Genomic DNA, 62,500 nt, shown 5'->3' with positions numbered 1-62,500 from the left:
CTCAAAACAACATGTGTTCAAAAGAGTGACACATTTGCACCACAAAACCTCCGTCCTCTAAAAAGTCACACCTCATAATCACTTGGCACTATTTTCTCTCCGTACGTATCACTGCGCTGCCGCCAGGTGACAGCCGCACCTGTTTCACTTTGTTTACTGCTCGGGATGTTAACGACAACATGTTTAACTACGACACTGATGATGAAGAAACTGATTTTAGCACAGAGCCGATGGGAGATCTTTTTGAACCCGAATATACGTCCGTTACAGGAAAACTGTGAAATTTGTGCGGAGATTCAGACAGATTTTTGTTGTTACAGCTCGGAAAATCGGAAGTTCACACCATTTTTTAGATATATTCTTATGTATCTTATACCAGCTTATACACCTGTCACTCCAGCTCTGACATTAACCCTCTCGCGTCGCGGCGTCACCGGTCTGAACAAGTAAACACTGCAGAACAACTGAAGAAAAAGATGGATCCGTGCAGTGATACGTACGGAGAGAAAATAGTGCCAAGTGATTATGAGGTGTGACTTTTTAGCGGACGGAGGTTTTGTGGTGCAAATGTGTCACTCTTTTTAACACATGTTGTTTTGAGAAGAAAAACACTTTATTATTCTGTCCCCAGAACAACTTGCCGAACGACTTTCCTCAGCACCAAAACCGTCCAGGATCTGGACTCACCGGACGCTGTCGGAGGTGAAGTCAGTGTGGATGTGACGCTGCTGACGGGGACGACACACAGATTCACGTCAAAAAACCTGAACTGTCCCTTTAAGTGTTGAAAATGCAGGATATTGTCGACTTAAGTCTCCTCAAAGTCGTGTATAAAGCAAAGTGCAGAGTTTTACCTGTAAATATTCAGACTGTTTGAGATGAGAACAAAACACGACAATTTAAAAAGAACCGACATGTTTAAAAAACCCAGATTCAGAACCTAAACCAGTTTATGGAACTAAACCAGGTGTCAGGCTGTAAACCAGGCTAAACCAGGACTAAACCAGGACTAAACTTACTGGAAACCAGACTAAACCAGGACTAAACCAGGACTAAACCACTAAACCAGGACTAAACCAGGACTAAACCAGGACTAAACCAGGACTTCTACCAGGACTAAACCAGGACTAAACCAGGACTAAACCAGGACTAAACCAGGACTAAACCAGGACTAAACCAGGACTAAACCAGGACTAAACCAGGACTAAACCAGGACTAAACCAGGACTAAACCAGGACTAAACCAGGTCTAAACCAGGACTAACCAGGACTAAACCAGGTCTAAACCAGGTAACCAGGACTAAACCAGGACTAAACCAGGTCTAAACCAGGTCTAAACCAGGACTCAATGGACAGCAGTTACTTTGCTTATGACATCTGTGTGTTCTGACTGTGCCTTTCGTGTGTATTTGTGTGTTCTGACTGTGCGTTTGTGTGTATTTGTGTGTTCTGACTGTGCGTTCGTGTGTATTTGTGTGTTCTGACTGTGCGTTCGTGTGTATTTGTGTGTTCTGACTGTGCGTTTGTGTGTATTTGTGTGTTCTGACTGTGCGTTCGTGTGTATTTGCGTGTTCTGACTGTGCGTTCTGTGTGTTTGTGTGTTCTGACTGTGCGTTCGTGTGTATTTGTGTGTTCTGACTGTGCGTTTGTGTGTTTTTGTGTGTTCTGACTGTGCGTTCGTGTGTATTTGTGTGTTCTGACTGTGCGTTCGTGTGTATTTGTGTGTTCTGACTGTTCTGACTGTGTTTGTGTGTATTTGCGTGTTCTGACTGTGCGTTGTGTGTGTGTATTTGTGTGTTCTGACTGTGCGTTCGTGTGTATTTGCGTGTTCTGACTGTGCGTTTGTGTGTATTTGCGTGTTCTGACTGTGTGTTTGTGTGTATTTGTGTGTTCTGACTGTGCGTTTGTGTGTATTTGCGTGTTCTGACTGTGCGTTTGTGTGTTTTGTGTGTTCTGACTGTGCGTTTGTGTGTATTTGTGTGTTCTGACTGTGCGTTTGTGTGTATTTGTGTGTTCTGACTGTGCGTTTGTGTGTGTTCTGACTGTGCGGTGTGTGTTTGTGTGTATTTGTGTGTTCTGATGTGTGTGTGTTTGTGTGTTCTGACTGTGCGTTTGTGTGTATTTGCGTGTTCTGACTGTGCGTTTGTGTGTGTTTGTGTGTTTTGACTGTGCGTTTGTGTGCGTTTGTGTGTGTTTGTGTGTATTTGCGTGTTCTGACTGTGCGTTTGTGTGTGTTTGTGTGTTCTGACTGTGCGTTTGTGTGTATTTGTGTGTTCTGACTGTGCGTTTGTGTGTGTTTGTGTGTTTTGACTGTGCGTTTGTGTGCGTTTGTGTGTGTTTGTGTGTTCTGACTGTGCGTTCGTGTGTATTTGTGTGTTCTGACTGTGCGTTCGTGTGTATTTGTGTTCTGACTGTGCGTTCGTGTGTATTTGCGTGTTCTGACTGTGCGTTTGTGTGTACTTGTGTGTATTTGCTTGTTCTGACTGTGCGTTTCTTCCAGCTCACCTTCACTGAAGCCATGAGGAACAAAGCGCGTCTGTCCATCACCGGCAGCGTGGGCGAGAACGGGCGCGTGCTGACCCCCGACTGCCCCAAGGCGGTGCACGCCGGGCCCCCCCTGCGCCCGGGCCCCGGCCTCGCCCTCGTCTCCTCCGACCTGCCCTGAAAACCAAAACACAAACAAGTGCCTTACTCCAATTCACCTTATTCCGGAAGCTGCCGCGGCGTCGCCATCGTCACCGGGGAATCGGCCGCTTTCGTACGCCGCCGATCCTCGCGGCGGGACACGATAACGCCGCTTTAAAGACTCCACGGAACATTTCACACAAACCAACCCACTTCATGTCAGATTTTTTTATTTTATTTTGTGATATTAGAGACAAAACAACAACAGAAGACGTTAGAGATTTGGACTTGAGGGAAAAGGAGCGAACAGGAGAACATTTAAAGACGACGGGCCTCATTCACGAAACGTTTTCTTTTCTCGTAAGAACTAAAATTATACAGAAAGTTTTAGAATATTATTACTCTGACAATGCAACAAAAACATTCTAATTCCTCTGTGATTGTAAGTTATCGTCCTTCAGTAAAACACCAGATAATCTCCGGGGCGTTTATTTGTTTCAGTCACTTAACAGACCAGGCTTTTATTTGAGACCAGGCGGCGATTTAGGGCGGGAGTTTAATTCCTTCCTCAGCGAAACTGGGAAAATCTGGACCTCGAATTCTTTTAACCAGTCTGACGATAATTTACAGTTTTGGTGTGGGCGACACTTTGTCTTTTCCTTGTGGGCAGATTCCTTCCGTCTCGTCCTCTGGTCTTTCCTCTTTCCTCTCACGCCGCAGCAGCTACGATCACAAACTCAAGTCATTTTACCAAAACGCCTGAAAACTGCTTCCGTTTCCTGCCTGCTGTGTCACTCCATCTTTCTTTTTTACATCACGGCAGAGAATCGAGCCTATCCACTCCGAGTCACGCGACCAGACTGGTGTGGGCAGGACCGACCTGAAGTCAAACTGCTCCTGTCGCCGTAAACATCAGGCTCTCTGTGGTGTCGCTGCACGAATCATCACGTCTTGGTTAAATAAAGCACAAAAAAAAAAAAAAAAAACACCGCTGGACTAGACTCGCCTGATTCATGAGTCGGTTTCACTTGGTGTAAACATGTGATTAGGATTCGTTCGCTCGACAGGAGGCGGGGACTTTTTTATTGAACCAGTCGCTACTGTTTGATCGTGACGTTTGTAAAGCTCCAAATCCTGTAGGAAGAAGAACAATAACGTCTTTCCCCGAGATCAAATTCACCAAACATTCTCTTTGTTCCGACTTTAAATCCTCGATCTCGGGAATCGTCGCCAACACAGAACGTCTGTCTCTTCGTTGATTGGCTGGTGCCCGAACTCGCACTTACGGGGTTTTTGTGAATCGTCTAGAGCATTTTGATTTCTGATCTAGAGCTGGAGAGAAATTTAAATTGAGCGGAGGCACTAGGTGGCGCCAGACTGACTAGGACTAGACTGCGTTAGATTCTGTGTTTATTTATCAAAATCCTACACCTGCACTCTGCCTTTAATTCACTGAAACCCGGCGTTTATTTGGTATTTTACGGTATAAACATATTCTCTTGTTATTTAGTACTAGTAGTAGTTTTTATTTGTTCATTTTGCAGTGCAAAAAAAACCAAAACAAAACATAAACTACTACTGCATGGATCATGATCGAAAGGATTCAGGCTGAAGTCAAAAGTTCTTCTAACGCCAAAACTCTGATAAATAACGACAGAATTCCAAAAAAGAAAAGCAGCGTCTGAACACAAGTTTGAGTTTGAAATTTCACTCACGACTCACTGTAAATATAAGAGACAAAATATTAATTAAAACAAACAAAATGTAAAGCATAAATCATTCATTCCTGAGCTCTATATCGTTCAAAACATAATACTTTGTCTTTTTTAAGGCTTTTACAGTGTTAGATTTAAAAAAAAATCATCACTCAGATTGTTCCAAACACAAACCCCTCGAGCACAAATACAATCACTTTTTTTGTTTATGTTTATGGGTGTACATACCACGGGTCCAGGAGCGATATAAATACTTATTTCAAACAGTTTGTCTTAAATCTTCCTCCCTGAGTGTGTCCATAATCTTAAGAAAAATAATAATCATCACGTGTAATGGATGTAAACAAAAATGTAATTGTACCAGCGAAAAAATAAAACTAGTTCCAGTTCTGTTTTTTTAGTCGGCGACTGATTTAATAAGACAAGTTTCCAATCCACGATAATTCAGATAAATAGAGATGTGCATGTCTCAAGAAAAATGGGCAAAAACAGACAAAAAAAGACCAAAACAAAATGGTGCAATATAGTGAGGGCCCCCAAACTCTGCCACTGGCTGGAGCTAACGGTTATAAAGCTTTTTTTTTTTTTTTTTAAGATAACAGACAGATTTTAAGCTAAAAATAGGTAAAAATCACCACAAAATTCGACATTTTTGAATGTCGTAAATCCCTGTCAGCTGAAAAGGAGCAGTTTGCGATTAGATTGCGATAAATTCTTTCTCGTTCAGAGGGATTTTTCCGCTGTATCATCACTCTCTCCTCGCAAACCCATATTTACGTCCGTATTTGGAAGTTCAGATGGAGTTTTTAAGCAAATACAGATACATTTTCTATGTAAATTAAATGTAAAAGAGCGTGGACGTGTTGGTGAATTTGGCACAACTGTCACTTAAGAAGGAACTGCGATTTTAAGAACGTTTTGTGAATCTGCCTCTGCTTAAAGTGGAAATTACGAACATTTTTTAAGAAAAGATTCATGAATGAGGCCCAATGAGAGACGATCAAAATGTCTTCTGTTTATAAGCGTGCGAGTAGGAAAAAAGATAAAGCTGAAAGAAAATAATAATAAGAAGAAGATGAAGAAAAGGGAAAGGTAGAAAATTAAGAAGTGAGGTTCCAATTTTTCGTTTTTTTGTTTTGTTTTTCCCCCTTTTTGTCTTCTACTTTACGTCATATTTTAGCTGCAGAACTTTTTTCAATTCTCCGGAAGTGCCACCACCAGAGGGCGCCGTGCAGCAGCGTTTCGGGACAGAAGTGGGCGCGGCGGAATAAGGTGAATAACAGAACTCTAACAGTAATAAGAACCACACTTTGGACCACGAGGACTGACCGGTGCACGGGTCTCCGCGACAGGAGGCGGACAATCTTTTTTACAGAGTTTTTTTTTTGCTTTGTCGCCAAACGGACAGAATATCAAAGTGTACGATGATGACCAGAATACTGTTCATTTTCTCAGTTTTTTTTTCTTACTGTGAATCGCCGGCGCGCCCGAGGTGACGCCCCGGATATCGGCAGGGGGCGGGTCTCCTCGGCGCCGTCGGAACGAAACAAAGAGACGTGTGTTGGTGCTTTGCGGCGGCGGCGGCGGCGCGCTGGGGGTTTTCGACGTGTGTCTCGGTTACCGTGGAGACACGACGCAAACATTAGAAAACGCAGAGTGACCAGACGTCTCGCTTTACCCGGGACAGTCCCGGTCCTGAGCCTGTGTCCCCCTGTCCCAGCAGATTTATTAAAAAACAAAACAAAAAACACAGATTTGTCCAAAGAAATGTCCCAAGTGTCTCTATTTTTGACCAATCTGATCCTGCAACAGTAAAGACACAAAAAGTAAAATACAAAAAAATCTGCTTAAAAAACGATCAAAACACAAAGAAAATGTGACTGTACTGACTCATGTTCGTCATGAATGGGCCGAGTGCAGAACAGTTTTCCTTAATTACGCTCTCGTTTCACTATTTTATTAGTGTCCCAGTTTTTGATTTGGAAATTCTGGTCACCGTAAACAAACACAGACAAAAATGTGTTAAGATCGTCTGAAAATCCAAGTAAAAAGTACAAAAGTGATTTCAAGAGCACTGCCTGTGGAGTCTGTGAGCGTCCGTCCTCCTTTGGAGTTTGATTTTCAACAAAAAACGTGAGAGTGATGTTCCCTGTCTCAGCAGATTTATCCAAAACCACCGATTTGTCCCAGTTTTATACAAAAAAATGTCCCAGGTGTGAACTATGTTTGACCAATCTGATCCTGCAACAGTAAAGAGGCAAAAACTGACATTTGTTTTGGTAAAATACAAAAAAATGTGCTTAAAAACGACCAAAACACAAAGAAAATGTGATTTTACTGACTCATGTTCATCAGGAATGGGCCGAGTGCAGAACAATTTTTCTTAATTACGCACAATTTTATTTTTACCCACCACTAAAAAACGGGGAAGTCGCAGTTTTTGATTTTGAAATTCTGGTCACTCTAGTTTAGGAGTTTGATTTTCAACAAAAAAAACCTGAAAGTGACTCGGTGAAAAACTGTTGGTTAACGCTAACGTGCTAATGCTAACGAGCTAACGCTAATGCTAACGCTAGCCCGTGACTGTCATGTTTTGCGTTGGACTCGTTCAACAGCACAAATCAGCTCAAACTAAACAAACGTAGGTCAAACTAAAGCGTCTCCTTCGGGTCACGTCGTGTTTAAACTTGAGTAACAGCTCCAGACAGAGCAGTGCGTTCAGTTAGCGTCGCGCCCCCAGCGAACGCCGGCGGTTTGAGCTGCAAAGTACCAACAGGCGCTAACGAGAGGAGCGCCGTGTTGGAGAAAAGAGACAAACTGTGAACTTTACGTATAAATACTGTATATTGCGTCAGATCTAGAGCTGTACATAGGGACTACTGTGCTTGCTTTTTAAATACGTGTACAAAACAGTAGTGACAGAAGTTTTTTAATCATATTTCGAGATTTCATCGCAATAATAATAATAAAGAAAAGACGAGACGGAGGAGAAGAAGAAAACGTCGCGTTAAAATGTTGTTTTTAAATGTAACGAGTATCCACTGCCCTGATTCTACGAAACCCGACCACAGAAGAAGAAAAGCCCCGTCCAGAGGCGCCGTACGTGTACTCTGAGGTACTACGTGTACTCTGAGGTACTACGTGTACTCTGAGGTACTACGTGTACTCTGAGGTACTACGTGTACTCTGAGGTACTACGTGTACTCTGAAGTACTACGTGTACTCTGAGGTACTACGTGTACTCTGAGGTACTACGTGTACTCTGAGGTACTACGTGTACTCTGAGGTACTACGTATACTCTGAGGTAGTAGTCAGAGGTAGTACATGTACTCAGAGATAGTACTTAAGTAAAAGTACAGATACAGAGTCAAAAGTGAAAGTAAAAGTATCATAAAACTATTGAAGTATCTCTGTTAAAAATGTACTTTAAGAGAACCAGGTCTAAACCAGGTCTAAACCAGGACTAAACCAGGTCTAAACCAGGTCTAAACCAGGTCTATACCAGGTCTAAACCAGGACTAAACCAGGTCTAAACCAGGTCTAAACCAGGTCTAAAACCAGGTCTAAACCAGGTCTAAACCAGGTCTAAACCAGGACTAAACCAGGACTAAACCAGGTCTAAACCAGGTCTAAACCAGGACTAAACCAGGTCTAAACCAGGAACCAGGTCTAAACCAGGTCTAAACCAGGTCTAAACCAGGTCTAAACCAGGTCTAAACCAGGTCTAAACCAGGTCTAAACCAGGTCTAAACCAGGACTAAACCAGGTCTAAACCAGGACTAAACCAGGACTAAACCAGGACTAAACCAGGTCTAAACCAGGACTAAACCAGGACTAAACCAGGTCTAAACCAGGACTAAACCAGGTCTAAACCAGGACTAAACCAGGTCTAAACCAGGTCTAAACCAGGTCTAAACCAGGACTAAACCAGGACTAAACCAGGACTAAACCAGGACTAAACCAGGTCTAAACCAGGTCTAACCAGGTCTAAACCAGGACTAAACCAGGTCTAAACCAGGACAGAATCAGTTCTAAATAAGGACTAAACTAGGTCTAAACCAGGTCTAAACCAGGTCTAAACCAGGACTAAACCAGGTCTAAACCAGGTCTAAACCAGGTCTAAACCAGGTCTAAACCAGGACTAAACCAGGTCTAAACCAGGACAGAATCAGTTCTAAATAAGGACTAAACTAGGACTAAACAAGATCTAAACCAGGACTAAACCAGGTCTAAATATGTGATTTATAAAAGTAAAAAAGGAAAGAACTGTGACGTCTAGATGAAGAAAAACGGGCCATTTTCTCCTTTTTTTCCGTCATATTTCCGTTCGCCGACATCAAGAATTCAGCTGATTTGAAGTGATTCCGTTGATTTCTTCATTTTTCCCGTTGTTTTTGTCTTTTGTGTCGCTCGAAGTTTTGACGGAAACTCAAATGAAATGCGCTAAAAATAAGTCTCAGTCTTTTCAGCAGGTCTCAAACAAAAAAAGTACTTTTACTTTTCAATCCAGTCGAGTAGAATGTACAAATACTTGCTCTCAAATGTAGTGAAGTAAAAGTAAAAGTACCCTCTGTAAAATGTACTTAAGTAAAGTACAGATACTTAAAAATTGTCCTGAAGTGTTGTACTTTTACTTTTGTACTTCGTTACCTTCCACCGCTGTAATTACTCGAGTAACTTTTAAAGAAATTGTACTGTTCAGAGTATTTTTCTAACTGTGTACTTTTACTTGCTGTGTATTATTTATTGAAGTACTTCTTTCCTCTTTTCACTGTGAGCAAGCGACAAAAGCTTTAGTTACGTCCCGGCTGATTCTCTTTAAAGCTGCACTGTGTCACTTTTCTGCTGTGAACACCTGCTCGTCTCCATGGCGATGTCACTGCTCTGTCGGGAATGTCCCAGTGTGGCATTAAACGCGTCCGTCACACGAAACACCAAAACGTATTTGTGCTGTCACTGTGAGCGGGCTCGCCTCTCCGCGGACCTGACGTGGAACTTGGCCCCCCCCCCCCCGTGGCGTCTCCGTGGAGATGAGTGAGCGTAATGCCGTACTGTGGAACATTCCAGGCAACACCTCCATGGACACAAGCAGGGGACGGTTACTTTTACTTGAGTAGAACTTTTTTACTTGAACCACTGCTTTGTACTTCTACTGCAGTAATATTATTTTGAAGTAACGTTACTCTGTAGTACAGTTTTTGGATACTCCTAACGAAGTACAAAAGTAAAAGTACAAATTTTTGGTATCTGTACTGCAAAAACTGAAGAGTTAAAATTCAGAGTCAAATATTTCAGAGTTGTTTTTAACACAAAAAGTTTAATTTTAACTCTTTGAAAGTTAAATGTGGGTTTGAGTTGGGCTTATGTGCCATAGTTGATATGATTGAAGTGAATTCAACTTTCTCAAGTGTTAATTTAACTTCCTCTAGTGTTAATTCAACTTCCTCTAGTGTTAATTCAACTTCCTCTAGTGTAATTCAATAGTGTTAATTCAACTTCCTCTAGTGTTAATTCAACTTCCACTAATGTTAATTCAACTTCCACTAGTGTTAATTCAACTTCCTCTAGTGTTAATTCAACTTCCTCTAGTGTTAATTCAACTTCCTCTAGTGTTAATTCAACTCCCTAGTGTTAATTCAACTTCCTCTAGTGTTAATTCAACTTCCACTAGTGTTAATTCAACTTCCTCTAGTGTTAATTCAACTTCCTTTAGTGTTAATTCAACTTCCCTAGTGTTAATTCAACTTCCTTTAGTGTTAATTCAACTTCCTCTAGTGTTAATTCAACTTCTTTTAGTGTTAATTCAACTCTCTAACTAGTGTTAATTCAACTTCCTTAGTGTTCAACTTCTAGTGTTAATTCAACTTCCACTAGTGTTAATTCAACTTCCTCTAGTGTTAATTCAACTTCCACTAGTGTTAATTCAACTTCCTCTAGTGTTAATTCAACTTCCTCTAGTGTTAATTCAACTTCCTCTAGTGTTAATTCAACTTCCTCTAGTGTTAATTCAACTTCACTAGTGTTAATTCAAACTTCCTCTAGTGTTAATTCAACTTCCTTTAGTGTTAATTCAACTTCCTCTAGTGTTAATTCAACTTTCTCTAGTGTTAATTCAACTTCCTTTAGTGTTAATTCAACTTCCTCTAGTGTTAATTCAACTTCCTTCTAGTGTTAATTTAACTTCTTTTAGTGTTAATTTGTCTCCTCCCACCACTTCAAACTCCCACCTGAGTAGAACCAGTTTGAACCAGTTTTGTTCATAATTTCATTTTAAATTAACTCAAATAAAGTGTAAAACCTCTGTGTGTTGTTGAGTTAAATCAGAATAACTCTACAAAGTGTTATCTGTTTACTCTCTAAACGTGAATATAACTCTGGATTTGGGGTTAAACAGGAACTTTGGTCCAGTTTTACTTCATGAACATTTATATAAATGTTAAATCAACTCTAGAACAGAGTGACTCAGATAAACACTGAGAAAATGTTCAAATTGATTCTGTCAGAGTTAATTTTAACACTTCAGTTTTTGCTGTGCAATTTTTCCTTTTCCTTTTTACTCCACAACATTTTATATCTGGACTGAAAAGAAAAAGTTTGAGACCTGGTGAAAAGTTTGAGACGTATTTTTAACACATTTAATTTGAGTTTCTGTCCAAACTTTGACTAAATCAAATCCACAAATCCATAAAAACGGCGAGAAAAATGAAGAAATCAGTGGAATCATTTAAAATCAGCTGAATTCTGTTTCAAAATCACAACATTTCATCCTTTAAATGTTCTAAAACTCTCTGTAAAGTACAGGGCGTCACAAAAACATTTGACATCATTCGCAGGTCAATAATTTAATCAGTTCTTGTTGAAATCAGCTCAAATTTTCACAGAACATTTAGAAACAGATGAAGATGTTTTATTTTTGTTGTGTTTTCAGGTTGAATCGTTCAGAATCATTTTGCGTCTTGAATCTGCCGCTCGCACTCGCCCGAGACTGTGCGGCGAACGACGGTTTTGGCGAATCCCGAGGAAACGATCGTAAATGAAACCGTGCGCGGCTCCTTCGGGTTTTAAAATCAGACGACGAGACACGAAAACGTCAAGAATTCTGTGTCGACACGAGACAGAAACTCGAAGAAAAACGCCCAAAACCGTCACTGGAGGAATCTGGGTTTACAAACTTATTCTCCTTACAGAATCTTGGAGCTTCGCAAGAGTTTTTGCTTCTCTTCTGATGTTCGTGTCGGTCCAGATCCTTTAGTCCTGGATGTTTTTTTGTTTTCCAGTTGTTGAAGTTTTTCCAAATGTTGAGACGTTGAAGCTTCAGTCTTGGGCGAGTGCGAGCAGCAGATTCCAAGACTGAAACCGACTTCTCTTTGGGAGTGAACGGCTCAACCTGAAAACAGAACAAACAAACAAAAAAATCCTCATCTGTTTCTAAACATTCTGTGAAAATTTGAGCTTATTTCAAGTAGAATTCCCCAAATTATTGACCTGCGAAATGATGTAAACGTTTTTTGGGACACCCTGTATTTTTTACTTTAATACTTTGATGTAAGTTGAAGTTTTCATGTGATGCTTTTACTTTTACTTCTTCTGTATCTGTACTTTGGATGGAGTACTGTACTTCTTCCACCTCGGCGCCCCGACTGGAGACCCCCCGTAAAGACTCTTTTTTTTCCGTGATGGTGCGATGAGCCGTGTTTGTCCGGGGGAACGCCGCCGCCGCGCTCCGGGTGTGTGTTCAGGAGCTTGTCGTGCGTCCGTGTCGTGTCCATGTTTGTGTGTGACTGACCCGAAGCTGGACTCTGTAGCAGAATCCTCCCCCCTCCCCCCAAACGACGACCAACGAAAACGCAAAACGCCACAAGAGTCGGGACGGACCAAACCAGCCCAGATCTTCAGGTCCGCGTCATGAACCTTCAACCGCTGTAACTCCAGATCCACATCTTTATTTTGGTTTTATAAGTAAAGAGATTTTAAACTGCGTCGCCTCCTTTGTCTTTATTTCATTTGGGTTTTTGTGTTCAGAGGTTTTGGCCGAGTCTCGTCTGTGTCTCTTCGCTTCTTTCTCCTCGATTCTTAATTTTTCATTTGTCAATCAAACGAGAAAAGGAGAAAAGGAAAAGAAACCACAGAGGAAACCTGAGACACACATCACATAAAATAACTTACTAACCCCCAGTGTCGGGGAGTAACAGATTACATGTACCAGAGTAATCAGAGTACAAATGATGAGTAACTGTATTCAGTTACAGTTACTGTTTCAGTGAGTGGGAATTGGATTACAGTTACTTTGTTGAAGTAAATGGATTACACAGCGGGATTTTCCTGTTTTCACATTTCGGGGTATTTCATTTTATTTTATTTTATTTTTTTCCAGTAATTCCATTCATAGCCGGACACTAATCCAGGTCTAAACCAGGTCTAAACCAGGACTAAACTAGGTCTAAACCAGGACTAAACCAGGACTAAACTAGGTCTAAACCAGGACTAAACCAGGACTAAACCAGGACTAAACCAGATCTAAAACAGGACTAAAATAGGACTAAACTAGGTCTAAACCAGGACTAAACCAGGACTAAAATAGGACTAAACTAGGTCTAAACCAGGACTAAACCAGGACTAAACTAGGTCTAAACCAGGACTAAACCAGGACTAAACCAGAACTAAACCAGGTCTAAACCAGGACTGAACCAAGTTTAAAACAGGATTGAACAGGACTAAATCCTGCTGTGTGGACGTGTTTCTTCTTCTTCTATCAATAATATTTTTAATTTGGTTCAGTAAAATCTGGGATTTTTCATTTTTTTTTATCAGACAAAACTTCTTATGTGAAGATTTCCTCGTTTTTGTTTCTCTACAGCAAATCAAGTAATCCAAAGTAATCAGATTACATTACTCACTTTAAGTATCCATCCATCCATCCATTTTTCGTCCGCTTATCCGGGGTCGGGTCGCGGGGGCAGCAGCCCAAGCAGGGACTCCCAGACTTCCTTCACCCCAGACACGTCCTCCAGCTCCTCCGGGGGGACCCCGAGGTGTTCCCAGGCCAGCCCAGAGACATAGTCCCTCCAGTGTGTCCTGGGTCTTCCCCGGGGCCTCCTCCCGGTGGGACATGAACACCTCCCGAGGGACACGTCCAGGAGGCATCAGGAACAGATGCCCGAGCCTCAACTGGCTCCTCTCCACGTGGAGGAGCAGCGGCTCTACTCCGAGCTCCTCCCGTGTGACTGAGCTCCTCACTCTGTCTCTAAGGGAGACGCCCAGACGCCCTGCGGAGGAAACTCATTTCGAGCGCTTGTATCCGCGATCTCGTCCTTTCGGTCACTACCCAGAGCTCATGACCAGAGGTGAGAGGAGGAACGAAGACTGACCGGTAAATCGAGAGCTTCGCCTTTCGGCTCAGCTCCTCTTCACCACAACGACCGATACAGCGACCGCATCACTGCAGACGCTGCACCTGTCCACCTGTCAATCTGCCCACGCTCCTGTCCACCTGTCAATCTCACGCTCCGTCCTCCCCGACAAGACCCCGAGATACTTGAACTCCTCCACTTGAGGCAGAGACTCTCCACCCACCCGGAGAGGGACAAGACGCCTTTTTCCGGTCGAGAACCACGACCTCAGACTTAGAAGAGCTGATCTTCATCCCAGCCGCTTCACACTCGGGTCAAACTGCCCCAGTGCTGCAGGTCCTGGTTTGATGAAGCCAACAGAACAACATCATCTGCAAACAGCAGAGATGAAATCCTGTGGTCCCCAAACCGGACCCTCCAGCCCCTGACTGCGCCTAGAAACTCTGTCCATAAACACAATGAACAGAACCGGTGACAGGTGCAGCCCTGGCGGAGTCCAACAGGTCTGACTTACTGCCGCCAATGAACACAGCTCCTGCTCCGGTCATACAGGGACCGGACCCCAGACTCCCAGAGCCCCTCCCACAGGACACCACGAGGGACACGGTCGAACACCTCCTCCAGATCCACAACCTATTTATATAACCTATATATACATATATATATATATATATATATATATATATATATATATATATATATATATATATGTATATATATATATATATATATATATATATATATATATATATATATATATATATATATATATATAACCGCCTCTCCATAAACCTGACATGGCCTGGTTGTGCCACTGGCTTGTCTCCGTGGAGATAAACAAGTTTAATGCCATTTTCCCTCCCAGCTGAAAAGCATCTTTAATACAACTAACAAATTAATGCCCAAAAATCCCTCCCAACCCATCGCAGCATCATAATAACAATAATGACAAGAGCAGAGGAGGACGGCTCGTTCCAGACTGAAAACTCCTCTGAAACTGTGGAGATGCTGATTTGGGATTATGACCAAATTAAGACAAGATTTGACCCGGTTTTGTGACAAGTTTTGTCGTATTTTCATTGCGATCTCTCGATCTGGAATGAGCTGTAGATGTTCAGACTATAATCTCGTCTAAAGAGGCTCTGTTCACACCTGCGCCGCAGTGACATATGGACTGAAATAAAGATATAAACCAATTATTAAGATCACAAATTTACTATATTTTAGTGTCAAATGTTAAAAGTCTAATTACCCCCACAAGCAAATAATAGACCTGCTAAATGTAAGAATGTTTTAGGTATTTGAGCAATAAACACATTTTCAATCCTTAACTGAATAAACTCAAGACTGATATGTTTAATGCCGTACAGTGGAACATTCCAGCCAAAGCTGTAACATCATGAAAGAAGCAGGTTGTGGACCCCCAAACACAAAAGTTATGATGCACCATTAAGAATTTTATTATTTTAAGACACCACCCAGCCCTGCAGACTGGGGATGGAAGCGAGATGGCAGCCACTGGTTATCGAGGACCAAGCTCCTCCAGGCAAAGAACGAGCCTTGAACTTACCACGTGTGGCTGCAGAGTCGCCTGTGCTGGGGGATGCAAGTGTGCAAAGACACATTTGGCATGTACAAGGTCATGCCAATGTGGCAGCAGCTGCACTTAGAGCACTTTAAATAAGGATTTAAGGTAGATCTCTGTTAAGTGTTTGGGGTTCAGCCTCACATCCATGCAGCATTTCATGACCATTGTGAAACATGATGAGGCACTTCCAGGTCATTAGAGATGGTTAAATAGTTTTTTGTTATTAAAAAAACAATATGGCTTTGAAAGATAAAATATTGTATTCACTTTTTCAACCACAGGAAACCAACACAACCCTTACATTCTCGAGGGCAATGGTCACATGACCTCCTTAATGCTTTGGAGTTTATGAAAAAATAGTTGTTCAACATTTCAAAATGGATAACTAAGCAAATTAGACTGTAAAAAAGGGATTATGCAGTGTTTTTTATGCCAGCCTCATTTTCATACAGTCCATTTTGTGACACGTCCAGTTCTCGGCTCCAGGGTCGACTTAAGCTTTGTTCCATATCTAAAAATATTAGTAATGTGGCAAAATGTGGTGCTTGTACCATAAAAGTGAACTGTTTTGGTCCTTAACAGCTCCACTATTTTGGGATGATTCCACAGAACAGAAAATGAACACAAGAAAAGTAAGTAAGTTTTTATTTATAAAGCGCTTTTCACAGACATTTGTCACAAAGACGCTTCACACAGATTTACTCAGTCACTCCAGACCTGGTGGGACAAGCTTCTATTGTAGCCACAGCCGCCCTGGGGCAGACTGAAGAAAATACACTAATCATGCTAATGATGCTAATGATGCTAATGATGCTAATGAATGCTAATGAAGCTAAATGATGCTAATGATGCTAATGATGCTAATGATGCTAATGAAACTAATGATGTTAATGAAGTTTCTGAAACTGGACCAACTCAGATCTGAACCGGTCTCACTCTCAGCCGGGGCGTCTCTCTAGCGCCGCCTCTGGACCTAACCTGAAACAACAGGACAACAACAGGTCAGAAACCAGGTCTAAACCAGGTCTAAACCAGGTCTAAACCAGGACTAAACCAGGTCTAAACCAGGTCTAAACCAGGTCTAAACCAGGACTTATCCAGGTCTAAACCAGGTCTAAACCAGGTCTAAACCAGGACTTATCCAGGTCTAAACCAGGTCTAAACCAGATCTAAACCAGGACTAAACCAGGTCTAAAGGTCGTAGCAGTTGGACATTGAGCTTGAACAGAAGATTCACCTCGACTCTGATGATCTGGGGCCTCATTTATAAATCTCGTTTACGCACAAACCTTTGCGTATTCGCTCTTTACATCGACCGCGGGATTTATGAAACTCGTCCTAAGCGCCGCACTTTGCTTTTCTCTACGGCGGCTCGGATCTGCTGTAAACTCTACACAAAGTCTGGAGACACGGGGAAAAGCCACAGTCGTGGAGAGGAGCAGAAGTGAAGAGAGTTTGAGGAAGAGTTTGATCCAGAAATCATCAAAAAATCCACGAATATAAAAGAATGACCTTCAGATTTGTGCATTTAAGAGGTTTGAAAAAAACACGGAGAAGTGCTGTTTCTTCCACAAATGATTCTCTTCAATATGACACATTTGAAAGCGTGTGATTCCTGAGGCCTGTCGCACCAACGTCGATGGTTATGAAAAACATCTCATGACCACGAGGACGACGCACGAGCTCAGGTCCAACACAGACTTTATAAATGAAACCCCAGGTCTGAGTCTGACTCTGTAACACAAAAGAACCCAGACCAAGACCAGGACCAAGACCAGGACCAAGACCAGGACCAAGACCAGGACCAAGACCAGACCAAGACCAGGACCAGGACCAGGACCAGCTGTGTGCGTACCTCCCACAGAGAGCTGGAGTGTCTGTGTGTGTGTGTATAGTGTGTGTGTGTGTGTGTGTGTGTGTAGTGTGTGTGTTGTGTGTGTGTGTGTGTGTGTATAGTGTGTGTAGGTGTGTATTGTGTGTGTGTGTGTGTGTGTGTGTGTGTGTAGTGTGTGTAGGTGTGTATTGTGTGTGTGTGTAGGTGTGTATTGTGTGTGTGTGTGTAGGTGTGTATTGTGTGTGTGTGTGTGTGTGTAGTGTGTGTGTGTGTGTGTGTGTGTGTGTGTGTGTGTGTGTAGGTGTGTATTGTGTGTGTGTGTGTGTGTGTAGGTGTGTATTGTGTGTGTGTGTGTGTAGGTGTGTATTGTGTGTGTGTGTGTGTGTGTAGGTGTGTGTGTGTGTGTGTGTGTGTGTGTAGTGTGTGTATTGTGTGTAGGTGTGTATTGTGTGTGTGTGTAGGTGTGTATAGTGTGTGTGTGTGTGTGTGTGTAGGTGTGTATTGTGTGTGTGTGTGTGTCTGGAGCTACTAGAAAAAACCTCTGAGAAACATAAAAATGTAAGATCAAACTTTTACCTGAACACTTCACCCACAGACCCTCAGAGGAAGAGGAGGAGGAACCGTAGATACATCCTCTCAATGAAGACGTCTTCACACAGTTAGACAGGACGTTCCACACACGACTCTGTGGAAAACCATCTCTCACTTCTCCATAAACAGCAGAGCCACAGCCCAGGTCTCTGCACACACCAACTGTGCCCTGCTGCTGCCAGAATAATGACGGCTCCACTCGTCTCCACTCTCCTCTGTGTTTCACCTCCACAGTCCCAGAACAGCGACTGGCTCCTCCCACCAACCTGATTGGCTCTGAACAGACAAGAGACAGAGTGAAGCCCCGCCCCTTTACCTGAGCAGTGAAGCCCCGCCCCTTTACCTGAGCAGGTGAGGTTGACAGTGGCTCCAGAGGAGCAGGTGCTTGAGTTGGAGCGGGGACAGTCCATCAGAGCAGACTCATGTCCCTCACAGTGGAACGTCTGCCCCAGAGGAGAGAGCGCCCCCTGGAGGAGAGAAGGAGCCCCACAGTCCAGCTCCCTGCACAGCACCTCTGCCCCCCGCTGGTCCAAGTCCCCGTCACAGACCCCGGTCCAGGACCCGTCCCAGATCTGCACTGATCCTGAACACAGACCGGACCCCGAGACCAACCGCACCGAGTCTGTGGACACATGAACCACCTTTGGTCAGAATGTTTTATCTGTACAAGGAGGAAATCTGTGGAACAGTTTTCCACTGACTCTGAAAGAAAGCCCCACATCCACCTCTTTTAAAGCTCAAACGAAAACTTGGTTTTTTCCTTTGAGAACTGCACTGTGATTTTAATTGTTTTTCTATGGACTGGAATGGACTATGCAACTATGGGAACTGTGCAATGATGAAACTGTATAATGAGTGGAGTGTGACTGGCCCCTGTGGCCCTTGGGACAACGGATGGAAATGAGCCTTAGGCTACAATCCGGTGTGTTTACATTCATGTTGTCATGTTTGTTCATTAACGAGCTCTGTCCCAATCAAATCAATAAATACATAAATAAATAAATAAACATGTGTGACATCATCACTCTGAACCAATAGGACACACACATGTGTGACATCATCACTCTGAACCAATAGGACACACACATGTGTGACATCATCACTCTGAACCAATAGGACACACACATGTGTGACATCATCACTCTGAACCAATAGGACGCACACATGTGTGACATCATCACTGTAGTGCAGATTTATATCTGGGGTAAATATATAAATTATTGGTGTGTTTGTGTGTGTGTGTGTGTGTGTGTGTGTGTGTGTGTGTGTGTGTGTGTGTGTGTGTGTGTGTGTGTGTGTGTGTGTGTGTGTGTGTGTGTGTGTGTGTGTGTGTGTGTGTGTGTGTGTGTGTGTGTGTGTGTGTGTGTGTGTGTGTGTGTGTGTGTGTGTGTGTGTGTGTGTGTGTGTGTGTGTGTGTGTGTGTGTGTGTGTGTGTGTGTGTGTGTGTGTGTGTGTGTGTGTGTGTGTGTGTGTGTGTGTGTGTGTGTGTGTGTGTGTGTGTGTGTGTGTGTGTGTGTGTGTGTGTGTGTGTGTGTGTGTGTGTGTGTGTGTGTGTGTGTGTGTGTGTGTGTGTGTGTGTGTGTGTGTGTGTGTGTGTGTGTGTGTGTGTGTGTGTGTGTGTGTGTGTGTGTGTGTGTGTGTGTGTGTGTGTGTGTGTGTGTGTGTGTGTGTGTGTGTGTGTGTGTGTGTGTGTGTGTGTGTGTGTGTGTGTGTATGTGTGTGTGTGTGTGTGTGTGTGTGTGTGTGTGTGTGTGTGTGTGTGTGTGTGTGTGTGTGTGTGTGTGTGTGTGTGTGTGTGTGTGTGTGTGTGTGTGTGTGTGTGTGTGTGTGTGTGTGTGTGTGTGTGTGTGTGTGTGTGTGTGTGTGTGTGTGTGTGTGTGTGTGTGTGTGTGTGTGTGTGTGTGTGTGTGTGTGTGTGTGTGTGTGTGTGTGTGTGTGTGTGTGTGTGTGTGTGTGTGTGTGTGTGTGTGTGTGTGTGTGTGTGTGTGTGTGTGTGTGTGTGTGTGTGTGTGTGTGTGTGTGTGTGTGTGTGTGTGTGTGTGTGTGTGTGTGTGTGTGTGTGTGTGTGTGTGTGTGTGTGTGTGTGTGTGTGTGTGTGTGTGTGTGTGTGTGTGTGTGTGTGTGTGTGTGTGTGTGTGTGTGTGTGTGTGTGTGTGTGTGTGTGTGTGTGTGTGTGTGTGTGTGTGTGTGTGTGTGTGTGTGTGTGTGTGTGTGTGTGTGTGTGTGTGTGTGTGTGTGTGTGTGTGTGTGTGTGTGTTGTGTGTGTGTGTGTGTGTGTGTGTGTGTGTGTGTGTGTGTGTGTGTGTGTGTGTGTGTGTGTGTGTGTGTGTGTGTGTGTGTGTGTGTGTGTGTGTGTGTGTGTGTGTGTGTGTGTTGTGTGTGTGTGTGTGTGTGTGTGTGTGTGTGTGTGTGTGTGTGTGTGTGTGTGTGTGTGTGTGTGTGTGTGTGTGTGTGTGTGTGTGTGTGTGTGTGTGTGTGTGTGTGTGTGTGTGTGTGTGTGTGTGTGTGTGTGTGTGTGTGTGTGTGTGTGTGTGTGTGTGTGTGTGTGTGTGTGTGTGTGTGTGTGTGTGTTTGTGTGTGTGTGTTTTAGAGCCCGGCCGATATATCGGTTGGCCGATATTATCGGCTGATATGGGCACCTGGGAGGCATATCGGCTATCGGCCGATATACTTGCTGATATGGGCCGATATTTCACGTGGGTCATGTGATACGTCGTTATAAAACTTAGACTCTCTACATTCTGTTCATTTAATCCAATTTACAGACAGATAAATGTCCTAATATGTGACTCCACATCAGTATTTATCTACGGAGTCATTTGTGTGTGTGTGTCCGTACTGTCCCTGAACACACCACAGAGTCACGTCACTCACGTGTGTTTGTTTACACCCGCAGACGTGCGCAACACTGAGATTATTTTCTTTTTATGGACAATCGGTTTGAATCTGGATTTAAAGGACATTTATTAGTTCAGATTTGTGATGTGGGAGGAGCCTGTGTGAGCGGTGAGTGTTGGAAATATGTCGACTTTGAAGCTAGTTTTGGTCATTTGTTATGGGTTAGCTGCTGTAGCTCCGCACATAAACAGGCTGTTTTCTATCTAAAATCCACCAGAGCCAAACCTAAGTTTTTTTAAACAATTCAACATTTACAGTGAATTTTTACATCACTAAATATATCGGTGATTATATCGGCAGCTCCAACTCCCATTATATCGGTTTCATATCGGCCACAGCAAAATCCATATCGGTCGGGCTCTAGTGTGTTTGTGTGTGTGTTTGTGTGTGTGTGTTTGTGTTTCAGTGTCTACAGACGGAGCAGCGAGTGTGAGAGGGTCACAGAGGGTCACAGAGGATCAGAGGGTCACAGAGGGTCAGAGGGTCACAGAGGGTCAGAGGGTCACAGAGGATCAGAGGGTCACAGAGGGTCACAGAGGGTCACAGAGGGTCACAGAGGGTCAGAGGGTCAGAGGGTCACAGAGGGTCACAGAGGGTCAGAGGGTCACAGAGGGTCACAGAGGGTCACAGAGGGTCACAGAGGGTCAGAGGGTCACAGAGGGTCACAGGGTCAGAGGGTCACAGAGGGTCAGAGGGTCACAGAGGGTCAGAGGGTCGTCACAGAGGGTCAGAGGGTCACAGAGTGTCAGAGGGTCACAGAGAGGGTCACAGAGGGTCACAGAGGGTCACAGAGGGTCACAGAGGGTCACAGAGGGTCAGAGGGTCAGAGGGTCACAGAGGTCAGAGGGTCACAGAGGGTCACAGAGGGTCACAGAGGGTCAGAGGGTCACAGAGGGTCAGAGGGTCACAGAGGGTCACAGAGGGTCAGAGGGTCAGAGGGTCAGAGGGTCACAGAGGGTCAGAGGGTCACAGAGGGTCACAGAGGGTCACAGAGGGTCAGAGGGTCACAGAGGGTCAGAGGGTCACAGAGGGTCACAGAGGGTCACAGAGGGTCAGAGGGTCACAGAGGGTCACAGAGGGTCAGAGGGTCAGGTCAGAGGGTCACAGAGGGTCACAGAGGGTCAGAGGGTCAGAGGGTCAGAGGGTCAGAGGGTCAGAGGGTCACAGAGGTCAGAGGGTCACAGAGTCACAGAGGGTCACAGAGGGTCAGAGGGTCAGAGGGTCACAGAGTCAGGGTCACAGAGGGTCACAGGGTCAGAGGGTCACAGGTCAGAGGGTCACAGAGGGTCACAGAGGGTCAGAGGGTCAGAGGGTCAGAGGGTCAGGGTCACAGAGGGTCAGAGTGTCAGAGGGTCAGAGGGTCACAGAGAGGGTCAGAGGGTCACAGAGGGTCAGAGGGTCACAGAGGGTCAGGGTCAGAGGGTCACAGAGGGTCAGAGGGTCACAGAGGGTCAGAGGGTCAGGGTCAGAGGGTCACAGAGGGTCAGAGGGTCAGAGGGTCAGAGGGTCAGAGGGTCAGAGGTCACAGTCAGGGTCAGAGGGTCAGAGGTCACAGAGGTCACAGAGGGTCACAGGGTCAGAGGGTCAGAGGGTCAGAGGGTCAGAGGGTCACAGAGGGTCAGAGGGTCACAGAGGGTCAGAGGGTCACAGAGGGTCACAGAGGGTCAGAGGGTCAGAGGGTCAGGGTCAGAGGGTCAGAGGGTCAGAGGGTCAGAGGGTCAGAGGGTCAGAGGTCAGAGGGTCACAGAGGGTCAGAGGGTCACAGAGGGTCAGAGTCAGAGGTCACAGAGGGTCAGAGGGTCACAGAGGGTCACAGAGGGTCACAGAGGGTCAGAGGGTCAGAGGGTCACAGAGGGTCACAGAGGGTCAGAGGGTCAGAGGGTCACAGAGGGTCAGAGGGTCACAGAGGGTCAGAGGGTCACAGAGGGTCACAGAGGGTCAGAGGGTCAGAGGGTCACAGAGGGTCAGAGGGTCACAGAGGGTCACAGAGGGTCAGAGGGTCACAGAGGGTCAGAGGGTCACAGAGGGTCAGAGGGTCAGAGGGTCACAGAGGGTTTGTGTATCATGAAGGTTCATTTTGTATTTTTAGCCTCTTTAGTCATTTTAGTCGTGGGTTTATACAGTTCATGCACTGAGTCTGTGTTGTCTTCATATTACACTTTAATTTTGTGCGGCTCCAGGCAGGTCTGGTTTTTGGTTTTTTGGGCCAATATGGCTCTTTGAACATTGTGGGTTTCTGACCCCTGCTCCAAACAGCACAAGATGTTCTAAAACTTCTTCATTTACCTGATTCATTGGGAAGAGCTGTTTTAAGCAAATGAACAGCGTAATGTGGCGGCTCAGGTCAGGACAGAGCGATGAGGTCATATCTACATGTTTTCAAGTTCCAGTGTTTACAGACGTTCCACATTGTGAAAAATCTCAGAGGACCTGGTCGGAAGCCAAAAGTGACAACTGTGCTGGAGGAGAGTGACAGAGGTGAAAAAGAATCCACAGATCATCACCAAGGCCATTCAGGTGAATCTGGGCTCTGCTGGTGGAACATCTCAAGACAGACGATCCAACAGACACAACATACAGACGCAGACCGAGGAGGACAACACTTCTCCAGATTAGGCACACAAAAGCCCATTTAGCCTTTGCAAATGCTCAGCTGGACAATGGGGACTTTTGGTCTTCTGTTTTATGGTCAAATGAAACAAAAATGTAATTGTTTGGCCACAATGACGTATCCTTCATTTGGCATAAAAAAGGAGAAGCCTTCAACCCTAAGAACAACATCCCCACTGTCAAACATGATGGTGGGAACCTAATGCTTTGGAGATGTTTTACAGCCAATGGACCAGTGAGTCTAATCCCAGTAAACATCCCCATGAACAAAGAGCAACAGGTCAAGATTCTCAACAACAACATGAAGCAGCTGCAGAGGAACATGGACTTGGCACCAGTGAACATTTCAGCACAACAATGACCCAAAGCAAACTGCAAAAGTACTGAAGAAATGGATATTGAACAACAACATTACCATTTTGCAGTGGCTCAGCCAGAGTCGTGACTTGAATCCAACTGAGAATCTGTGCAGGAGCTAAAGATCAGGGTGATGGAGGAGACCCTCCAATCTGAAAACTCTGGAGCTCATCACTAAAGACGACTGAGCAAAACTACCAGTGGAGACGAGCAAAACACTGGTCAGCAATTAAAGGAAGCGTTTGATCGCTGTAACAGCCAATAAAGGCTTTTCTATTGATTATTGAGAAGGGTATGAATAATTCTGGACATGTCAAATTGATTTATTTTTTTTCACAATGATGTTTCTTGTACAACGTCTTATTATCTCCTGGGAGACGCCTGTGTCATTTCCAATCAAGAAAAAACTTGCCGGTTCAATAAACTTAACTTTAAGTCAAAATTTATCAGGGGAATAATTTTGGGCATGACTAATATATATATATATATATATATATATATATATATATATATATATATATATATATATATATATATATATATATAATATATATATATATATATATATATTATATTATACATATATATATATCTCCTGTGATAGCAAGACTGCAATGTCAAAAAACACGCAGGACACCCCTATTTGGACGATCCAAGAAGCCCACGGCTGGAGCTCGGAGCCTGTGGACCTTGGAGCCTGTGGACCTTGGAGCCTGTGGACCTTGGAGCCCGTCCGGCCGTGGATCTGTCCATCTTGTTGAACAGTAGCTAATGTTTATTAAACAAATATATGAAGTAAGTGCATGTGTGATTCGTCCAGGGTCCAGGTCCATCGTTCCACCAGTACAAAGGCGACTGCAGAACTGCACACCAGAAACTACAGATTTAAAGAAGTACCGACATGTGTGAGTGCAGCAGCCAGGGCCAGAGTGATGATGATTCCCAAGTCGTGTTGTTGCACAGACTGTGTAAAGAAGTGGACGAAGTGAGTTTGACCCACAGTTCAGCGTCGCTCAAATGAGGCTCGTGATGTTCACAGTGACAGGAGAGAATCTGGAGCCAGACTTGATGTTATAAACAGGATTTTTATAGAACAAAATAACTGTTTTGGCATGTGGTTCTACAGCATTAGCTCTGTCTACTCGTATATATGGTCTATGGTTGTATGAAAGTGATGATGATGATGATGATGAACAGAAAATGTCTAATTAAAACGTTTCATAATCATATTGTGTCTAAATGTGTTTGTGACATTCAACATACACATTTTATGTGAACTACTTTTAAACTCTTTGAGTTTTCTGACCAACTGTGTGTGATGTTTAGAGTTTGTTCTACCACATTGTTGAAGTTTAAACAGGAAAATAAAAAATAAATAAAAAAACATGTTTTTGGTGGAACATGGAGGATTAAATGTGAATATTATAATGAAATTGCAAGAAAACAACTAAACCGGGTCATTTTTTAACCTCTTATGATTCTAAAGGTTCATGTGTGTCTTACAGGTTTGTAACTCGCACCATTTGATTCTCTGACCCTGAAAATGTGGGTTTAACATTAAAATCAACATTTCAACTTATTCAGAAGCTGAAATATTTCAGAGAGATTTTTGGTGGCCATTTTTTAAAATTCCATGTGGCCACCATAAAAACATCTAATCTAAGCAAATGGATTGATTTTCTGACTCCACACACAATAACCTTTCCAAAAATATATAGTTTAGCAAATCCCCCAAAATTCCCACAAAAGTAAATAAGGACCTGGACTATAAGATCAGACTTTTACCTGAACACTTGACCTGCAGACCCGAGGGAGAAGGAGACGGGAACGTCTCAGAGATACATTCACTCACTGCAGACTTTTTCACACAGTTCGATTTCACCCTCCACACACGAGCCTGTGGAAAACCAGCTGTATATTCTCCATAAACAACAGAGCCACAGTCCACGTCTCTGCACACAGCAGCTGTGTCGTCCTGGTCCCAGTGTTTAAAAGGCTCATCCACTCGTCTCCACTCTCCTCTGCGTCTCAGCTCCACAGTCCCAGCACAGCGGCTGGCTCCTCCCACCAACCGGAGACTGGCTCCTCCCACCAGCTCTGAACAGAGAGACAGAGTGAAGCCCCGCCCCTTTACCTGAGCAGCGAAGCCCCGCCCCTTTACCTGAGCAGCGAAGCCCGCCCCTTTACCTGAGCAGCGAAGCCCCGCCCCTTTACCTGAGCAGCGAAGCCCCGCCCCTTTACCTGAGCAGCGAAGCCCCGCCCCTTTACCTGAGCAAACCCTCTCCTCTCAGTGAGCAGGTTGTGGGTTTGACTCCTGGTCTGTGTGAGTGTGTTGCTTCTTACCTGCTGAGCTGTTGTTTTCTGCCTGGACCCCTGCACACAGGACCCCTGCACACAGGACCCCTGCACACAGAGTTCATGTTACAAAATGGCGTCTGTTGGTCACATGACTCAGAGCTGTGCACAAACAACAAGATAAACCCAATATCATCAAAAATATCACCAATCTAATATTGTTTATTATTTGACTTTTGGTCATAAAACCTGAGTTTCCTCCATAATTAAGTTCAAAACCATTTTCATCCTTTTAGCAAAAACTGTAGCAAATATGTTGTAGTCATTATTTCATAAAGATATTGGAGGTTAATTATGGATGAGTCGACTCTACCAACACTATATATATATATATATATATATATATATATATATATATATATATATATATATATGGACTGGACGTTTTTCTGGACGTTTCTGGACGTTTCTGGACAGTTCAGGACGTCTGGTCACTCGATCTTTGACACATTTAACTTCTTTTCTATATTTATAAACCTCCTGAAAAATTTCAAAACCAGGACTAAACCAGGACTAAAACCAGGACTAAACCAGGACTAAAACTAAACCAGGACTAAACCAGGACTAAATCAGGTCTAAACCAGGACTAAACCAGGTCTAAACCAGGACTAAATCAGGTCTAAACCAGGACTAAACCAGGACTAAACCAGGACTAAACCAGGACTAAAACCAGGACTAAACCAGGACTAAACCAGGTCTAAACCAGGACTAAACCAGGACTAAACCAGGACTAAAGGTCTAAACAGGACTAAACCAGGTCTAAACCAGGACTAAATCAGGTCTAAACCAGGACTAAACCAGGACTAAACCAGGACTAAACCAGGTCTAAAACAGGTCTAAACCAGGACTAAACCAGGTCTAAACCAGGACTAAACCAGGACTAAACCAGGACTAAACCAGGACTAAACCAGGACTAAACCAGGACTAAACCAGGTCTAAACCAGGTCTAAACCTCCTGAAAAATTTCCCTCACTCAAAGTTTCTCAGTTGGTAAAGAAATAATTTATATTTGTGTGTTTTATTTTACATCAAATAAAGTCTGTGAAGAAGAAGAACCAAAACTCACCCCAACACCAGAGGGACCGGAGCAGCACCCTGAGGAACATGTCCGAGAACCAGGACTGAACCAGGACTGAACCAGACTGAACCAGGACTGAACCAGACTGAACCAGGACTGAACCAGACTGAACCAGGACTGAAAGCAGGACTGAACAGGACTGAAGCAGACTGAACCAGGACTGAAGCAGGACTGAAGCAGGACTGAACCAGGACTGAAGCAGGACTGAACCAGGACTGAACCAGGACTGAACCAGGACTGAAGCAGGACTGAACCAGGACTGAAGCAGGACTGAACCAGGACTGAAGCAGGACTGAACCAGGACTGAAGCAGGACTGAAGCAGGACTGAACCAGGACTGAACCAGGACTGAACCAGGACTGAACCAGGACTGAAGCAGTTCACTTTAAAGTGAAAACAGTGGTGTAGAGCGACGGTGTTTAACTGGACACGACTGGACTGAATGAAGCAGATAAAAGTTGTGGTTTGTGGCTCTGATCCTGATTGTGAATAAAACAGGACTAAATAAAGTGTTGTGGTGTTGGCGGTGCAGGAGTGAGCTGCTCACCTTTGCTCAGGATTTCCACATCTCGCACAAAAAGCAAATAATCCAGTGTGTTTACGGCAAATAAAGTGTCACAATCAAATAAGGTCAAAGGCAGAGAACAGGAACGGACAAATAAGGTCAAAGGCAGAGAACAGGAACGGACAAATAAGGTCAAAGGGACATTTTGAGCTCAATATTTTTCACATATTTATTCTGGTGATAAAGAAGATCTCAAACACAAACAAAATGACATGAACTCATTTTGGACCAAACGTGATGTTGCGTCGTTCTGCCTTTGGAGGCAGTGAACTTGAAAAGCGCCACTTCATGACATCACAAGGTGGAGCAGAGCGTTCGGAGCTCAGACAGAAGAATAATAAAGAACAACAGCAACGAAAACAAGAAATGAACCTGATGAAGTTTCTGAAACTGGACCAACTCAGATCTGAACCAGTTTCTGTAGCGACGCCTCTGGACCTAACCTGAAACAACAGAACTAAACCAGGTCTAAACCAGGTCTAAACCAGGTCTAAACCAGGTCTAAACCAGGTCTAAACCAGGACTAAACCAGGACTAAACCAGGTCTCTAAACCAGGTCTAAACCAGGACTAAACCAGGTCTAAACCAGGACTCTAAACCAGGCCAGGTCTAAACCAGGTCTAAACCAGGTAAACCAGGACTAAACCAGGTCTAAACCAGGACTAAACCAGGTCTAAACCAGGTCTAAACCAGGAAGGTCTAAACCAGGACTAAACCAGGTCTAAACCAGGACTAAACCAAAACCAGGTCTAAACCAGGTCTAAACCAGGACTAAACCAGGTCTAAACCAGGACTAAACCAGGACTAAACCAGGAACTAAACCAGGTCTAAACCAGGTCTACTAAACCAGGTCTAAACCAGGACTAAACCAGGTCTAAACCAGGACTAAACCAGGACTAAACCAGGTCTAAACCAGGACTAAACCAGGTCTAAACCAGGACTAAACCAGGACTAAACCAGGTCTAAACCAGGACTAAACCAGGACTAAACCAGGACTAAACCAGGACTAAACCAGGTCTAAACCAGGTCTAAACCAGGACTAAACCAGGTCTAAACCAGGTCTAAACCAGGACTAAACCAGGTCTAAACCAGGTCTAAACCAGGACTAAAACCAGGACTAAACCAGGTCTAAACCAGGACTAAACCAGGACTAAACCAGGTCTAAACCAGGTCTAAACCAGGACTAAACCAGGTCTAAACCAGGACTAAACCAGGACTAAACCAGGACTCTAAACCAGGACTAAACCAGGACTAAACCAGGTCTAAACCAGGACTAAACCAGGTCTAAACCAGGTACTAAACCAGGTCTAAACCAGGTCCAGGACTAAACCAGGACTAAACCAGGACTAAACCAGGACTAAACCAGGACTAAACCAGGTCTAAACCAGGTCTAAACCAGGACTAAACCTCTAAACCAGGTCTAAACCAGGTCTAAACCAGGTCTAAACCAGGACTAAACCAGGTCTAAACCAGGACTAAACCAGGGTCTAAACCAAAAACTAAATCAGGTCTAATCCAGGTCTAAACCAGGTCTAAACCAGGACTAAACCAGGACTAAACCAGGACTAAACCAGGTCTAAACCAGGTCTAAACCAGGTCTAAACCAGGACTAAACCAGGTCTAAAACCAGGTCTAAACCAGGTCTAAACCACTAAACCAGGACTAAACCAGGACTAAACCAGGTCTAAACCAGGTCTAAACCAGGTCTAAACCAGGTCTAAACCAGGAACTAAACCAGGACTAAACCAGGACTAAACCAGGTCTAAACCAGGACAAAACCAGAACTAAACCAGGACTAAACCAGGTCTAAACTAAACCAGAAACTAACCAGGACTAAACCAAGGTCTAAACCAGGACTAAACCAGGACTAAACTAAACCACTAAAAACTAAACCAGGACTAAACCAGAACCTCTAAACCAGAACTAAACCAGGATCTAAACCAGGGACTAAACCAGGACTAAACCAGGAACTAAACCAGGACTAAACCAGGACTAAAACCAGGAACTAAAACCAGGACTAAACCAGGGACTAAACCAGGACTAAACCAGGACTAAACCAGGAAAAACCAGGACTAAACCAAAAAGGTCTAACTAAACCAGGACTAAACCAGGACTAAACCAGGACTAAACCACTAAACCAGGAACTAAACCAGGTCTAAACCAGGACTAAACCAGGTCTAAACCAGGACTAAACCAGGTCTAAACCAGGTCTAAAACTAAACCAGGTCTACTAAACCAGGGACTAAACCAGGAGGTCTCTAAACCAGGACTAAACCAGGTCTAAACCAGGACTAAACCAGGTCTAAACCAGGTCTAAACCAGGACTAAACCAGGTCTAAACCAGGTCTCTCTAAACCAGGACTAAACCAGGACTAAACCAGGACTAAACCAGGACTAGGTCTAAACCAGGTCTAACTAAACCAGGTCTAAACCAGGTCTAAACCAGGTCTAAACCAGGACTAAACCAGGTCTAAACCAGAACTAAACCAGTCTAAACCCTAAACCAGGACTAAACTAAACCAGGACTAAACCAGGTCTAAACCAGGTCTAAACCAGAGGACTAAACCAGGACTAAACCAGGTCTAAACCAGGACTAAACCAGGTCTAAACCTAAAAACTAAACCAGGTCTAAACCAGGACTAAACCAGGTCTAAACCAGGTCTAAACCAGGACTAAACTAGGACTAAAACAGGTCTAAACCAGGACTAAACTAGGACTAAAACAGGTCTAAACCAGAACTAAACCAGGACTAAACCACTAAACCAGGTCTAAACCAGGACTAAACTAGGACTAAACCAGGTCTAAAACCAGGTCTAAACCAGGACTAAACTAGGACTAAACCAGGACTAAACCAGGTCTAAACCAGGTGTAAACGAGTAAATAAAAGGAGGATGTAGTTTTGTTTTCTCAGTTTCATCTTTAATGTTGATTCATGCTGTCAGTAAGAATAACATATGGGACTGTGGCTCTGTGGCGTTTTCCAGTAGTACAAATCCGATGGACGTCACCGTGGCGACGCTTCTTTAACGCTCCCGACGCCAACAACACCGCCATCGCCATCGCCGCCGCCATTTTACAATCACCGAGCGTTTTCCCACACGCGCGCGCCGCTCGTCTGCTAAAAAAAAACACAAAAAAAAAAAAAAAAAAAAAAAAAGCGAACTACCTGCCGTTAGCGAAAAGCAGCGGCTACGGCCCCGCGCCTCGACGACGGGGCCGAGGACACGAGCGGGAGAGACATTCGGACAATCGGCGCTTATATATATTATAAAAAAAACAAAAAAAAAAAAAAAAAAAAAAACTGAAAAACTACCATCCGTGTGGTCAAAGTAAACAGGGCACTTGGTTCGTCCTAAAAGATCTCGACGGCGATCTCCAAAAACAGAAGTGAGTAGTGTGGGCGGGGACGCGGGCGGAGGAACACGGAGGGGGAGGAGTCTTTAAATTAAGTCGGGCGAAGCTTGGCAACGGGCGAAACGAACGAAAAAGAAAAAGAGAGAAAGGAAGGAAAGGAGACGTCTTAAAAAAAAAAAAAAAAACACGGAGGAAGAGAGTCTGGCAAAAAATGTAAGATCCATCCCGAGAAAAAAAAAAAAAAAAAAAAAAAAAAAAAGGAGCTGGACGTGGGGGTTTGGAGAATGGGACGTGCATGTGGGGACGCAGAGGAGCCCCGCGAGAACGACAGGAGAGAAGAAAGAGAGAAGAAGAAGAAGAGGAAGAGGAGGAGGAGGAAGAGGAGGAGGAGGAGGAGGAGCAGGTCCGTCTCACTGAGCCTCGTCCTCCGCGTCCTGAAGCGACTCCTTATTCTGTTCATCTGAAAAACACAACAAAAAAACAATAAATGAATCACAAATCAGACACGAAAGAAAAATAATAGTTTTTTTTTTATTATTATTGATGTTGGTGTAAATATTCCTCTGGAGTTTGACGCTAACAGGACGCACTGATCTGTCTGAAGATCAAACTTCATCTGAGATTTAAGTTAACACAGAGAGAAAACCAGAACTAAACCAGGTCTAAACCAGGTCTAAACCAGGTCTAAACCAGGACTAAAACTAAACCAGAACTCTAAACCAGGAACTAAACCAGGTCTAAACCAGGTCTAAAACCAGGTCTCTAAACCAGGACTAAACCAGGAACTAAACCAGGTCTAAACCAGGTCTAAACCAGGACTAAACCAGGACTAAACCAGGACTAAACCAGGTCTAAACCAGGTCTAAACCAGACTAAACCAGGACTAAACCAGGAACTAAACCAGGTCTAAACCAGGTCTAAAACCAGGACTAAACCAGGACTAAACCAGGACTAAACCAGGTCTAAACCAGGACTAAACCAGGTCTAAACCAGGTCTAAACCAGGACTAAACCAGGACTAAACCAGGTCTAAACCAGGTCTAAACCAGGACTAAACCAGGACTAAACCAGGACTAAACCAGGTCTAAACCAGGACTAAACCAGGACTAAACCAGGTCTAAACCAGGAACTAAACCAGGTCTAAACCAGGTCTAAACCAGGACTAAACCAGGTCTAAAACCAGGTCTAAACCAGGTCTAAACCAGGACTAAACCAGGACTAAACCAGGTCTAAACCAGGTCTAAACCAGTCTAAACCAGGACTAAACCAGGACTAAACCAGGTCTAAACCAGGTCTAAACCAGGACTAAACCAGGACTAAACCAGGACTAAACCAGGACTAAACCAGAACTAAACCAGGTCTAAACCAGGTCTAAACCAGGACTAAACCAGGTCTAAACCAGGTCTAAACCAGGACTAAACCAGGACTAAACCAGGACTAAACCAGGTCTAAACCAGGACTAAACCAGGACTAAACCAGGACTAAACCAGGACTAAACCAGACTAAACCAGGACTAAACCAGGTCTAAACCAGGACTAAACCAGGTCTAAACCAGAACTAAACCAGAACTAAACCAGGTCTAAACCAGAACTAAACCAGGACTAAACCGGGTCTAAACCAGGTCTAAACCAGGTCTAAACCAGGTCTAAACCAGGTCTAAACCAGGTCTAAACCTGCAAACAAATTCTAAACATGGTCTAAATCAGAACTAAACCAGGACTGAATCGGGACTGAACCAGGACTGAATCGGGACTGAACCAGGTCTAAACCAGATCTAAACCGGGTCTAAACCAGGTCTAAACCGGGTCTAAACCAGGTCTAAACCAGGTCTAAACCGGGACGCCACGGCGCCGACACAAACGACAGTAACCGACGCGAGCAGACGGGGGCGGCCGCAGACGGTGAGCCGGTTCAGAGGGGCCGGTTGCCACGGAGACCACAGCCATCCGTGACATCGGCAATTAAGGGACAATTAACGGCAGCGGGAATGTGGGAGAGGACAGAGCGAGGCCTCGTCAGGACAAAAGACGGATTCAGACGCACACACTGGACTTCAACGCTGTTTTTCACACACTCCAGCGGGTTTTAGGGTCTGATGTTTTGGTTGGGGGTCTCGCGTCACCTGCTTGTTTCCATGGAGACGTCACTATTCTGTCTGGAATGTTCCACAGGGTGACATTAAACAGCTCCACTTTACATTTCAGTTACAGGAGGTTTTATAGCTCAAAAATCCCTAGAAAAACAGACATTGTGACTGTGAGCCGGGTCGCCTCTCCACAGATCTGACCTGTGACTTGCCACACTGTGGAACATTTTAGTTACACAATGCAGGTTTAAAAGTTCAGAAACGCAGATTTTTGCTTCCAAATTAATGCAATTTTTATTATATGGTCCTCCTGCCTGTGTGAGGTCCCTGTGTGTGTGAGGTCTGTGTGTGAGGTCCCTGCATGTGTGTGTGAGAGGTCCCTGCATGTGTGTGTGAGAGGTCCCTGTAAGTGTGTCAGGTCCCTGTGTGTGTGTGAGAGAGGTCCCTGTGTGTGTGTGTGTGCATGGTCCCTGTGTGAGGTCCGTGTGTGTGTGAGGTCCCTGTATGTGTGTGAGGTCCTTACCATTGCCCTGCATGTCTGAGGTCCATAGTGTCAGGTCTGTGTGTGTGGTCCCTGTGTGTGAGGTCCTTGTGTGTGTATGAGGTCCCTGTATGTGTGTATGAGGTCCTTACCGTTGCCCTGCATGTCTGAGGTCCATAGTGTCAAGTGTGTGTGTGAGGTCCCTGTGTGTGTGTGTGTGTGTGTGTGTGTGAGGTCCCTACGTGTGTGTGTCAGGTCCCTGTGTGTGTGCGAGGTCCCTGTGAGGTCCTTACCGTCACCCTGCATGTCTGAGGTCCATAGTGTCAGGTTGTCTCGTAGCAGTTGCATGATGAGCGTCGAGTCCTTGTAACTGTCCTCGCTCAGAGAGTCCAGCTCCGCGATGGCCTCGTCAAACGCCTGCTTCGCCAAACTGCAACACACCACAGATAATACTCCCTACAACTGAACAACAACTCATATAATACTCCCTACGACTGAACAACAACTCATATAATACTCCCTATGAGTGTACAACAACTCATATAATACTCCCTACAAGTGTACAGCAACAGATAATACTCCCTACGACTGTACAACAACTCATGTAATACTCCCTACGACTATACAACAACTCATGTAATACTCCCTACGACTATACAACAATACTCCCTACGACTGTACAACAACTCATATAATACTCCCTACGACTATACAACAACTCATAATACTCCCTACAAGTGTACAACAACAGATAATACTCCCTACAACTGTACAACTCGCCCTTATGTAACAGATAATACTCCCTACAAGTGTACAACAAGATAATACTCCCTACGACTGTACAACATATAATAATCCCTACAACTGTACAACTCACCCTTATGTGACAGATAATACTCCCTACAACTGCACAACAACATATAATAATCCCTACAACTGTACAACTCACCCTTATGTGACAGATAATACTCCCTACAAGTGTACAACAACAGATGATACTCCCTAAAACTGTACAACGCACACTTATTGAACCGATAATACTCCCTACAACTGCACAAGTCACCCTCATGTAATAAATACTCCCTACAACTCTATAGCTTATATAATACTCCCTACAACTGTACAACAACCCTCATGTAACAGATAATACTCCCTACAACCATACAACTCATATAATACTCCCTACAACTGTAAAGCTTATATGATACTCGCTACAACTGTACAACAACTCGCCCTCACGTGACAGATAATGCTCCCTACGACTCACCGGCAGGCGCGGTCGGGCGAGTTGAGGATCTCGTAGTAGAAGACGGAGAAGTTGAGGGCGAGGCCGAGGCGGATGGGGTGCGTGGGGGTCAGCTCCGTCATGGCGATGTCGCTCGCCGCTTTGTACGCCACCAGGCTGTTCTCCGCCGCCCCCTTCCGGTCGTTCCCGGTGGTGAACTCTGCCAGGTACCGATGGTAGTCCCCCTTCCTGAGACACGCACACGAACACGAACACACAAAAGGTCCACGTCACACAAAACCGACTCCTGTGAGCTTCAAGTCCTGTTTTAATGTTCTAATGTTCTAATGTTCTAATGTTCTAATGTTTTAATGTTTTAATGTTCTAATGTTCTAATGTTCCTCGTCACACACAGCTGGAGTTGTGTTTGTTTCATTTTCCACATGAGAATAAAAATAATTTAATTCTGAATAAATATTTATTCCACTTTGAAAAGATCATGTCAGCACTTAATTCAGATTTGAACTTAATTGAGAAGTGTTTGTTTTATTCTGATTTTAAAGTTGAATGAATTTCTTCCTGGATCATGTGTGTCGTTCGTTCATTTGTTTTTCAATATAAAACCAAAAATAAGAAAATGAAAAAAAACAACAACAGTTTTCTTCATTATTTGTCTCCAAAAGCAAAATGAAAAAACAGATAACGATTTGTTTTTTCAGTTTTCAATTTTGTGTTTAAATGAAAAATGGTGAAAAAAAAAAACGGTAACGGCCGTTTACGTGACTTCTGTGACTGCGATGCCGAACTTTTGTGCTGCACACGGACTGAACCAGGACTGATCCAGGTCCGGAACCAGACCGGGGCTTCGAGCTCCAGCCCTGCCGTGGGCTCTCAGCCTCTGGTCTGGTCCCGGCCTGAGGTTCATTCTGTGACGATATCGTATCGTGAGACTTGGACCCTGTTTACACTGAAACAAATCTGCGTATCACTGTATCAGAAAAGATGTGCGTCCACACTCGTCGTTTCTGTGTCCGTGAGTTTTCTCCATTCACACAACTTTGACACATTTATTTACATTTTACACAAACTAAACGTTAAACCACATGACTCATTTGCATAAACTAATGTGTGTGATAAAAACTGTTGTTTCTTGTGTCTGATGTGGTTCAGTTTGTGTTGGACTAAAGACACAGAGACTCAGTGGAATATGAGTGTTCTCCCTGTGACAGAGGGTGTTCTCTCTGTGTCAGAGGGGTGTTCTCTCTGTGTGTCAGAGGGGTGTTCTCTCTGTGTGACAGAGGGGTGTTCTCTCTGTGTGACAGAGGGGTGTTCTCTCTGTGACAGAGGGGTGTTCTCTCTGTGACAGAGGGGTGTTCTCTCTGTGTGTCAGAGGGGTGTTCTCTCTCTGTGTCAGAGGGGTGTTCTCTCTGTGTGTGACAGAGGGGTGTTCTCTCTGTGTGTCAGAGGGGTGTTCTCTCTGTGTGACAGAGGGGTGTTCTCTCTGTGTGACAGAGGGGTGTTCTCTCTGTGACAGAGGGGTGTTCTCTCTGTGTCAGAGGGGTGTTTCTCTGTGTCAGAGGGTGTTCTCTCTCTGTGACAGAGGGTGTTCTCTCTGTGTGTCAGAGGGGTGTTCTCTCTGTGTCAGAGGGTGTTCTCTCTGTGTGACAGAGGGGTGTTCTCTCTGTGACAGAGGGGTGTTCTCTCTGTGTGTCAGAGGGGTGTTCTCTCTGTGACAGAGGGGTGTTCTCTCTGTGTCAGAGGGGTGTTCTCTCTGTGACAGAGGGGTGTTCTCTCTGTGTGTCAGAGGGGTGTTCTCTCTGTGTGACAGAGGGTGTTCTCTCTGTTCTCTCTGTGACAGAGGGGTGTTCTCTCTGTGACAGAGGGGTGTTCTCTCTGTGTCAGAGGGGTGTTCTCTCTGTGACAGAGGGTGTTCTCTCTGTGTCAGAGGGGTGTTCTTCTGTGACAGAGGGGTGTTCTCTCTGTGTCAGAGGGGTGTTCTCTCTGTGACAGAGGGGTGTTCTCTCTGTGTCAGAGGGGTGTTCTCTCTGTGACAGAGGGGTGTTCTCTCTCTGTGTCAGAGGGGTGTTCTCTCTGTGACAGAGGGGTGTTCTCTCTGTGTGACAGAGGGGTGTTCTCTCTGTGACAGAGGGGTGTTCTCTCTGTGTCAGAGGGGTGTTCTCTCTGTGTGACAGAGGGTGTTCTCTCTGTGTGACAGAGGGGTGTTCTCTCTGTGACAGAGGGGTGTTCTCTCTGTGTGACAGAGGGTGTTCTCTCTGTGACAGAGGGGTGTTCTCTCTGCGACAGAGGGGTGTTCTCTCTGTGTCAGAGGGGTGTTCTCTCTGTGTGACAGAGGGGTGTTCTCTGTGTCTGTTCTCTCTGTGACAGAGGGGTGTTCTCTCTGTGACAGAGGGGTGTTCTCTCTGTGTGACAGAGGGGTGTTCTCTCTGTGTGACAGAGGGTGTTCTCTCTGTGTGACAGAGGGGTGTTCTCTCTGTGTGACAGAGGGGTGTTCTCTCTGTGTGACAGAGGGGTGTTCTCTCTGTGTGACAGAGGGTGTTCTCTCTGTGTGACAGAGGGGTTCTCTCTGTGTGACAGAGGGGTTTCTCTCTGTGACAGAGGGTGTTCTCTCTGTGACAGAGGGGTGTTCTCTCTGTGACAGAGGTGTTCTCTCTGACAGAGGGGTGTTCTCTCTGTGTGACAGAGGGGTGTCTCTTGACAGAGGGTGTTCTCTCTGTGACAGAGGGGTGTTCTCTCTGTGTGACAGAGGGGTGTTCTCTCTGTGTCAGAGGGGTGTTCTCTCTGCGACAGAGGGTGTTTCTCTCTGTGTCAGAGGGGTGTTCTCTCTGTGACAGAGGGGTGTTCTCTCTGTGTCAGAGGGTGTTCTCTCTGTGACAGAGGGTGTTCTCTCTGTGTGACAGAGGGGTGTTCTCTCTGTGACAGAGGGGTGTTCTCTCTGTGTGTCAGAGGGGTGTTCTCTCTGTGACAGAGGGGTGTTCTCTCTGTGACAGAGGGGTGTTCTCTCTGTGACAGAGGGGTGTTCTCTCTGTGACAGAGGGGTGTTCTCTCTGTGACAGAGGGGTGTTCTGCTGATGCTCAGTCTGTTCTGTGTTTCTGTCGTGTTGTTGGTTCATGTGAAACGTTTCAGAGATTATTCATGTGCAGGTCGTACACACAGACACACGTTTATGTGAATGGACACATATTGTGTGTCTTAGTGTTTTCACACAGTCCCCATCACATCTGGACCAACATGAACTCGTGGAGCTGGAGGCACCAGATCGTTCAGACTCTGGAGAAGTTTAACATCAGATTAATGTGAACGAACACTGTACACACAACAACACCACTCACATACACACTAGTGTGAACCAACACTGTACACACAACAACACCACTCACATACACACTAGTGTGAACAACACTGTACACACAACAACACCACTCACATACACACTAGTGTGAACAAACACTGTACACACAACAACACCACTCACATACACACTAGTGTGAACGGGACCTTGGATTTCGTTACACCTCTATTTCTAAGACTTCAGGACATTAATGTTGGAGGTTCATTTAAATAAATGAGTTTTGAATGTTCGATAGTTTCCACATTAAATACGTTTTAAAATCGTGTGAAAACTGGTGACTCAGAGTCAGACGTGAGTTTAGTGACTTTTAGGAGTCAGAGCGCAGGACACAAACACAATATTAGAACAAACACAGTAAAAACATACTTACATTTTGTAGTAGAAGACTTTGGACTCTCCGGTGGTGGAGATGGGAATGAGACACTTCTCCAGGACGTCCAGGATGTCCCCGCAGATGTCCTTCAGCTCCTCCTCCACCTGCACAGAGACACGACAGTCCAGACTGAGACAGAGACACGCACAGACAACGAAAACTCTGCAAAAGAACAAAGATCCACACTGTCGTTTTTCTGAAGATCCTGAGTTTTAATTTCAGTGACACGACAATGTGACGTTTCTTCAGACATTGTGGTGTCACTGAAATAAAAACGTCACAGAACTGCAGTGCGGATCTTTCTTCTTTTCCACACGAGTCCATCCCACAAGTGTCCTGAGCGAGTTCAGCTCCAAATGAAGCTCATCGAGGCGGCGGATACAGCGGCGAATCTGGAGCCACGTCCCATATTTGGAATTCTGACCGAGAGTATCTACAGTCGGACTAGATCCAAACCAGAGTCCTGACCGGGCGGGAGCAGCTCTGGTTCTGTCCGGGCTCAGAAGACCTGGAGAGGGGAGTGATCCAGGTGTTCGGTGCCTCGTCCTGATAAGAGCTTTCCCCGGGAAGAACGGACCCTCAGAACAATATATAATCCCGGAGCAGCCCGCCCAGACCTGCAGTCCACAGCACGTTCTCACTTTCCCCGCACGGATCCAGCTCGCAGACGACGGCACAGAACCACTCAGACCCAGTTCATAGTAGGGATGGGCATGATTAGTCGATTAATCGATAATTGATCATTAAGAATTTCATCGATTACGTTCATTTTAATGGACAAACTGAATGTATGTTTGTGTGTGTATCGTGTGTGTATTGTTTTCCGCTGTTTGGATCCAACAACCACACAATTAACGATGTCCGAATCCCAAAACTAAAATATGACAATATCAGAACCAAAAATAAAAGTGATATGGTTCAAAAGACTTGAAAAGATCGACTTTGACAATAGACACGTCCCACTGGGAAAACAAACATGGAGAATACGTGTATCATTAGTTTTTCAATATAAATCCAAAAATAAGAAAACGAAAAAACAACTGTTTTCTTCACTATTTGTCTCCAAAACCAAAATGAAAAAACGGATAACGGCCATTTACGTGACTGTGATGCTGAACTTTTGCACCACATACGGACTGAACCAGGACTGATCCAGGTCCGGGACCAGAGCGGGACTGAGACCGGGACCAGAGCGGGACCAGTGGTCCGAGTGGTTCTGTGTCATCGTCTGTGCGCTGGTTCCGTGCGGGGAAAGTGAGAATGTTCTGTGGACTACAGGTCTGGACGAGCTGCTCCAGTCCTCCACGCTCAAGAACCACGACTGGTTCTGAGGTGGAGCAAAGCATCAAACTGACACTTTCACACCAACGAAAACAAACCGAACTAAGAGTTTTTGGTTCAAATGGACCAGGTCCGGGACCAGACCAGGACCAGAGCGCTACTGAGACTGGGACCAGACTGGGACCAGATCGGGACCAGACCGGAGACTCAGAGCCCAGGACAGGGCCAGAGCTCGAAGCAGAGGCTCAGACCCCGCAGAGGCTCGGAGTCAAAGCTCGGAGTCAAAGCTCGGAGTCAAAGCTCGGAGTCCGCCCTGGTCCCGCCCTGGTCCCGGACCTGGATCAGTCCTGGTTCAGTTCGTACCCGGTGCAAAAGTTCAGCATCTCAGTCACTGAAGTCACGTAAACGGGAAACGGCCGTTATCCGTTTTTTCCATTCTTCATTTAAACACAAAATCAAAAACTGAAAAAAACAAATCGTTATCCGTTTTTTCATTTTGGTTTTGGAGACAAATAATGAAGAAAACTGTTGTTTTTTCATTTTCTTAGTTTTGGTTTTATATTGAAAAACGAATAAACGAATGATACACGGATTTTATGGAGGTTTGATGCTCACTTTTTCGGAGGATCCTTCCCAGTATGGATTGTGTGATGACCGGAATTTGTGATTCATGAATTTCTGCCATAAATCGGAGAATTTATGACCCGACCACAGACGAGTCGTGTTACTGAGTGGAGTTACCGTCGCCAAAAACGGTCACGTGACTACAGAGTCTCTACAGGAGCTTTAAAAAGAGAAATCCTGGCGTTCGTACCGTTTTCCTGTAGTCGCGGATCATCTTGAGTTTGTCCTCGCCTCCTTTGCTCTGCTCCTTCTGCTCCAGGCTGCTGAGTATCCTCCAGGACGCTCTCCGCGCTCCAATCACGTTCTTGTAGGCCACGGACAGGAGGTTCCTCTCCTCCACGGACAACTCCTGCTGCTTAAACGCCACGTTCTTCATCGACTCCACCATCTCTGAAACACACGAAACACACGAGACACACACCGACGTTAGGCCAGCTTTATTTTGAGGTTTTTGGGTTTTTTTTCCAAATGTATTTAGAATGTATTACTATTAGGGATAATAGAAGATCTCTTGAGACGATGTGTCTGGTGTTGGTCGACGGGGAAAAGGATGAAGTGAACTTGGGCTTCAGTCCTGCATATTTACGAGCAACTTTTTTATCTTATTTATCTTTAAAAGCATTAATCTCAGTTTTCCTGAATATCTCAAACAGTATTTAATTCCATTCAGATCCTCTTACAGTTTATGTCGGCAGATCAAATATTTTTTTGTCGTCCCAAGAGTCAACAAACAAATAGGAAAACACTCATTTAAATATAAAACTCCTTCTGATTGGAACGATCTTCCCTCGTCGATTCGAGCTTTTACGACGGAGTATAAGGGTGAGATAAAAAAAAATAAAAAATGCTGGCGCTACGATAATAAAGTTGTAACATTTCAACATTAAAGTCGTAATATGAGAATAAAGTCGAATCCAGAAAAAGTTGTAATTTTACGAGAATCAAGTCATTTTTACGAGGATAAAGTCGTAAATTTATGAGAATAAAGCAGTAATTTTATGAGAATAAAGTCGTAGTCAAAATAAAGTGGTAATATCAGGAGAATATCGGCTGCTCATGGAGAATGGAGAATTTGGAGCATTTTGTAAAGGAGAAGAATCTGTGTATCATTCGTTCATTCGAATAAACAAGGACTGAATCAGGACTAAACCAGGTCTGGAACCAAACCATAAAGACCAGGATTGAGACCGGGGCCAGACCAGGACTGAAAATGGTTTAGTCCTAGTTTAGTCCTGGTTTAAGTCACGGAAATGGGAAATGGCGTTTCCGTGACGATGCGGGATTATTACACCACATACGGACTGAACCAGGACTGAACCAGGACGGAACCGGGACTAAACCAGGACTAAACCATTTTCAGTCCTGGTCCTGTTCCCGGTCTCAATCCTGGTCTCAGTTCTTGTCTGATCCCGGTCTCAGTCTTGGTCCCTGACTCAGTCTTGGTCCCTGACTCAGTCACGGTCTGGTCTCAGACTTCGTTCAGTCCTGGTTCAGTCCTGGTTCAGTCCTGGTTCAGTCCTGGTTCAGTCCTGGTTCAGTCCGGAGGCGCAAATAATGAAGAAAATTGTTGTTTGTTTTCTTATTTTTGGTTTTATATTGAAAAACAAGGTTCTTCTTCTGACGCATTTTTCACTTTGACTTAGATTTTATTACGACTTCATTCTCGTAAAATTACGACTTTATTTTAACTTTGACTTTATTCTCGTAAAATTACGACTTTATTCCTGTAAAATTATTACTTTATTCTCGTAAAATTATGACTTTTTCTGGCTTCGACTTTATTCTCATAATATTACGACTTTAAAGTCGAAATGTTACGACTTTATTCTCGTAGCACCAGCATCTTTTTTTTTTTTTTTTTTATCTGACCCTTATACTCCGTCGTAAGCTTTAACTTCTGTCCCTTCATTTAAAAATGCTCTGGTTCAATATTTTCAGAATCCATGTCATCGTTTTTGATTATTTTGTTAAATTTTGTTGTTTATCTTGTTGTATTCTGTGATTATCTTTGAACTCTGTTTGATTTTTATTTATCATTATTTATTTATTTCAAATTTGTTTTATGATGTGTCAAACAGTCAAGTGTGAGTGTGTGTGTTTGTGGTTGTGCTGATTTTGTTATTTGACTTTATGTCTCCTACTGTCTGTCCTACTGTATCTGTCTTTTGTCGTTGTATTTATGAGGACCTCCCTCGAAAACGAGACGGCGAGACATCTCAAGGGGCTTATCCTCCAAACATTCAAACGTTCAAATAAATAAATTCAAGTTTTTCTTTTGCATTGATCACATCAGGGGTGGTAACGTTAACGTGCCAATCGTGATACTTTAATTACAAAGAAAAAAATAACACATTAAATGGATTAAACACAACAGTGGAGCAGGAAAGTCTCTGGTTCTGCTGGACGGGAATTTAAAAAAAAAACGAATGACCTGAAATATTGACAAAAGCGTTGTTTATTGCAAAAGAAAAGAGAGTTTGACTTTAGCCTCTTCAGTTTTGGACTTTTGTTTACGGTTTTGAAATGAAATGCAGTTTATTTTTTTCAAGGCATTAAAAAAAAAAAAAAAGAGCTGGAGTTTAAAAGTGTCGGTGCGTTTTATTTGATGGAGTCGTCCTCGTAAATCAATTTTTTTTTTTTTAAATGTTGATTTGGGGAAAATAGTGATCTGATTGAGATGAATTCATTACAAAACCTGTAATTTGATGATTTTTTTTTTTTTTAATCCCACCCCTAAAATAAATTAAAAAAACTAATAGAAAACTGCCTCGAGATTCTGAAAAAAATGATCATGAGAAGTGTTCACATTTGGATCGGACAAAAACGCTTCAAGTATTGGTTCCAAAAAAAAACAGAAACAAAATGGAAAAACGTGAAATGTGTATATTTGGAATGATAATATCATTGAAATATCTTGTTTTGACTCCTTCTCGTGGACCTGATCTCGTTTCTAGTCTCGTGGAAACTGAGTGTTAAGTCTTTAGTCTTTGTTGTGACTTTAGTCGTGGTCTGGAGTCCGAGGCGGCGCTGGTGTCGGGGCGTGAGGGCTGCAGTGGTTCTGTGATGGAGCCGTGCAGTTGGGACCGGAGCCAGAACCTCTCCCACAAACACACGAGGCCCGGCACTGCAGAAGACCAACTGAACAGAACTCTGCAACGACACCGACCCACCACCAGGGGGCAGGACGACCGACAAGAAACTATCATATCACGATTTAAAAAGAGTCTGACGATAATAATCTGTGTGTTATTTGTTCATTCGTTTTTCAAAATAAAAACTAACATAATAAAATGAAAACATAACAATTTTCTTCATTATTTGTCTCCAAAAACAAAATGAAAAAAACAGATAACGGTTGTTTCCCGTTTATGTGACTTCAGTGACTGTGACGCTGGACTTTTGCACTGCATACGGACTGAACCAGGACTGATCCAGGTCCAGGACCAGAGAGGGACTGAGACCGAGACCAGACTGGGACCAGAGAGGACTCCGAGCCTCAGCTTCGAGCTCAGCCCCGGTCCCGGTCTGGTCCCAGCCTGGTCTCGGTCTCAGTACCGGTCTCTGTCTCAGTCTCAGTCTGGTCCTGGCCTGGTCTCGGTCTCAGTACCGGTCTCTGTCTCAGTCTCAGTCTGGTCCTGGCCTGGTCCTGGTCTGGTCTCGGTCTCAGTTCTGATCTCGGTCCCAGTCTGGTCCCGGACTGGTCTCAGTCCCGCTCTGGTCCCGGTCTGGTCCCGGACCTGGATCAGTCCTGGTTCAGTTCGATATCACAGTCACTAAAGTCACGTAAACGGGAAACGACCGTTATCAGTTTTTTTCCATTTTTCATTTAAACACAAAATCAAAAACTGAAAAAAAACAAATCTTTATGTTTTTTCATTTTGGTTTTGGATACAAATAATGAAGAAAATAGTTTTTTGTTTTCGAATTTTTGTTTTTATTTTGAAAAACAAATGAACGAATGACACACAGATTAATAATCTTTGTTTTTTTCATTTAGAAGTAACAAGAATTTTAAAATTCTAATTATATTGTGAAGAAGTTCCATATTTAATCCTTTTTAAAAAATCGGTTTATTGGGTTTTTGACGTTCAACACACGACAGCCCCCAAAATCAGACATGTCAAAAGATTAAACACAGGGGTTAAGCACGTACATAGAATTATAATCATCTGTATGATGTCTTAGAGCCAAACTAAGGCCCGCGGTCCAACTCCGGTCCTCCACGCCCCTCTGACCGGCCCCCAGCCCCTCAGTCCTCACAAGTGTCACAGCCTTTTTTTTAAATTACATTTTGATTTTGGTAAATAATCACACATCTGCATCTTGTATTTTGATTTTTACAATTTAAAAGATTATATTTATATGACGTATTAATATTTTAATAATTATGTGACGTATTTACATTTTAATAATTATGTGACGTATTAATATTTTAATAATTATTATATTACTTATTTATATTTTAATAATTATTATATGACATATTTATATTTTAATTATTATATTATTATTTATATTTTATTATATATACATATTTATTTTAATTATTATTATATGACGTATTTATATTTTAATTATTATTTATATGAAGTATTTATATTTGACGCAGAAATTTTCATCACGTAACAAACTCAAAATCAAACAGTGACGGTCACATGAGCAGAGTTTTCTAGCAAAGTTAACGACAGTAAAATGTCTCATGTTAAAGGAGAAAAAAGTTGACAGAAAGTGTGCAGTTTTCTAAAAAAAAATTAACGACCAATTATTAGTTTTATTTTTATTTTTGTTTAGTGTGAGGGGCATGCAGTGTAAAGAAAGTTTGGAGGTTTTTAAAGAATAAATATAATATCTGTGTCGTCAGGGTCAAACGTTTCTGTTCTACGACTCCGGGCCCAGAGACAAAAGTTCGGAGACTCCTGAGTTAAAGGCTCCTGAAAACTGAAATTATAGAGATTTATTTTAGTATTTTTAGAGACGCACTGATCAGATTTTTCAGTTCAGATCATCCAGAGGAGCAGACAGGAGCAGACAGGAGCAGACAGGAGCAGACAGGAGCAGGTGTGGCTCTCCCTGTCAGTGGTGCAGTGTTCTGTCCCCCCCCCTCCCCACACACACACACACACACACACACACACACACACACACACTCACACACTCAAACAAACAGTCCAGGTTTATGACACGGCAGCAAACAAGGCTGAGTCACCCACACCCAGACTCTTCTCCTCTTCCTCCTCTTCTGCACGTGGACAAACTCTGCTCCTGTCTTCCTCTCTCTTTCTCTTTTTCTCTCTCTCTGCTCCTGTCTCTTTCTCTCTCCTTTGTCTCTCTGCTCCTCTCTTTCTTCCTCCCTCTTTGCTCCTCTCCCTCTCTCAACTCCTTTGTCTCTCTGCTCCTCTCTTTCTTCCTCTTTATGCTCCTCTCTCTTCTCCTATTCTCTCGCTCTCTCTCTACTCCTCTCTTTCTTCCTCTCTCTCCTCCTTTGTCTCTCTCTCTTCCTCCCTCTCTCTGCATCTCTCTGCGTCTCTCGTGTGTCTCTGTGTCTCTCTTCTCTGTCTCTCTGCATCTCTTTGTCTCTCTGTCTGTCTTTGTCTCTCTGTCTCTCTGTCTCTCTTCTCTTCTGTGGTGTTTGAGTCTGCAGTGAACACATTTAAACTCTCGTCTCTCTGCGTCTCTCTCTCCGTCTCTCTCTGCGTCTCTCTGCGTCTCTCTCTGCGTCTCTCTCTGCGTCTCTCTCTGCGTCTCTCTCTCTCTCGTCTCTCTGCGTCTCTCTCTGCGTCTCTCTCTCTGCGTCTCTCTCTCTCTCTCTCTCTCTGCGTCTCTCTCTGTCTCTGCGTCTCTCTCTCTCTGCGTCTCTCTCTGCGTCTCTCTCTGCGTCTCTCTCTGCGTCTCTCTCTCTCTCTCTGCGTCTCTCTCTCTGTCTCTCTGCGTCTCTCTCTGTCTCTCTGTCTCTCTCTGTGCGTCTCTCTCTGCGTCTCTCTCTGTGCGTCTCTCTCTGCGTCTCTCTCTGTCTCTCTGTCTCTGTCTCTCTGTCTCTCTGCGTCTCTCTGCGCGTCTCTCTGCGTCTCTCTGCGTCTCTCTCTGCGTCTCTCTCTGTCTCTCTGCGTCTCTCTCTGTCTCTCTCTGCGTCTCTCTGCGTCTCTCTGCGTCTCTCTCTGCGTCTCTCTCTGCGTCTCTCTCTGCGTCTCTCTCTGTCTCTCTGCGTCTCTCTTTTCTTCTGTCGTGTTTCAGTTTGCAGTGAACACATTTAAACTCTCGTCTCTCTTCTTCTGAACCTTCAGCGTTTCTCTTCCAAACTCAGATCTGCTCAGACGTGGCGCAGCCGCACCTGTCCTCACCTGTCGTCACCTGTCGTCGCCCGTGTCACGTCCTGTTACGGCCGCACCTGTCCTCACCTGTCACGCTCGGTTACATAACTGGCTCAGAACTCGCCCGACTTCTTTTGAAACTCTCCGAGAAAAAACTGCAACGAGCCTCAGACGCGGAGACAGAGACAAACTGAAGAGGGACACGAGGAAGACAAATATAAACCGTCCTGAGACACGGACGAGGGACACAGACGAGGGACAGAGACGAGAAAGAGGAAGAACAAAAATGAGACTGAGAAGGGACAAAGGAGAAAGAAACGAAACAGAGGAGGGACAGAGACGAAGACAAACTGAAGAGACACGAGGAAGAAAAGACAAAATATGAACCATCCTGAGACACAGAGACGGGACAGAGGAAGGACAGAAATGAGACAGAGAAGGGACAAAGGAGAAACGGAAACGAGACAGAGGAGGGACGGAGAGAGATGAGAAGGACAGAGACGAGGGACAGAAGCGAAGACAAACTGAAGAGGGACGAGAAAGAAAAGAGAAAATATGAACCGTCCTGAGACAGAGACGAGGGACAGAGACAGGACAGAGGAAGGACAGAGGTGGGACAGGGACAGAATAGAGGAGGGACAGAGGTGAGACAGCGATGGGATAGAAGAGGGACAGAGACGAGGGACAGAAACGAGACAGAGGAGGGACTGGGACAGGGACAGAGTTCCATGCCGAGTGTCTCTCTCGGTGTCTGTGCCTCCTGTCACTTCGGGACAGGGGAGGACAAGGAGGACAAGGAGGGGGACGGGGGACAGGGGGAGGACAGGTCAGACTGTAAACCCGTGGTTCAGTCCAGAGTCCCACGAGACCCTCTGTGTGAGGACAGAGTCAGAGGAATGTGAGTCTGTCCCCTCCTGTCCACAGCGTCCCCTCCTGTCCACAGCGTCCCCTCCCGTCCTCTGACTGCAGGTGGACGGTTCTATTCCCCGACAGCAGCACAGAACAGAGCAGAGAGATCTGAGCAACACCAGACTGTCCCAGTCTCTTCCTCCCTGTCCCCGTCTCCTCTGTCTCTGTCCCCGTCTCCTCTGTCTCTGTCCCCGTCTCCTCTGTCTCTGTCCCCGTCTCTCTCTGTCTCTGTCCCCGTCTCCTCTGTCTCTGTCCCCGTCTCCTCTGTCTCTGTCCCCGTCTCCTGTCTCTCCCCCGTCTCCTCTGTCTCTGTCCCCGTCTCCTCTGTCTCTGTCCCCGTCTCCTCAGTCTCTGTCCCCGTCTCCTCAGTCTCTGTCTCCTCTGTCCCTGTCTCCTCTGTCTCTGTCCGTCTCCTCTGTCTCTGTCCCCGTCTCCTCTGTCTCCCTGTCTCTCCTCCTGTCTCCTCTGTCTCCTCTGTCTCTGCCCCTGTCTCTGTCCCCGTCTCCTCAGTCTCTGTCCCCGTCTCCTCAGTCTCTCTCTCCTCTGTCTCTCTGTCTCTGTCTCCCCTGTCTCCTCTGTCTCTGTCCCCGTCTCCTCTGTCTCTGTCCCCGTCTCCTCTGTCTCTGTCTCCTCTGTCCCCGTCTCCTCTGTCTCTGTCTCTGTCCCCTGTCTCCTCTGTCTCTGTCCCTGTCTCCTCTGTCTCTGTCCCCGTCTCCTCTGTCCCTGTCTCCTCTGTCTCTGTCTCCTCTGTCTCTGTCCCCTGCCTCTGTCCTCGTCCCCTCTGTCCCTACCTGTCTGCCCCTGTCTCTGCCTATACCTCTGTCCCCATCTCCTTTGTATCCGTTTCCTCTGTCCCTGTCTCTCCCCCTGTCCATGTTTGTGTCCCTGTCTCCATCTCTGTCTCTACCAGGGGCAGCCCTGTCTCTGCCCCTGTCTCCTTTGTCCCTGTCTCCTGTCCGTACCTGTCTGCCCCTGTCCCTGCTCCTGTCCCTGTTCCTGTCTCCTCTTTCTCCGTCTCTTGTCTCTCCCCCTGCCTATATCTCTGTCAATGCCTCGGCTCCTGTCTCTGTCTCTCTTCTGTCTCTGTGTCTCTTCTGTCTCTGTGTCTCTTCTGTCTCTGTGTCTCTTCTCTGTCTCTGTGTCTCTTCTGTCTCTGTGTCTCTCTGTCTCTTCTGTCTCTGTGTCTCTTCTGTGTCTCTCTCTGTCTCTCTGTGTCTCTTAGTGTTGAGTTTATCGTGTCTCGTGCGCCGCTAGCCGCACTGTTAGCCTGTTAGCACGTAGCGCCCTGAGCTAACGGCTAACATGCTAACATGCTAACGGCTCCCGCGGACACGAGCTCGCGCCGGAGTGACGAAGCGCGACCCCGGGGACAGAGCCGCAGCACGGAGCCGCACCGGAGCCGTGAGTGAGCCATGAGCCGTGAGCCGTGAGCCTGAGCCCGCACACGGACGCGGATCCCCGGGAGCCGCTCGGGTCTTACCGTCGTATCGCTCCGCCTGCTCCGCCAGCTTGGCTTTGTACACCAGGTTCTCTTTGTCTGCCATGGCTCCGGGTGCGGGGGCCGTGCGGGGGCCGTGCGGGGGCCGTACGGGGGCCGTACAGGAGAGAGTGAGAGCCGCTCCGGGGGGAGGAGAGAGTCCTGGTGCGGGAAGAGCAGCAGCGACGCTCCGCTGGAAACGAACCGAGCCAAACCGAGCCCAACCGACCGGAGCAGTGCAAAGATGGCGGCGCGGGGGTGCCAGATCCGCGAGACAAAAACCTCCACACAGAGACACGAAAAAAAAAAAAAAAAAAAAAACATCCACAGAGACACGAAAAAAAAAAAACATCCACAGAGAAACGAAAAAAAAAAAAAAACATTACAAAGAAACACGAAAAAAAAAAAAAAACCTCCACAGAGACACGAAAAAAGAACATCTACAGAAAGAACAGATAATACTCCCTACAACTGTACAACTCACGCTTATGTAACAGATAATACTCCCTACAACTGTACAACAACTCACCCTTATGTCACAGATAATACTCCCTACAACTGTACAACAATTCACACTTATGTAATGGAAAAATCTGTGTCCTTTTGTCTGAAACTGAAATTTTATGTTTTATTACTTATTTTTCGGTTTTATTTATTTTATTTTGTATATATATATAAAGTTTGTTTGAGTCTAATGTCACTGTGTTATTATTTAAACTGTAAATCACTCCAGACGGTGTTAAACATAAACAACTCCTGCGGGATTTACACTTCAGAACTTAACACTCACTGCTTTTACACTTGGCCTTTTTTTTTTTAGAATTATTGGTCAAACGCGATATTTATCTCACACCTGGCAACCCCATTCGGCTCTCCGCCCGGCGCATGCGCAGCAGGGTCGCCTCGCGCCCACGCCCTCGCGCTCACGACCCGAGCCCGTCCCATGGTGCCGCGTGCGTGCGTGTGCGCGTGCGCGTCTTACAAGTCACATTCTGAAGAGATTTTTTATTTAAATTTTTTTTCCCCTAAAAACGTAAAACACAAAAGACACAAGAGTCAAGTTACGACAAAAGTTTTCATGTTTCACCTCCGAAACTTTGGGACAAAACAGCCCAGCGTCTCATTTATTTATTTATTTATTTATTTTTAGACTTAGACAAACTTTAAAACGTGTTAAAATGTGCAAACTTTAACATAAATTCTTTGTTTTGTTTGTGGTGTTGCGCTGAGAATAACTTTAAAAATATTAATGCAAAAAGTAAAATATTTGACTTTGACCAAATTTATTGCTCCACAAGGAAAATGATTTGGACTCAGGAGTCAAACATCACAAAATATTATAATAACAAAGAGAAAAAATATATAATTTGTTTGAATAAATCGTAAATGAGCAGCTAAAAACAACAAGAGACACGTGTCAAATAAAACATAATTATATTGTGTGAGTGATGGTGGTGACCTGTTTAATCCTGGTTTAATCCTGGTTTAGACCTGGTTTACCTGGTTTAGTCCTGGTTTAGTCCTGGTTTAGACCTGGTTTAGTCCTGGTTTAGACCTGGTTTAGTCCTGGTTTAGTTTACCTGGTTTAAGTCCTGGTTTAGACCTGGTTTAGTCCTAGTTTAGTCCTGGTTTAGTTTAGCCTGGTTTAGTCCTGGTTTAGTCCTGGTTTAGTCCTGGTTTAGTCCTGGTTTAGTTGGTTTAGTCCTGGTTTAGTCCTGGTTTAGTCCTGGTTTAGTCCTGGTTTAGTCCTGGTTTAGTTCTGGTTTAGTCCTGGTTTAGTTCTGGTTTAGTCCTGGTTTAGTCCTGGTTTAGTCCTGGTTCAGTCCTGGTTCAGTCCGTTATTCGTTTTTTTCCATTATTCCAGGAGAGTCAAACTCAAATTCACAGAGGCCAAAATTAAAAACTGGGACTAAATCATGGACCAAATTAAATATTATTATTGGAAAAGTTTTCTCTTCTTTCCAAATCTGAAATGTTAAACCTTTTTCTTATTCAAATTTTAAACATTGAATTCAGAACAAACAGAAAATAAAATCATAACAAGTTTAAATAAATCATGTCTCTTTAGTCGTTCTGTGTGCGGCGGATCAGCTCTAATATGTTTTTGAAATGATCTCGCGGGACAAATATAATTATATCGTGGGCCGAATTTGGCCCCCGGGCCTGAGTTTGACATGTCTGCATTTTTCATTTAAACACAAAATCAAAAACTGAAAAAAAACAAATCATTATCTTTTTTTTCATTTTGGTTTTGGACAAATAATGAAGAAAATTGTTGGGTTTTTTTTTTTTCGTTTTCTTATTTTTGGTTTTATTTTGAAAAATGAAAAAACGAACGACACACAGATTTCTGGCTGTAAAAGAATCGTTAATATCTCCAAAACTAAAGCAGCACAAACGAGTTGGACAAGTGACTTTAAAACTGAAATGTGTAATTTATGACTTATTTCTGTCATTTAAAGTCTTTTGTTACATTTCAATATTATTGTGTTTAAAATATAAAACACGACACGACTGTTACAGAACTTTTACACCGAATATGGACTAAACCAGGACTAAACCAGGACTAAACCAGGAACTAAACCAGGACTAAACCAGGACTAAACCAGGACTAAACCAGACTAAACAGGACTAAACCAGGACTAAACCAGGACTAAACCAGGACTAAACCAGGACTAAACCAGGACTAAACCAGGACTAAACCAGGACTAAACCAGGACTAAACCAGACTAAAACCAGAGGACTAAACCAGGACTAAACCAGGAACTAAAACCAGGACTAAACCAGGACTAAACCAGAACTAAACCAGGACTAAACCAGGAACTAAACCAGAACTAAACCAGGAACTAAACCAGGACTAAACCAGGACTAAACCAGAACTAAACCAGGACTAAACCAGAAACTAAACCAGGACTAAACCACTAAACCAGGACTAAACCAGGACTAAACCAGGACTAAACCAGAACTAAACCAGGACTAAACCAGACTAAACCAGACTAAACCACAAACCAGGACTAAACCAGAACTAAACCAGAACTAAACCAGAACTAAACCAGAACTAAACCAGGACTAAACCAGGAACTAAACCAGAACTAAACCAGAACTAAACCAGGACTAAACCAGGACTAAACTAAACCAGAACTAAACCAGAACTAAACCAGGACTAAACCAGGACTAAACCAGGACTAAACCAGGTCTAAACCAGAACTAAACCAGGACTAAACCAAACTAAACCAGAACTAAACCAGGACTAAACCAGGACTAAACCAGAACTAAAACTAAACCAGACTAAACCAGGACTAAACCAGAACTAAACCAGGAACTAAACCAGGACTAAACCAGGACTAAACCAGGACTAAACCAGGACTAAACCAGAACTAAACCAGGACTAAACCAGACTAAACCAGGACTAAACCAGGACTAAACCAGGACTAAACCAGAACTAAACCAGAACTAAACCAGGACTAAACCAGGACTAAACCAGGACTAAACCAGGAACTAAACCAGGACTAAACCAGGACTAAACCAGAACTAAACCAGGACTAAACCAGAACTAAACCAGGACTAAACCAGAACTAAACCAGGACTAAACCAGGACTAAACCAGAACTAAACCAGGACTAAACCAGAACTAAACCAGGACTAAACCAGGACTAAACCAGGACTAAACCAGGACTAAACCAGAACTAAACCAGGACTAAACCAGAACTAAACCAGGACTAAACCAGAACTAAACCAGAACTAAACCAGGACTAAACCAGACTAAACCAGAACTAAACCAGGACTAAACCAGGACTAAACCCTAAACCAACTAAACCAGGAACTAAACCAGGACTAAACCAGGACTAAACCAGGAACTAAACCAGACTAAACCAGAACTAAACCAGGACTAAACCAGAACTAAACCAGAACTAAACCAGGACTAAACCAGGACTAAACCAGGAACTAAACCAGGACTAAACCAGGACTAAACCAGAACTAAAAACTAAACCAGACTAAACCAGGACTAAACCAGGACTAAACCAGGAACTAAACCAGGACTAAACCAGGACTAAACCAGGACTAAACCAGGACTAAACCAGGAACTAAACCAGGACTAAACCAGGACTAAACCAGAACTAAACCAGGACTAAACCAGGACTAAACCAGAACTAAACCAGAACTAAACCAGGGACTAAACCAGGACTAAAACCAGGAACTAAACCAGGACTAAACCAGGACTAAACCAGGACTAAACCAGAACTGACTAAACCAGGACTAAACCAGGTCTAAACCAGGTCTAAACCAGGACTAAACCAGGTCTAAACCAGGAACTAAACCAGGGTCTAAACCAGAACCAGGACTAAACCAGGACTAAACCAGGACTAAACCAGGACTAAACCAGGACTAAACCAGGACTAAACCAGGTCTAAACCAGAACTGAACCAGGTCTAAACCAGGACTAAACCAGGACTAAACCAGAACTGACCCAGAGCTAAACCAGATCTAAACCAGGTCTAAACCAGGACTGACCCAGGTCTAAACAGCGTGGAGTTGTGTGTCGGTCCTTTCGCCCGCGGTCACCTGACGGTCTACACGGGCGTCTCCGTCGTTTCGCCGCTGCTGATGTCGCCGTGATTTTAGTGAATTTGTATGAAGAAAAACCCACCACTTCAATCCAGGTTAAAAAAGCAACATGACGCGCGTTACTCACATTTGTACCGAGGAAAATATTAGTTTTTTCCCTGTGATGCCGAACATTACTGCGTTACAACAAAAAACAACGCATTACTGTAATTCATTACTTTTATAACGTTACTCCAACACTGGAAACGATTGACAGTTTTCGTGCAGGTTTTGTGTTTGGGGCTAAATTTTCTCTCCTCGTGACACAAACAGAAACTAACAACAAAAAGAACCAAACCAAATCATGTTTTTTATTGGACATGTTCTTGGTGAGTTGTTGTGATTTGTTCAAGCATCATCATCATCATCATCATCATCATCATCATCATCATCAGCAGCAGCAGCAGCAGCAGCAGCAGCAGCAGCAGCAGCAGCAGCAGCGTGTGCACGTTCTGTGTGTCAGGACAGTAGAAAAATAATCCAGAGGAAAAAGTGATGAGTGAGACGACCACAGACGAGCGCATTTGGAAAACATTTGAGAAATTGCAAAACCACAAATGACAGACTTTGTGAAATATCGTCAAACGGACAAAATCAGATTTAAAAAAGAAAAAAAAACGGCAACACGAGAAAAAGCGAACACGTGTCCCGTCACAGCTCTGGATTATATTCTTCAAATAACTGATTTCAAACTGAACTGAACATGTTTTAGTTTGGACTTTTTGCCCTGTTTCCACGGAGACCAAACCAGAGCAAGTCCCAGGTCAGATCTGTGGAGAGTCGACGCCGCTCAGTCACAATGTCTGTTTGTTTTATAGGGATTTTTGACTCTAAATCCACCTGTGACTGAATAAAGTAAATAAAATTATATAAATAAATAAAGTAAATAAAAAATAAATAAAGTAAATAAATAAATAAAACACATTAAATAAAATTAAATAAAAAATATATAAATAAAATACAATTTAATAAAATAAATAAAATAAAGTAAATAAAATTATATAAATAAATAAAGTAAATAGAAAATAAATAAAGTAAATAAATAAAAAAAAGTAAATAAAACAACATAAATAAATAAAGTAAATACAAAAATAAAATAAAGCAAATCAAATAATATAAATAAATAAAGTAAATAAAGAAATAAATTAAGTAAATAAATAAAATAAATTAAATGATATAAATAAATAAACTAAGTAAAAATAAATAAAGTAAATAAATAAATTAAATAAAAAATAAAGTAAATAAAAATAAAGTAAAGTCGAGATGTTTAAAGTCACACTGTGGAACATTCCAGGACACAGAGCAGTGACGTCTCCATAGAAGCAAGCAGGTGACGGACCCCCAACCAGAAAAGTTACACAATGTGCCTTTAAGAATCTGCTTATCCCCAATACCAACCGACACCAGAGGAAAGAAAAAATAAATTTCCTTTAAACACAAACTGTGTACGGTAAAAAATAAATCCATCCATGTTCTTCTTCTTCTCTGGGGTCGGGTCTCGGGGGCATCAGTCTGAGCAGAGACTCCCAGACTTCCTTCACCCCAGACACTTCCTCCAGCTCCTCCAGAGGGACCCGGAGGCGTTCCCAGGTCAGTCCAGAGACACAGGCTGTACATATGAGTGGACAGAGCTAAGAGCTGTAGAGAAGAAGCTCTTCTGGAGAACTTCTGACTCCAGTTGACTTTGGATCTTGTGGCTCATCTCTCTGGACCTGCAGCAATGAGCCTCGTCATTTTGGACTTAAAATGTTCATATTAATCCGTGACACATGATCCTGTATATATATATATATATATATATATATATATATATATATATATATATATATATATATATATATATATATATATATATATATGTGTGTATATATATATATATATTTTTTTTTCCTGCTATTTTGTTCGTCAAAAAAATCGTCTTCATAACGGACTCCGGCTCCAGATTCTCTCCTGTGACCGTGAACATCATGAGCCTCATCTGAGCGACGCTGAACTGTGTGGAGACGATCACTGCTCTTAGTCCACTTCTTTTCTACAGTCTGTTGTCCAGAGACGTCGTCCCTCCAGTGTCCTGGGTCTCCTCCTCCTGCTGGGACATGAACACCTCCTGAGGGACACGTCCAGGAGACGTCAGAACAGACGTCCTCCCCTCAGACGCTCCTCTCCACGTGGAGGAGCAGCGGCTCTACTCCGAGCTCTAAACTCATTTGTGTCGCTTGTATCGTGGCTCTGGTCCTTCGGGTCATGACCAGAGGTGAGGGGAGGAACAGACTGACGCTAAATCCAGAGCTTTGCAAACAGTTTACGGTAAAATAAATATATATGTAAATGTGTTTAGTATGTTTTTGTTTTTTATCTTTCAGTGTAACTACAGAACAAGTTTGAAAGGCTCAGACTGTCCGATATAATCTGTGTGTCAGTCGTTCATTCGTTTTTCAAAATAAAAGCAAAAAACAAAAAAAACAACAATTTTGTTCGTTATTTGTCTCCAAAACCAAAATGAAAAAACAGATAATGATTTGTTTTTTCAGTTTCCGATTTTGTGTTTAAATGAAAAATGGGGGGAAAAAAAATAAATAACAAAAAACAACGGACTGAACCAGAACTGAACCAGGACTGAACAAGGACTAAAACCAGACTAAAATGTCTTCAGTCCTGGTCTGGTCCCGGCCTGGTTCCTGTCTGGTCCTGGGCCTGGTGTAGTCCTGGTTCAGTCCTGGTTCAGTCCTGGTTTAGTCCTGGTTCAGTCCTGGTTTAGTCCTGGTTTAGTCCTAGTCCTGTTTAGTCCTGTTTAGTCCTTTAGTCCTGGTTAGTCCTGGTTCAGTCCTGGTTTAGTCCTGGTTTAGTCCTGGTTTAGTCCTGTTTTAGTCCTGGTTTAGTTCTGGTTTAGTCCTGGTTTAGTCCTGGTTTAGTCCTGGTTTAGTCCTGGTTTAGTCCTGTTAGTCCTTTAGTCCTGGTTTAGTCCTGGTTTAGTCCTGGTTAGTCCTGTTTTAGTCCTGGTTTAGTCCTGGTTTAGTCTGTTTAGTTTAGTCCTGGTTTAGTTCTGGTTTAGTCCTGGTTTAGTCCTGGTTTAGTCCTGGTTTAGTTCTGGTTTAGTCCTGGTTTAGTCCTGGTTTAGTCCGTTATCCTTTTTTTCCCCCCATTTTTCACTTAAACACAAAATCGAAAACTGAAAAAGCAAATCATTATCTGGTTTTTCATTTTGGTTTTGGAGACAAATAATGAAGAAAATAGTTGTTTTTTTGTTTAGTTTTGTTATTTTTGGTTTTATTTTGAAAAACGAATGATTGAACGACAAACGGATTCACGAGTTTTCCATGTAAACTCCAAGGAGAAGATTTTAATTCTGAAACTATTTCATTCAAAACAGTTAAAAAAAACATCATGTAAACGTGAACACTGGGGAAATTCTGTCCAAAATTTTGCACAAGAAACACATTTTTTTGACACTGTAAACATAATTTCGACAAAATAAAGGCGTTTTATCATCATTTTATTTGCAAAATCCGTAACAGTAGGAAACAGTGATGAAATTCTCTAATGTAAGAAAAATCTGAAACCTAAAAAAAATTGAAAGTGTAACAGTTAAATCTGAAATGTAATGACCTTAAAAACGAAAAATGTGCAGTCCGACCCGACACAGGCGCTGAAACGTTTATAATAATAATAATAAAAATAATAATAATACTTAGTTCTTTATCTTTACTGGGAATGGTAAAGTATAAACTGGACAGGAGATTATAAAAAAAAAAGGGAGTTGCTTTTTTAAATCAAAGAAACACATTTGGGAGGAAGTTTTGATAAATGTGCTGAATAAAAAAGAATGTCCCTGAAGGGCTCCCATAGGAATGTTTATCATTTTAAACGACTCAAACGACGATTTTCTCTCTGTTCTGATGTCGTTTCCTCGTCACAAACAGACCTGGAACAGACCTGGAACAGACCTGGAACAGACCTGGAACAGACCTGGAACAGACCTGGAGTGTTTTTTGTTTCATTCACACGTTTGACTCTTCCTCAAACGCGGCTGAGGAGCATTAAGAAGTTGCCGATACGATACGTTTTTCGATACGGCGCGCTTTCGATTCAAAACGATTCGGTATTTCAAATCGGTTCGAGGTTCAGACGGTTCTGTAGTGTCAGGGTCAAGAGCGCACTGATCCAGACCAAGACCTGACCAAGACCACAGGGTCCCGAGACAAGACCAAGACCACTGAGGGTCGAGACCGAGACGAGACCGAGACCACGGCCCATCGAGACCAAATTGAGATCATTTTTGTCATTTCCTACATTTATTTGTATTTTACAGATAATTTGGCACAAATATATTAAATTCTGTCTGTTTGTTGTCCATGGTCAAGCACAACATTTTTGTGTTTGACCATGTTTATTTGTTACGTGACACAGTGATATGTCACCTGTTATAGGAGCGTCTGGAACAGCGACCAGATCAAGTGTTTGAGCTGCGTTCATGCGCTGCAGTAAAGAGCAACGTTTGTTACTTCAAACCAGGTCTTGATGGGAAAATGTGCAGGATTATTTTTTCAATGAAGAAATAATACACCACGATAAAGAAGGTTTAACGTGACAGTGCAGCTCCGGCAGTTTTGAGTCTCTCTATGGGAGTGAATGAAGCGAGAGGAGGACACGCCCCCCGATGCTTCCAGATGTGGCTCCGCCTTTACCAGTTACGCTGATCACCAGACAATCCGGACACCGACAGGAGACTCAGCGCTGCGCAGCGTCCGGCGTCAATGGGTTAATGCAGCGACGATGTTTGTTTTCCTCTGTCCCAGTGATGTTCGCTCTGTCCCCGTCCATAATGTGCTTCTCTCTTTTACACTGGTCAGAAACGGCCGATTTGAGTTGTTCCTGTTCTGCTTTGTGTTTTGTTGCTCGTGTTTCGCCTTCGCTGTTTCCTTCTTGCGTTCTGTTCCATGTTTCTTTTTATGAAAACAAACTCTTGGTCCGAAAAAGAATCTAATAACATAAAATATCGAAAGACCAAATGAACCTCATCGGACTGTGGTCCAATCAGGACGAGACTCCAGCTCCTACATCAGAGTATCAGAGTTTTCAGGAGTCCCACAGTCCCCGTCACATCTGGACCAACATGAACTCGTGGAGCTGGAGGCACCAGGTCGTTCAGACTCTGGAGACGTTTGAACGAACACTTTACACACAACAACACCACTCACATACACACTAGTGTGAACGGGGCCTCAATATTTCCGTTCACTTTAAACTACCACTTCATGACATCACAGGGTGGAACAGAGCGTTTGTAAACAGGCTCATAATAAAGATTTACTCAAACATGTGAATGAAACAAACACGACTCCAGCTCTGAGTGTGACGAGGAACATTAGAGCATTAGAACATTAGAACGTTAGAACATTAGAACATTAGAACATTAGAACTGGACTTGAAGCTCAGAAGAGTCAGTTTTGCGTAACATTGGACCTTTAGTAAAAGTGAACAGTCCAATTTCTGCTCCAAAACAAAAATAAACACTAGGAGGCGCTGGAGCTGAGCGGTGGAGGAACGTTAAAACAGTTAAAGGCAGCGGTTCGTCCACAGACGAGACCTGAGCGAGCGCCACGTCGTCCACGGCGTTCAGCTCCAGTCAAACGAAGCTCAGCGAGGCGGCAGATACAGCGGCGAATCTGAAGTCTGGTCTCGTGTTTGGACCGTGAGGATTATAGAGACCAGAGAGCCAATCAGGAGCCAGGAGGTTAGCGGGTTAGCTCCTTTTGTACGCAGAGTCTGGAGTCCAGAGTCAGGGCCTCAGCTCAGGTTCAAAGCTCAGGTTCTAGATTCTTAGCTCAGGTCCTCAGCCCAGATTGTAGGTCCTCAGCTCAGGTCCTCGGTCCTCAGCTCAGGTTCTAGGTTCTTAGCTCAGGTCCTCAGCTCAGGTTCTAGGTCCTCAGCTCAGGTCCTCAGTCCTCAGCTCAGGTTCTAGGTTCTTAGCTCAGGTCCTAGGTCCTCAGCTCAGGTTCTAGGTCCTCAGCTCAGGTCCTCAGGTCCTCAGCTCAGGTCCTAGGTCCTCAGCTCAGGTTCTAGGTTCTTAGCTCAGGGTCCTCAGGTCCTCAGCTCAGGTTCTTCTAGGTCCTCAGCTCAGGTTCTAGGTTCCTTCAGCTCAGGTCTAGGTCTCTTCAGCTCAGGTTCTAGGTCCTCAGCTCAGGTTCTAGGTTCTCAGCTCAGGTCCTCAGCTCAGGTTCTAGGTCCTCAGCTCAGGTTCTAGGTTCTTAGCTCAGGTCCTCAGCTCAGGTCTCAGGTTCAGCTCAGGTCTAGGTCCTCAGCTCAGGTTCTCAGGTTCTTAGCTCAGGTCCTCAGCTCAGGTTCTAGGTCCTCAGGCTCAGGTCCTAGGTCCTCAGCTCAGGTTCTAGGTCCTCAGCTCAGGTTCTAGGTCCTCAGCTCAGGTTCTAGGTCCTCAGCTCAGGTCCTCTAGGTCCTCAGCTCAGGTTCTCAGGTTCTCTCAGCTCAGGTCCTCAGCTCAGGTCCTAGGTCCTCAGCTCAGGTTCTAGGTCTCTTCAGGTTCTAGGTCCTCAGCTCAGGTTCTAGGTCCTCAGCTCAGGTCCTAGGTCCTCAGCTCAGGTTCTAGGTCCTCAGCTCAGGTCCTAGGTCCTCAGCTCAGGTTCTAGGTCCTCAGCTCAGGTTCTAGTCCTCAGCTCAGGTTCTAGGTCCTCAGCTCAGGTTCTAGGTCCTCAGCTCAGGTTCTAGGTCCTCAGCTCAGGTTCTAGGTTCTTAGCTCAGGTCCTCAGCTCAGGTTCTAGGTTCTCAGCTCAGGTCTTCAGCTCAGGTCCTCAGCTCAGGTTCTAGGTCCTCAGCTCAGGTTCTAGGTCCTCAGCTCAGGTTCTCAGGTCCTCAGCTCAGGTCCTAGGTCCTCAGCTCAGGTTCTAGGTTCTTAGCTCAGGTCCTCAGCTCAGGTCGTCGGGCAGGTGCTGGTCCAACAGTCTGACGTGGGTGAAGGGGAAGTGTCCGTGTTTGCCTTTACATTCTCCCTCCCACTGCCCGTTCACGTTGATCTTCGTCACCTTCACCATGTCCCCGACCTGACCACAAAAAAACACAGAAAAAAAAAAAAAAAAACATTTAAAGAGCGTCAGAAAACGAGACGAACGTCAAAAAAATCTGGGTAAATTATTAAAATGAGATTAAAGACTGGGAACAGTTTATTAAAGCTCCAAAAACACACAAAACCGACTCTGTGAGCTTTGAGGTTATTTATATCTTTTTTTGCTCAGGCTTTTATTTTGTTGGCATCGGTTTAAAGAAAATAACATTGAAAACAAGAAAAAAAAAAACTCACAATGAACATAAATACATATTCTAACCATTATTTGCCTCGTCTTTGCTGCGTGAACAAAAGGAACAGAAAGAAGGTCAGTGTTATAAACCTGCTCCTTTCACAGACCAAAAAATAAATAAAAAATAACATTTCTTTAATAATCAAGCCCCAAAAACCAAACCAAATCTCCAGCGTCTGGGGGGAAGGGTTGTCCAGGTTTCTGTCTCTCTTGAGCTTTCATTCACTTTAAACATTTTGAGTGTTTTCACGTGTTCATCAGTGTCCAGGTTCTGTCAGTGTTTGTGTTACTGTGTTTACATGTTCACTGACAAACCTGGACACTCATATCTGCGTCTACATGATCAAATGGAGTGTCCCGGTTTCTTGACATAATCTTACAAATGCACAAGCGCAAAAATTAACTTAAATCAATTTCATAAACCAGGAAAAATACAAACCGTGAGCTCCTTTAGCATCAGAAGCTAAGGAGCTACGAGATCTCCCACAATCCACTGCACAGAATAAATAAACTCAACTTTACAACATCTAAACCAGAACCACTGTAGATCCACATCAGCCCGTTTGATCAGATCATTCAGCTCTGATCACATTTGTTTATATTTTACAGAAACGAAACGTAAGACCACATCGCTAATTAGCATAAACTGTTAGCGGCGATAAAAACAGCTGCTCCTTGTGTCGCTGATGTGGTTCAGCTTCTTTTGGACTAAAAGACACGACTCAGTGGATTATGGTTGCGTTCAGATGCACCTGAAGTTTCCCAAATCTGATTTGTCTCTATGTTCCTGTATCTGATCTTTTAATGTCTGAACCACACAGATGTGATGTTTTCACATGTGACCAGGACACTTGGATCTGTGCTCCTGAAACTGATCCATATCTGATCTTTAACATGTGACTTGAGTGTGAACAGTCAGGTCACATTCATCCACCTACACGTCATCAACAAGACACAAACGTCACTATTCTGCACTGAAGTAGAGAAAACTGTTCATGATCCATGTGACTGAAGTGAAGCACATCTCCACTCACCACAAAACACCACCACCAAAAACCTGCTCCTTCTCCTTCTCAATCTCCTCCTTAAAACAAGTCAGTTGTTCATGTTGTGGCTCCGGTACGAGAGGAACTTTAAAATCTCCAGGTGCTCGATGCTGCGTCCATGTTTGTTCAACTTGTGTAAACACAGAGACGCTCGCTGCGGTTGACGTCGTCGTGTCTCCAGTGTCACATGTGGGACACTTTTGGACCGTTTAATGTTCACACTGGAGTCACATACAAGTCACATTTAACTGGAAATGTGAACGACCTCGAAAAAACATCGGATTTCACAAAAAAATCTGAATTGAGCATTAAACCTGCAGACTGAACGGAGACTATGTGTGTTGTTTTAGTGACAGAAGAGGTGCTGATGATGGTGAGTCTGTTCTGTGTGTGTGTTTACAGGAGATAGTTCATGTTTTAGTTTTTCAGCGTCACATGAGTGCAGTTTGTACATGTGCAGGTTTAGTGCAGCTCTTTATTTTACAGT

At 44.0% G+C, this 62,500-nt stretch overlaps 3 protein-coding genes across 6 annotated transcripts in view; 1 reads left to right on the top strand and 2 right to left on the bottom strand.

The window, feature by feature from the left end:
- LOC110170303 (glutamate receptor 4-like) overlaps window positions 1–2,664 on the top strand; it is a 130,396-nt gene extending 127,732 nt beyond the window's left edge. Inside the window, 1 exon segment of the mRNA XM_055148284.1 lies at window positions 2,500–2,664. Coding sequence (XP_055004259.1) covers window positions 2,500–2,664 — 165 coding nt within the window.
- A 13,457-nt stretch (window positions 2,665–16,121) lies between these two features.
- On the bottom strand, window positions 16,122–27,588 carry LOC110170291 (CD5 antigen-like). 3 transcript variants are annotated; one of them, XM_055148985.1, is made up of 7 exons: window positions 27,160–27,588; window positions 26,990–27,064; window positions 25,912–25,971; window positions 25,354–25,665; window positions 18,047–18,325; window positions 17,689–17,979; window positions 16,122–16,256 (listed from the first exon to the last, which is right to left on the bottom strand). In XM_055148985.1, exons 2-7 carry the CDS (start codon window positions 27,027–27,029, stop codon window positions 16,252–16,254), a joined length of 987 nt encoding a protein of 328 aa, XP_055004960.1. In that variant the 5' UTR covers window positions 27,030–27,064; window positions 27,160–27,588; the 3' UTR covers window positions 16,122–16,251. The 3 variants fall into 3 exon arrangements, with proteins under 3 accessions (XP_055004960.1, XP_055004961.1, XP_055004962.1); XM_055148986.1 differs by lacking the exon at window positions 27,160–27,588 and having other exon boundaries at window positions 26,990–27,065; XM_055148987.1 differs by lacking the exon at window positions 27,160–27,588 and having other exon boundaries at window positions 25,912–25,956; window positions 26,990–27,044.
- A 2,874-nt stretch (window positions 27,589–30,462) lies between these two features.
- Window positions 30,463–49,304, bottom strand: LOC110172964 (14-3-3 protein epsilon-like). 2 transcript variants are annotated; one of them, XM_055148997.1, is made up of 7 exons: window positions 49,057–49,304; window positions 40,550–40,749; window positions 38,452–38,558; window positions 34,753–34,959; window positions 33,779–33,915; window positions 31,320–31,379; window positions 30,463–31,289 (listed from the first exon to the last, which is right to left on the bottom strand). In XM_055148997.1, exons 1-6 carry the CDS (start codon window positions 49,118–49,120, stop codon window positions 31,330–31,332), a joined length of 765 nt encoding a protein of 254 aa, XP_055004972.1. In that variant the 5' UTR covers window positions 49,121–49,304; the 3' UTR covers window positions 30,463–31,289; window positions 31,320–31,329. The 2 variants fall into 2 exon arrangements, with proteins under 2 accessions (XP_055004972.1, XP_020794593.1); XM_020938934.2 differs by having other exon boundaries at window positions 30,463–31,379.
- Window positions 49,305–62,500: the final 13,196 nt, after the last annotated feature.

This window comes from Boleophthalmus pectinirostris, unplaced genomic scaffold (genome assembly GCF_026225935.1).
Source record: "Boleophthalmus pectinirostris isolate CB_2022bp ecotype Guang Dong unplaced genomic scaffold, ASM2622593v1 HiC_scaffold_12, whole genome shotgun sequence".
Taxonomy (NCBI): Eukaryota; Metazoa; Chordata; class Actinopteri; order Gobiiformes; family Gobiidae; genus Boleophthalmus; species Boleophthalmus pectinirostris.
This window is presented reverse-complemented; position numbering and strand designations above follow the sequence as displayed.

Bases quoted from the DNA above. Each gene is read 5' to 3' on its own strand.
- LOC110170291 (XM_055148985.1), bottom strand. From the start codon at position 27,029: ATGTTCCTCAGGGTGCTGCTCCGGTCCCTCTGGTGTTGGG. The intron at 25,666-25,911 runs GTAAGAAGCAAC...CTCTCTGTTCAG, and splicing joins AGAAAACAACAGCTCAGCAG to AGCTGGTGGGAGGAGCCAGT. The intron at 17,980-18,046 runs GTAAAGGGGCGG...TTGTCTGTTCAG, and splicing joins TGTCAACCTCACCTGCTCAG to AGCCAATCAGGTTGGTGGGA.
- LOC110172964 (XM_020938934.2), bottom strand. From the start codon at position 49,120: ATGGCAGACAAAGAGAACCTGGTGTACAAAGCCAAGCTGGCGGAGCAG. The intron at 38,559-40,549 runs GTACGAACGCCA...GTCTCTGTGCAG, and splicing joins TCCGCGACTACAGGAAAACG to GTGGAGGAGGAGCTGAAGGA. The intron at 31,380-33,778 runs GTAAGGACCTCA...TGTGTTTTTCAG, and splicing joins CTCAGACATGCAGGGTGACG to ATGAACAGAATAAGGAGTCG.